Below are 52502 nucleotides of genomic sequence, written 5' to 3' on the forward strand. Positions count from 1 at the left end.
AGTTACTGAACCGATTAAACCATAATACTTTAGTACATTTAAGACACCATTTGCACCATCATTGTAATGGATCACTGCTGAATGAACACCCATTTCAAGAACATTTTTCCCTACAAAGTTGTTTTTGGGTACACGAGACCATATCAAAGAGTTTAATGCTTCATTACCATTCTGAGTTTCACCATGCAGGCATTTTTTGAGTAACTCATCAGCTTGTAGGTCTTGGATAATAGGAAGAATTAAAGTCTTTATCCATGGTGGAATTGACATAGATGAAGTTATATTTTTCTTGCTACTATTCCAGTACTTACACCATGTTTTAGTTGTTGTTCTAGGGCAAAATTGGTGTCGATAATCATTATCAGGAAAGCTAGTAAAATGAAAGAGTATAGCATAAACTGCTTTTTTCATTTGGTATAAATCTCCTTTATTGGCTCTAATAGCCATACCATAAAAATTTTGCATTGAATTTATAAGTTTTTCTGTCAACTTTCCTTTACCAGAAATAGGTGTTTTTGTTCCTTTGTATTTTTTAACCAAATTACGTAATCGTGTACCCAACCTTTTTTGGACGTGACCAACACATTCCAGTTTTTCTGGTATCACTTTAAACTCATGATAAGGATCAGCAGATAAAACATCGTTAAAAGATGATGTATCTCCATCACCGAGATATTCCGTATAAATCAAATTATTCTTTTGAACAGATCGCTTGAAAATATTCACTGCACCAATAGATTCCATTGCTCCAGAAGATTTATGATGATTAATGGAACAATCATGTCCTACTTTCCAAGAATCAAACTTTGGTGAATGTTTTCTCTTTTCCCAAATTTCACAACCTTTGCAGTGTTTTGAGAGAACTTCTACATCAATACACTTACCACCAGATAATGCAGTAACTACTCCATTCAATGACATGTGCCCACATTTTTGCCAAGAACCATCAATCGAAACACGTATTTTTGATGGTTCATTGGTATCATCACCATTTTGAAGCTCAGTAGCAGCTTTTTTCATACTATTATTTGCAACTTTTTTGTAAGCTGTCATAACATCTTGGCTAACTATATGAAATCCATTCAGTGTCAAACAATTTAAGTTCATGCATCGAGAAAACGATTTCATAGAACTAAATCCACAACCAATTTCTCGAAAACCAATAACTGCATGCATATTTACTTCAAAAGTTTTTTTTTTACTTTTTTCTGGTTTCTTTTTTGATAAAACTCTTAGTGAAGTGTAAGTACACGTAGACCAGCCACAAGCTGAGCAGTTCATATTGAGTAAATGAGAAAAACCCATTCTGTGACTTAATTTATCTTCAATTAAAAGAGAAGAATAACAGCACTGACAAACTGTTTTTGAAATCAAACTTTTTAATATGGTAAAATTAATCAAAACGAAATAGTTATCAATTTGTTTATCATCAAAACTTTCAATACTATTGTCAGTAACTAGTTTCTTAGCACTGAGACTAGTTGGAACAACTGATGAAGATGGAGATATTAAAGGCTGAACAGTAGAATAATTTTTATTAGGATGACATCCATTCCATTTTCTTTTAACTTTTCTAAATAAATTTTTTTTACTTGACATCTTAACAAAAAAAAATCAAATAAGCAACAAGAATGTTTGTGCTGTTTAATAAGGCTTGTGACTTCTATCAATGCAGTTTAGACCGGGAAAACAAGAGCAATTCTTTCTTGATGACTTTATGCTTTCATCTCAAAATTGCTATTGAAAAAACAAGTCCAAAATCACTTCCAAAACAAGTTAAAAACTTGTTGCTATGAGGTTGCTAGGGAGTTTTATATGATAGTGGGGCTCAAGTAGGTCAAAGTTAAGCTATATATTTAAACAAGTATGTCGAAAGTTTTTTTTAAAAGTCAACTTAAAGGGTCAATCTTTCATAAAATTAAAAAAAAAAAAAAATCAAAAAAATTTTTTTTTTGTCATTTTTCTTCCTGGTGACACCTTAACAAATCCTAATATCAAAAAATCGATACTTAAAACGTCATAACTTTTTGTAGGGTGGTTCGGTTTTGAAAATTTTTTCACTTTTGGAATATTGAAATGAAGCTCTTTTTAATGATATATAACAACCTAGAATTTAATGAGTTTAAAAATTTTATGTAACATGCCTAATATGATGCCGTATGAACTGACGAGATTTTTAACCACCATATTGGTTAATTATTTTAAATTTTGTTCGGTTTGCTCCAGTTACTTATCACAAGAATACTCAACTATACAACAATGAGTTATTTTTGAAATCTATGGACATCAACTTATTAGTAAATTATTCAAAACCAAGATTTTCATCACGCATGGTAATAATATACGGATTTTAATGCACTCGTCACTACGTTTCGTTAATATCACCAAGATGATATTATCATGACACGATGTCACCAAGACGTAAAATAAATATATTAAGACCCAGCTGTTTGTTTAAAATTTTCCCCTTATATAGTTTTATATTTTCACTTGAATAAATACAATGACTTCAAGTATTAGTTTGAATGAGCTTTATTGCTTTTACTGTGGTGTTGACAATATACCGTTGTTAAGGTACATATTTTATTTTAATTTGGCAAACTCATTATTTAAAGCATCTTTGGTGTTTATAAATCGTGGATAATAGTATGTTATATATGTTAACAATGAATATATTTTTTTAATTTGTATAAAATAATATTGGTTTTAAAAAATATATATATCTTTTGAGTTGATATAAATGATTTTTCATTAAAAAAAAAAAAAAAGTTTTTTTTTAGTACTTATTTTTGTAAAAGTCTCTAAAACTTTTAGAATAAATTTACTAAAGTGCTTCTAGTAAAAATACTTTAGTATATTTATTTACACTGTTTTTAAACACTTTTAAGTTGCTGCATGAATCGTTTTTGCATAGCTACCAGTAGAGTAAAAACTAAGTTCTTTTTTATAGTTAAAAAAAGTGATAAGTAGTGATTTTATTAAATTATTTATTTTTTCAATATGCCATAAAGATAAATATTGGTTTAGACAGCCATGGTTAAAGAATAAATAAAGTTTGTTAATTATATTTGAGGAAAGGTACAGCATAGTGCTGTACTAATATTAAAAGCTATTTCAATGGTTGGCTTTGCTAATGATTTATTGATATACTTACTCTACTTGAAAAGTAGATTGGCATATTTAACAGTGCCAAAAACTTTAATAATTGTTAAGTATATCTATTATAATATAGATATCTTTAACAATTTAACAATGCTAATAATTATGAGTAAACTGAAACTCAAGGAGAAGCAACTTTTCATAAAATTAGTAATCAGTTTTTGATATAAATAATTTTTTTTTTTAGATTTTAAAACAAGGTTACATTTTGCAATTAAAATAAGAAAAAGTATGGCTCCATGTCAGAACATTTGAAAAACCACACTTGAATACAAAACATACTTGAAACTAATATGTTTCCATGCCAACTACTATTTGGTCTGAAAATGTTTTTATTGTTGCTTTTTTTTATGAAAGCATTTCAAATAATGGTTTAAATTTTTTATTTTAGGTTTAATGTCCGCAGTTTCACACTTGTTTGATTAGGACTGAGTTTGATAATGCTATTTTTTAAATTTGTATTAACCTGTTTTGCATATCATAACTGAATATTCTAACTGATACTACCATTAGAAAGTCAAGAATCACTATATATCATATATATCATATATATATATATATATCATATATATATATATATATATATATATATATATTATATATATATATATATATATATATATATATATATATATATATATATATATATATAAATAGACAATTTATTAGTATCAATGTAAGTTTTTATTTTTACAGTTCAGAAAATGTAAGTTCAAAGAATGTTGTAAGACATAAAATGAAAAAATACAGTTATATAAATATACTTTTTTCAGAAGATAAATGACAAAATTATCAAATCAGCTTTTTTTTAAGTTTTTTCTTTTACCCTGTTTATGAGCTCCTAGCCTTGCATTTTTTTAACAAATCATTTAGCAACATGCCACGGATCAAATTGAATTGAAAAATATATATTGTTAAACCTTGGATCTACTTTCAAAATTTTTATATTTGGACATGATGATCAGTAGATATAAAATCAATTTTCATTTCCGCTTTTTTAAGTGTTATTAATAATTGAATAAATCCTGCTTTTTCCATACAGTTAGAATTATGCACTTCTGTCACAGATACTACAACTGTGTCAATTATATACCCAGACTCAGTTTACATAAATGTATATGAACAGTATTTTGCGTTATGACCAGGATTATCACATCTCCTATCACCAACAAGTGAAACAATCTTTCTGGTTTGTAACATTTTTATCAACCACTTACATGATGAAATTTTTTTTTTCATATCATAATATGTTTCAGAAAAAAACTTCATGTTTGCCATAAAAGCAAAATGTTCAAATTTAGAAAATGGGATTCCTGAAAATGCAATCGATGTTGACAAAAATAAATTACCTAGTCCTTTTAAATTACCAACAGTCAGCTGAGATTTCCATTCTACTTTACAATTACAATTTATTTTAAATGTAGCTGTGATCTATTACCTTTAACTTCCTAATGTTTGATCTGTCAACAGGAGCACCACATGCTGGACAGCAACGTAAAAGTTTGTACAAGTTTTTCTCAAAAACAAAGTGTCCAATGATTTCACTACATACTTCTTGATTTTCGTCAACGGCTGACATATTGAAAATGCAGAATATTTTCATTTTGAGAGCTTTGTGGAGAAGATAAATGTTCTGCAGATACTTCCTGTACATGAATATGTATATACATGCATACATACATACATACATACATACATACATACATACATACATATATACATACATATATGGATCTTATTAGGACCCCATATGGGGGTCCTAGCTAATTATAGTTATTTAAAAACTGAGTTTAATTCAGGCCTAGTTTATGACTTGTTTCTCCATCGGTAGGTTTATCAGGAAGCTTCCTGATGAAAGAATGCTAACAGAGAAACAAGTCATTGAAAAAAAATTTAGATGTAAAGTTTTTTCACTAATATATATATATATATATATATATATATATATATATGTATATATATAAATATATATATATATATATAAATATATATATATATGTATATATATATATGTATATATATATATATTTATATATAATATATTTATATAAACATATATGTATATTTATATATATGCATATATATATATATATATATGTATATATATATATATGTATATATATATATGTATATATATATATATATATATTTATATATATATATTTATATATATATATATATATATATATATATTTATATATATATATATATATTACTTACTATACATTATTAAGTTATTAAAATAATTGACAAAAATATAAATTTTGGAGTTTACTTGCACTTTTCGTCATTGCAATGTATTATAGTAAATAAGTGTTATACTTAATGTCATTCCAGGAACACACCTGTGGGATTCTAGAACCGGCATATTAGATTTTGTACTTTAAAAATTTGAAAAATGCATACTTAGGTATGAATATTCTTTTTTTTCAATCATTTGCAATTAGGCAGGGATTATTTTACAAGCAGTCAGGCCATCAGGTATGATTCGATTTGAGGTTCTTTTTGAATTATTTATTTAATTTAGTTGTAATGGGAAGAAAAAGTGTTTTATCTCCATGAAAAGGTGTCAGATTAAGGTTCTCTTGGAGAATACAGAGCTTATTCAATGTCAGATTAACTTTTAAATGATTACTTTAAAATGTGGGGTAGCTCAGAACATCGTTTTAAGCATAAGAAAGAACATGCAGCATGGTTCATCTGGTAATTCGAAATGTAAAGGAAAATGCAAAAGAAGGCAGATATCTTTATAACAAGATGATCGAGCTTTGGTAAGCCTTTCTAAATCTAACGTCAAGATAACATCACACAGGTTGATGGTTCAAACAAAAACTTTAGATGTTCAGATGAGTAGCAGGACTGTGTAAAGGAGATTAATTGAAGCTGGTTTGAAGGCATACCAAGTAAGAAAGAAATTAAAATTGACCGCGGCAATGATGAAGAAAAGATTCTTATAGGTTAAACATTTTCCAATGTGAACAAAGGATGACTGGGAAAGTGTAAGTTGTCTGAATGTTTAATTATTTTACACTGCCCAGCAAAATAGTTTAAAATTTGATTAGTGAAAATTAAATTAACTTAAATATAAGTTAAATTACTAAAATAGGTATAACTGTAAGCTTACCATAGTAGTCTGTGTAATCCACTGTATAATGTGTATATGCGTGTTTAAGGTATGTGTTTCTGATGAATCAACACTGAAAACAATGGATAGCAATTGCCTCTTAGTAAGAAGAAGACCAGGTGAAGTTTGAAGCGTGATATCTTTCAAAGGACATGGATGTCTATACATTTTAGATGGCATGATGAATGTACAACACTACAAGAAAATGATAAAAACTCATCTGATTCTTCAACTAGATGATTAATTTCGAATTGGGAACTGCATTTACAAGCAAGAGGGGCACTCTGGCAAAACCTTATCAAGGATTACTTTGTGGACATCAGTATGGAGGTGTTGCCTTGGCTGAGAAGTTATCCTGATTTGAACTATGAAATTAAAGGGATATAGTATAATCTGAAAAACAGAGTAAATGAGGTTACCACCACTAACAAACGCGACCTAGTTGAATGCATTGTCCATGTGTGGTTTTACAATCCGGATATCGCACAGTTAATTGCTAAATACTATGCCACTATGCCAAATAGAGTAGCAGTGCTTTGCTAAAAGCTAAGGATGGTGAAAACCAAATACTGAAATCGTGTGCAATTTGAGTAAATTGTAGACTGTACATTTATATTTGCTAAATTTGAGCTTACATGAACATGAGAAGTAAAAACCAGTGCATAATCTAGCTTTAGTTTTGCTAACTATAATTAATAATCTATTATCAACAAAAATTACTTTGGATTTCCCCTGCAAATAGCTCATAAAGTTGGCAACTAAAATTATGTAATTAATTTTTCACAAAGCCTTCTAACAACATCAAGTAAAAATGTTAAAAAGAAACAAAGTTTAATCCCAATAAATAAAAAAATTGTTTGGTATAACCACCTACAAATGATGTTACATCATTTGCTACAACCTTTTCTTGTGGCTTTATAACCAAATGTTTTATTTAAATTCTAAGTAAAATGTTTAAAATAAAAACAGCAAGCATATGTTTTTTTATGTAATGTAACCTAAATTATTTATGATAAGTAATTATGTATAATTTTTAATAAATTTTTTTTCTAATATTAATTTTAAAAATGAATAAGTTTAATTTAAAGATTTAAATTTTCAGTTCAAAAAGATTAAAAAACGTAATAAAAAAAGAACTTTTTGTGATTTTGAAATGTTTCTCTGAAATGTATGCCTCTTTGACTATTAAAAAAAAATCTGGTCTTTTGTATTATATATTTCATGTCTTTTTTGCCATTATTTAATAAAAAGTTATTCAAGTTTGCATTAGTTTTCTTCAATCTAAAAATATAAACAAGATCATATTTAATATGTTTACTTGAATTAGTATAATTAGTAAATTTATATAATTAAATGTAAATAAAATATACAAATATTAAAAAAGATACATAATATTATTTTTTTAAAAAGGTTTTCCACACTATTGAGTGCTTTTTTAAAAGAATTCTTACTATCTTTTAAAAAAACACTGAGTGCTTTTTTAAAAATACAGGCTCTAAGATTAAAAAAGAAAGGACTAAATCTAATTATGACATATAAGTTTTTCAGCAAATGTAATTCTAATGGCATTTGTTTAAATTCAGTTATAAACAAATATAAACATATTCTTTGATGCGTTTTTTAAATTTAAGTAGAGAAGCAGTATTCGTAAAAGCGTAAAAAAAATTTTGTTAACACCACTGACTAAAAAATCAAATTTGTTACCCAACCTAATAACATTTGATCAAATAAAATACGTTCTAGATTTCCAATAACAAATTCAAATACAAATATATGGTATCAACATTTTTTTAAATACAAATACAAAAGTTTTTTTTTAATTAAGAAAAAGTATAAAGATTTGTCCAAGACAAGACTGTTAAAATGGTCTACTACATAGAAGAATGAAAACAAGTCTTCTAACAAATATGCTTTAAAAACTAATTTTTAATTTATTTTAGTGTTAAAAATGAAAAAAACAAAACAACTAGCCTCTTGTTATTTTCCAAAAAAACACCAGTTAACCTTGTTTATGGAGCTGCAAATACATTTCAATCAAATATAAATACAAATATTTAAAGAAATTTTAAAATACAATAGAAATATACCAAATTGATTTATTTTTACCAAAAACAAATATGTATTTGACTCCAACCCTGTTGATAACTATTGAAACTCAGCTGGGAGGCTGTGAAAAGTTTAGGCTTATCAGCATAGGCATAGAGTTTTAGTTTTCCCGGATGGGGCATAAACTATTTTGTAGGAGTTGAAAATCTAAAATAAGAAATAAAAAGTTTTTTCAATGAGCATAAAAATGTAATTTATTTTCTCAAGTAAAATGTGTTCATGCGTATGGAGGCATGAAGATCAAGAGTGTAGGCAATATCGCGATGGCAATTTAAAACAGCGAGATTCAATCGCTCCTGAGATATTGTAGAACACAAATAAGTCTTTAACCTACGAAGACAAGAAAAAGAGCGCTCACACGTACATGAGGTGACAGGTATACATAGTAAAATCTTTACCAGCTTCACAAATTCGGGAATCAGTGGAATTATTTGAGAAAGGATACCATCATGGTCTACAAGCTCATTCAAACTGATTCAAAATCAATTAGTTGAATATTCTTAAATTTTGCATGATCCACAAATATATTGCAATGGAGTTGTAGCCTTCGAAAACCTTCAAAGTCATCTTTGTAAAAAGCCTCAACAAATCCAACTTACAAGCACTGACCAATGAGAATTTTTTTTACATTTTCTAAATACTCAGTGGCCTCAGTGTGTTCGAAATGAGTCGCAAGTCCCGTTATAATACAATCCAGAGATGCATAAAAAAGCTGGTGGTAGTGTTCCTCTGGAGTCGTAGCAAAGTATTTAACTCCACTTCCAGTAAATTTTGATGTAATTTTACGTTTCCGTGGCATCTCTGGTTTGTCAAGTAAACTACACTCTGCTGCTACAACGGCTGCACCCCATAAGACTTTAAAGCGAGGATCACCCCAGGCTTCTTTTAACACCTCCTTAAGTGTGTTGATCGTATTTCTTGCTTTGAAAAAATTAAGCTGCATGCCTAAAATGATTTTCAATAAACGTTTAACATTATAATTTGCTTAAAACAATATATTAAAAAAATATATTAAAACTGTGAAAAAAATACACTCCAAGGTAAATATTGGAGTGCTAATACAGCACTCCAATATTTACCTTGGAGTGCTGTATTAGCATCCTCGATTATCGTGAAGATCATGCGCAAAATTTCCAGTTTGAAAAATGCGTCAAACTTACAAAAAAATTCCAGATAACCTGCTGCTTCTGACTTATTTTTGGCTGAATTATCAGAATGATTTTCAAAATCCTCTAACCAGTTGATAATGGTGGAATAGTTACTCGTAATAGATATAATAGGCAGTTTTCTAAGGATCCATCGAGTGGGGCAAAATGGCCGCAGTGATGTTCCGCTTTCTACATCCTCTACATTTCAAAATTTATTGAAATATGCCAATCGTTTTGGAGATCCACCGGCAAATGCGATGAATGATTGGACTAAATTCATAATATTCCTGATCTCTGTTTGATTTTCAACAGAATCTTGTGCTACCAAGTTGAGATTATGAGCACGGCAGTGCACGTAAATTGCCCGCTCTTCTTTCTCCTTCATTAAAGTCTGCAATCCATAGATACTTTCAGACATAGTAGACAATCCATCAAAACATTAGCCCCAACAATTTTGAATCAACAGGCTAAATCGACACAAAATGTCTATCAAACAGTTTAACAAAGTTGAGCTCTTGATGTTCTCGGTTTGATAAAATCCCTTAAAAAGCTCCTCAATTTTAAATTTTTCATTAACAATCCGAATGCAGATCAAAACTTGTTCTTTTGCGGACATATCCGTTGTTTCATCGGCCATCAAACTACAGAATTGTGATTCCCTTAAACTTTCGCATAGCTTATGAAGCGTTGCATGAGCAAAGTCTTGTAGGATTTTGTTTTCAATTTCAGGCAAGAGCCACCTTTGCTTTTCAGGACGATTCAACCATTTCTTCAGTTCTAGAGAATCGTATGCTCGTAGTTTGAGTAGCATGCGAAAGTTTGAATTATTTTCAACCTTTCCACGAATGGCAAGGCCTTGCGTTCCTTAATACATTAAGAAGAAATATTTAGTTATCCAGTAAATAAATTTAATGATTGATAGTTAATCTAAATTTTTCTTAAACAAAATTGAGGAGTTACCAAATAAAGAAGTGTTGTAAATTTTTTTGATAAAGCCGTACAATTATCCATTATTTCTTTATTTTGGTGATGATTAAGCTGTTGAATAATGGTTGATTCCAGTGTTGCTGAGGCAATTATACTAACAGACGCCCTATGGAGTACAGAACGCTTGCGAGAACCAAAAATTTGTAATGCTTTCTTCCAATTAGAGAATCCGTTTAAAATAAAAGCTTCATACAACTTTTTTTCTTCTGAACTACGAGGTAAAGGCATTTTCATTTGGGTAGCTTTGATGCAGGTAGAACAAAAAACCTTTTCTTTCTCGCTGTCATGTAAAACCCATTTATATTTTCCATTCCAGCTTAGAAGTTATTAGCATTTTTAGATTCAGAAAATAATGCAACTGTTTCAATTTGATTTTCTTTTTTTGAAAAGTATTCACTAATTTTCTTCATTCTACAACACCGTACAACTTATTACTTAAAAGTCAATGTACTGTTGAACAATTAAAAAGTTTCTTCAAAAACTTACACTTTTTTTAATTCAAATGTTTTTAATTCAAAACTTTTAAATAATTAATACAAATAATACTGCCAAAGTTATCAAAGAAAAAAAATACTAAACGAACATTTAACTCACGCAACTCTTTTGTTTATGTAGTTCCGTTAATTTGCTTTTTGTTACCTTCTTACCGATCTCAAACTCCCTTGAGGCTCATCAGAAGCGTGGAATTTCTGAAATTCGAAAAATAATATAAACTTTTGAAAATCAACATAGGTATTTGCGGAAGTATTACAATCGTTTTTAAGTTGTGATATTTGTTAATTTTAAAGTATATTATAAATTTTATTTTTTAAACATTTTTGAAAGCTTAGTGAATTTTCCCGGGTGAAGCAAAGCCCCAGCGACAAATTTCCAGATGGGGCTCGAGCCCCAGCACGTTCTACGCGCTGGGAGTAAGATGATTTTTAACTAAATTGTGCCAACTTAGCACTTTTAAACAAAAATGTAAAAGAATGACCCTACCCCTATAGTTTAAATTTTTGCAAAATATATTTAAAAATATTAATGCAAATAGTTTTACATTATTTTGTACATATTTTTATAAGGGGAAGATGCGTTCAGTAAAAGTGTATGTCTAGAAATTAATAAAAGGATTTAAACCAATTTTTGACCAACAACTCCAAACCCCTAACCCCAGCCATCTTTTTTATTGAACTTTTTTTTGACCAAATTTAATCTAGTTAGTACAATTAATAAAAAAAAAATATTGCAGCATTGAAATCTGTTTTAAAATGAAAGAATCGGAAGAGTTAAAATCAAAACTGAGGGCTTTTTGGTGTTAAAGAACAACGCTTTCAATAAGTTTCCAATAGAAACAATTTAAACAGTTGTGCTCTTGGTAGGCATTCATATACAAACAAACAAACAAAAAACATTCTCAAACTTTTCTTTAATTGCTGGTTTTAATATATTGCCTAGTTGGAAACATCTCAGAAGAAAACAATCTGAAGTAACACCAATCATGAATTATCTTGAACTTTATTCTTGTGTTTACTTCAGTCTATTTCAGGCTATTAAACTGACAATGCAAAGGATATTGGAGAACATTTTTTTAGATATAAACATTGAAAATATACTAATGAAAATAAAATTTGGATTTGATGGTAGTGGAAGCCATGAAATATTTAATTAAAAAGATAATGTTAATGCTAGTAATATCATACTAAAAATGTTTTGTCCATTTTTACTTGAAACAAAAGATTGTTTGTTAATATGGTTGCAAAAGTCACAAAATGTCCCACTTAGTTACAAGGCACTGAGTCTTCAAATGTGAAAAGAATCAAGAGAAACTCTTCAACGTTGTCTGTTTTTAATTCTAGCATTCAAAAGTTAAAAAATAAACGTTTCTTTATGTTAAAAGAGGGAAAACAATTTAATGTAAAGGTGAAAGTGCAGTCATATATGATAGATGAAAGCAGCAAATCTTTTTTTAGGAGTTGGAGGTGCACATTGTGATCTAGGCACATGCTCAAAAGATCAGCGTTTGAATATTGAAAGAATCGAAAATGGTTTTGTAATCAGTCGAGACACTATAACTATGAATGAAATATTTAACCAATTTGAACAAGAAGACAGGTCTTTACTTAAAAAAAACCCTGATTATATCACAAGGACCAGAAAAACCTTGTGATATAATCAGGTTTACCTGATGTAAAACCAATACAAGTAATTTGGTATCTTGTAATAGTGTTCATATTATTCTATATTTTTAATATGTGAACATTAGGGTGCATCCAACGCCCCATACATTCAAAAATTGATCTGTCCCTATTCTTAAAACTTTCTATTGGTTCTCACAAGAAACCCTGTTAAATTTTTTCAAAATTGAATAAGATTTAGGGGGGCCACCTCAAGTCTGAAACTTGCAACAAGACCCTAAACAGAAGGAAAAAAAGTTTTTCAAAAGTATGTCATGTTGGGTCTCAAAAGAAGCGAAACATAAAAATTTCAAAAATAACAAAAATTTACACAAGAATTATTATTCTAAGTTTTATTGCATAAAGATTATTATTTTTTAACAAAAAATTAAAAAAAACCTTTTTTTTCATGTTTTTGTCAAAAAAAATTTCAAGGTATTTTTCACAAAAAAATGATAACTATTTTTGAAATTTTTATAAAGTTTCGCTTCTTTTGAGACCCAACATGACATATTTTTGAAAAACTTTTTTTCCTTCTGTTTAGGGTCTTGTTGCAAGTTTCAGACTTGAGGTGGCCCCCCTAAATCTTATTCAATTTTGAAAAAATTTAACAGGGTGTCTTGTGAGAACCAATAGAAAGTTTTAAGAATAGGGAAAGATCAATTTTTGAATGTATGGGGCGTTGGATGCACCCTAGTGAACATACTTGATATTAAAAATTGTTTCATATTTTTATAGGTTCTTCATGTTTTACTGGGTACATTTGACCGTTTCATGAAGACTGTTGTACATTTGAAAGCTAGTGTTTTCGATTGGTCTTAGTCCCCATTCAGTGCTTCAAATAGATTTCTGAAGCAAGCAGACACTTCATTATAAAAAGAGATGTTAACATAAACAAGTATAAGATGGGACTACCCCGATACAATAGGAAAAGGAGGAACAGCAACAACCGGTTATATAGCTAGAGAACTATTGCACAAAAATCATATAGGGATTTAATTATTACACAATTGCCTGTTCAATATTATGCAACATTTCAAAAGTTTGAATTGATACTCTCAGTAATTCTTTGAGTATTTTCCTCAAAAATAAAAATTATGTGGATCAATATAAAAACTGTTGTACAGATTTTTATTTATTCCTATTTAATGAGTTTCCACCTGTTACAAAAATAAATTTACCTGGAACATGGATCAGTATAACACAATCACTTCACAAACTGATTGGTTATTCTTGGGAGCTAATTTTGAATAATAAGGAAAGTGGTTTGGGAAATCTTAATGATTCAGGGTTAAAAAGTAATAGCAAAATATTAAGATTGATATATACTAGACTCTCAAGAAAAAACTCCTAAGATGTCAATTTAACAGACATCATTAACAGAATGTGAGTATCATTAAATCAAATTCTTTTTGACAAGAGATACAAGTCAAAATCATTCTGCAAATTTTGGTATGAATTAGGACATTCTGATAAATATTGTCATAAACAAAAAATCTCTTATAACATTGTATCTGAAGAAAAATACATATAAATTTTGAACATTTATATGTATTTTTGTTATAACCTATAAGCAAGCAAATTTTATGAAATTTTCAATATTTTTTTTTTAATTATGACCTAAATATCCTGCAGCAAAATTATTTTTTTCCAAAAAATCTTTAATCAACCCCATAGCACTTTCCGTTCAAAAATTATGAACCAGTGTCCATGAAAACAGCTGTTTGGCCCCCTGTGCTGTCTTAGGAATACTCCATAGTAGGAACTTGGTTTAGACTAAATAGTCTCTTAGCCATGTTGCCACGCTCTTTACATTTCTGGTCTGAAATAGCTGTTGTAGTATGGATTTAGAAACAGCTTGAGCTCCAGGTTTATTCCATTTATCAAACTTTTTCATCTGCCAGTATGTTTTCATATCCTAATAATTGAGGTTGAGATTTATGTTAGAGCAGCTAAACTAATTCCAAGGCCTGTAGCATTGTTATAAATCTATAAAAACTAAGAAAACTTGTTTTATTTATGCTACAATAAATTATATAAGCGATTTTAAAAGATAATTTCAATATTCCAACTTAAAAAGTCTTTGTATAATGTAAAAATGCTGAACGCATACAGAAATTGCCATTTTGTACGTTATGCAAGCTGCATAACACTATTTACATATATTCATTAGCCACAATCAGCCAATTTCTTATGAGTTGCATATGGCTCATCTAAAGTCACCTTATTTTACTAAGCCTGCCACTTATTACTGGCCACTTAAAGTACCCAGTAAGAACATTAAGAAAGTTGAAGAGCAAAAGAAAGAATACAAGCATGATCTGAAAAAAATAACCATAAAAATCTGTATTATTTTAAACAAAAGATACACGAATCAGTAAGTGCACTAGAGCACATTAGTGATATAGACGCCTAATAGAATTTAAAAAGTCAACAAGAAAATCATTTGCAAAACCTCAAATAACTATTTTCAAAGTGTCTTTGCTACAGAGCAAACTGGTCCACTCAAACACCTCAGCCCAAGAACAAACTGTATCTATCTGTCTAATGAATCAAACATAAACCTACCTGTAGTCAAAAAATTATTGTTACAAGACACCTATATATGTCAAAATCCACTGGTTTTGATTGAACTCACAAATCCTAAAAATTGTGTCTATCTGTTTACACTACCAGCAACACTTCTTTTTAATTAGAATCAATTTCAATTGGAATACTACCAGATGATTGGAAAAAATTAAATGTTGCACTAATTTTTAAAAAAGGAAACAAGCTCAAAGTGTCAAACTTATATTAGTACTCTGTAAAATTCTGGAAAGCATAATACATGAAGAAATGCGATTTTTCAGATAAAATTTTTTATTACCAAAAAACAACAAGTTTTTGATTTGAAGAGGGGATGTCTGACAAATTTGCTTGAATTCCATTTTAACAGAAGTCGTGCACAAAGACATGCTGTGAATGTTATATATACAGATTCCTCCAAGGCATTTGACATCAAAGACTACTTTATAAACTTGAAGTGTATGATATTTAAGATATTCTGAATTGGGTTAAAGCAAGATTAATAGGGCAGAAGCAAAGAGTCATTGTTGATGTTCATACATCAGACTAGAAAGTTTGATTCTTCAGGAATCTCGGAGAACTGATCTTTGAGTTCATTAGTGATCAGTTTTTTGCCTGCTACTATTTGTTCTGTATTTAAACGATCTAATGGACAAAATAGCAAAGTTTTTAAAACTATACACGGATAATATGAAAGTTGTTTTTTTTACATTGATTAGAAAGCAACATGTTTAGAACTATTATACCTTTTAAATACTCTGTTTTGTTGAAAAACTTAGAAAACAAATAAAAAAAGACATGAGAAAGTAAGTAAAAGAGATGAAAAACTCTAAAAAGTCCTGGTAATTGTTAAATTTTTTAAAATTCATGAAATGTACTCTAAACAGTTTTATTGACATTACTTTATAGTATTGCACCCAAAGAGTAACCTGAAGTCTTTCCTTTTTATGTATTCCTCTAATAAAATATTGGATCAACTTGATGTGGCATTCAGCCTAATCATTTACTACTGCAAGCTTTTTTGCTCAAGTAAAGAGCTTGACAAATGACTTAGGCTCTCTCACTCTGGCAAGCCATTATGCCTTTCTCACTCCACAACAAAGGCTTTACCCTAGTGATTTCCAGGAGAAGAAAAAGATAACTCTGCACTTGACAAAATCATCAAGAGATGACATAGTAACAATCTTATCTCTTGATGGTTTTCCAGATTATTTCTGGATAGAGGTGCATAAAGTCATCCTGATATGAAGTTGAGATACAGTTTTATAAGCTATTAGGTCATTAGAAGGAGCCATAGACATTGCAAGTAAGTAAAGACAGTTTGAGGCACTCGTAAATTTGTTTACACAATAATTTAAATGAGAATAACACAAAAGTTTTTTTTAAAGTAGTTCTTAATTTTTAAGTTTATTTTTATTGTATTACTTAAATTAAATTTAAGTAATACAATAAAAATAAACTTAAAAATTAAGAACTACTTTAAATAACTGAATTTTAAATAAGTTTATCTAATAGTTTTTCAAAATATTTTTTAAAAAGAAGTTTCTAAAAGCATCGAATTGAGCAAGTTTTTTTCTTTTGAAAATAAATAAATAAATGATTTTAAAACAAATGAAACTTTACCCAAATGGCACAAATCAAAATGCCTGCCTCTTCTGAAAAGCTCAGTCTTTGTTCTAAGTATATACTTTATATATTTATTAATTTATTACAAGTCTTGTTGTAAATAACAAACGGCTTAGCTCATTAGCTCTTCGTAATTTTGACTTCATAAAATTATCTTTATTTTTTTTTATTATTTAAGGACATAAACTTTTTTAAACTACCGCAATAAAATAAATTACTGCAAAACGAGTTTATTTTACTAATTTAGAAAAACAAATTTTGTAAATGTACATATTGTGGAATGTTTATTTTGTTTCAATTTTTTATTTAATTTTAAATAATTAAATTTACTTTTTATATTATCATTTAACATAAATCAATTTCTTTTCTCAACATTTGTATAAATGAATTAAATTTTTTTTTTTGTTTCTTTTCATTATTTCATAAAATAGTGACTTGAAAAACAAAATTTATATCCTGGTCACCCTAGATGAAGAAAAACTCTGATATAAAACCCTCAATTATAGGTATGAAAATGCCAAAAAAATAAGGAGTTTGTAAACTTTGGGTGGTAGTCTGCAAAACAGGTTAACGCCAGGAAGGGCTTCTGGCTGTAAAAAGTTGCTTTAACTCTTCCATAACGTTGTTTGTAAATAAGAAAATGGCATTATGGAAACTAAACAAGTGTGAAACCATGAAATAAAAAAAAGATTAAAGAAAAATTATTAATGGTTTTTTTAAATTTTTGTTTAAAACCAATTCAAAGAAAAATAATTTTTATATTGAGGTATGACACTGTTAAACCAAAGTACATGCTAAATTACTTAGGTAAAATTAATATGACATTGTTGAACCACAGTCCACACTAAATCACTCAAGTGAAATTATTAAAGATATTAATACAATATTTTATTTTACTTTTGTCAATTTATGGAAGTTATGAATAAAATTCATTTGCAATAAAATGATAAACAACTATAGAGTTTTTTACTTATAAACATATAAACATACATGAATATGTTTAAGAGTATATTTATATGTATGTTTAATTTAAAACTATATGGTAAAATTTTTAACTTCAATTTTTAGGTGTGTTCAATGTAAAAGTATATGGTACTGCAGTCGGGAACATCAAAAAAACCATTGGAGTATTCATAAAAGTTTTTGTAAGCAGAAAAAAAAAGAGCTGGTTTCTTTGTGTGAATATGAAAAAAAAAAAGTCTCCCAATACTCTCATTCCCAGCTAAATAAAACTCAAGTACCTTTTATCTTGCCAGAGTCCAGTCAGAGAGGTTTGGAAAATACTTTGTCAAGCTCTTATTTGGATTCAACTACATTTGTAAATGTTCCTATATATAAGCAACATTCTAATAATGTACATTTTCATCCTCAAGACAAAGTTCCATATGGTGTTGCTACAAACAAGAATTTTTTAAATAATTTATGCATTTCTAATGTACAACAAGATTCATCTATAGGCAGTTCTAGCCCAATCTTATCCCCCTCAAAGTCAACAGAAAATTATTCATTTGCAGAGACATTGTTTGCATCCGAAAATTTTCTGGGTTCCGGTGATACTTTAACAAATCTATTAGATAACCCAACTTTAGATGTCATAGACTTTGGTGATGCTGCTAGTTTATATCTTGATACTGTCAATTTACATTCCAATGATATTAAATTTGAAGAAAAATTGAATCAGTTGCCCTTTCAATCTAGCTCCATAAATAATCCCTCGCAAAATTTACCTGACATAATGTTAGGTAACAGTTTCCAAAGTAACCACAATTTATCAAATCCAACTTTACATTTTTCTAATAAGTTGTACAAAAGCAACCAAATTAATCAGGATTTAGAATTTCGTAATATGTTGTGCCAAACCAGCCACAATATATCTAATCAGGCTTTACATATTCGTACTGAGTTGTATCAAAGAGGCTACTGCATAATTGATAATTTTTTAAGTCAAGAATTTGCAAAAGGAGTTTTAGCTGATGTAAACACAGCATTTGTGTCTGGTGCAATGCAAGCTGGTCAAATAGTTAATAGAGTACATAACAAAGACATACGTGGTGATTATGTTATGTGGCTTTCAGGGCACGAGGAACAGTATGAGTTTATTATTCAACTCACAATAGTTATAGATCAACTTATAGCTGCTTTTAGCAAACTTATTCATGATGTTGTTATTAAAGGTAGAACTCCGGTATGTAAATTACTTTTCTACTTCAAAATATATTATATAAAAATAATATTAAATTAGTTCAATATGCACTTAAAAGGAAATGCAAACATTATTGTGTTAAGGTCATATTATATAGCGAAATGACTAAAATTTTTTCCTCAATTGATTATGGACAGCGAACAACTGATTAGATTTGCCGAAAATACTGTTTTGACATTCCATAACGAGTTCTTGCATGGTCATTAATATTTAATAACTAGGTGATCGGACCCGTAAAAATCAGGGTTTTTGTGAACCAAACCATATTTAAATTTTTTTAATCTTGTATATATTTATAGCAAAAAGATATATATATATATAGCAAAAAAGACTTCTATTTGACTTTTAAATATTGTTATTCACACTTTTGGCTACAATCAACCGATCCTTTTCTTATTGAGCTCAAATATCAAATTCCATGGTGCTAATGTCATCACATATAGGTTTGCCATGACTGGTTATCAAAAAAAATCTTTGTGTTTTCGTTGTCATTTTGATGAATGCAATTGTTTTCATTTTTTTTTGTTGTTGTTGTTTTTTATGTGACCGTCTGAAAAATTTGTAATTTTCTTTTTATCTAATCCATTTTAGTTTTAATAAAATTTGTAATAATATTTTTGTACTTCTTGTATCAACATTATGTTTTATGTCATTGATGATAATGCAAAATGACATAGGCACCAATAAATTGTTAAGGTTATTATAAAATACAACTACGTTATGAAATTTTTAAAAAATAAAATCTTTGAACCTCATCCTGGAATACAAAGCTGTAATTCTCTGCAAAATCAACCAGTAAAATAGTTAGAGATCAACAATCTTGTCAATGTTTGATTTTTTTTGCTGTAACTATTTAGCTTGCAATATCTACATAAATATTAATCAATTTTTGAATCAAAATATGTACTATTTTTAACATAAAATCCACAGTTTGATTACTTGGGATAATTTTATGTTTTTAGTTTTATGATTTTTTCTTTTTAATTATTTTAGTTGCAAAGCTAACTTGTGTTTAATTTTTTTATTTTTTTATTTTTAAAAAACATATTTAAGGGTAAAAAAGTTTGTAAAACTTGCTAAGACAAGGAATTGTTCTGTATAAATTAAATTAATTTTCTAGTGTAATTTACACTATTGCTTGTAATGTAGTTTATCTACTTATTGTAGTCTTTATATAGCCGTCTTTGTATAGTCGTCTTTGTATAGCTTTATATAGCTTTATTTAGGTCAACTATAAGTATTTTTATTGATGCTAGGCAAATAACAGTTTAAGGTTAACCTCCTACCATAACCCACTATTAAATTTTAAAAAAAAGTCAATCAGAGTTTTTCTTTTCCATAGTAATTTACCTTAACTGCAGCTAATGTTGTATGTAATGAATAATAATTTTGGGAATATTGAGGAGGAAATAAAAAAAATCATTATTTTTTCAACACTCTTTGCATTTGCATGAGTAGTTGTATCTAAATTAAAACTGTAAATATGGCACCAGTTTTTAATTATTTCAGAGGCTATTTCTTGTTACCATAATAATTTTTGCTAAATTGTGGTAAAAATAATGCAAACTTATTTTTTTAAATATATTCTTTTTAATAAAAGGTAACTGATTTTTTTAATAAAGTTTTAAATTTTCAGCCGCATAATAATTTTTTTCCCCTTTATTTTAAAAAATGGGCAAAATACTTATGGAAGTGAAATTTGCTATCAGTGAAGTTAAAAGATATCCTTGTACAGTGGCATGCTTGCTCCAAAAAGCCCAAGCAGGATTTTTCTAAAAATCCCTTTTTATGCGGGATGTTACCATATATGCATGATTTGAAGGCCCATAAATAAATAAACACTATGTTTTATAAGGACTTGTAACTCAGAGTAAAGTAATTAGCTTTACATTGTGTTATAAAGCTGGGTTTTATTGCATAAAAAATTCATAGATTTAAAACAAAGGAGAAGGTAGAAAAATTAATGAATAACTTTTGAGAACATAAAAAAATTGCTTATTGCCAGACTGTAAATTGCTAAAACAATATTTTGTGTTAAAAAATATTTTTATAATGTTAAATAACTAAACAATAACCCAAGAAATAATGCAAAAAATACTTTATTGATATTATAATTAATATATATCAAGTTTCGTTTAAAATAAAAGTTTGCCTGATAACTTGTAAAACTAGTAGTTGTAAAAAATAATAATAGATACATTTTTTTTTTAAACAGATATAATAGTAAAACATTTTAGAATAGTATTTTATTTTAAATCATTTCTTTTCATTTTGAAAAAATTTTGACCGCATAAAAAAGTCAGATAGCAAAACATCATTTCAATTCCAGGGTTACATTACAGCCCAAGTATAGCGGAACAAACAATATTTAAATTTAAAATCAAATAGTTTCAATGATAAAATGTTTAAATTGAACATTTAATTTTACGAGCAATATTTATTTAATATTTAAAAATCAGCGATTTCTTTTTGTTAAATACTTTCAGGATTTAAAATTCCCACATTCTCAAAAGGATCCTAAATTCCTTTACAAGCATTATTTATTTCAGAATCTAAAATCTAAAGGTCAAAATTACTTAATTTAACCCTTAATGCAGTTTTTTCAATTTATTACAATCATTAAATTCAATTTATGTGACATAGTAATAAACATTTTTTGAAATTATTTTTTAGGATAATAATAGATAATGTTTGCATTTTAGATAGATAAACAACTAGGTATGATGTGATATACTCAACTATCTAGTTGAGTATACCATATCATACCTAGTTGGAGTATAGGAAGATAAGCAATTGCAGTGACTTACTATTGCTGCCATTAAAGAAAATTTAGCTTAATCTCTATATATTGTTGCTGAACTTAATAGTAGTAGTGTTAGTAGTGCCCTTTCGAGCCTGTTTGACATGGAACCCTTGGCAGTCATTGCAACCAAGGTAGTGACAAGAAATAGTGGCAGCACTTTTTGTTACAAGATAACATGAATGAAAGTGTATGCAAGTATCTAACATACATAAACCTGAAATTATGTAATGTTAAAACATACTGAAAGATGTACCAAGTTTTACAGTTTGACTTTCACTTTAAAACTACATTGCGGCAACATCTGCTTAATTTTGATCTATAGCATTTATTTCCGTTAAAAAAATTATTGTATAGTTTTAAAAATTCGTTTTATCAATGTACCAAGGTGGCTGAGTGGATAGCATAGAGAGTTTCTGAACAAAAAAGCAGTGGTTCAAGTCCTACTATTGGTGACTTTTTTTTTTTTAGTTTTTTTTTTTGATTATTTTAAAATACAAAATACTTTTAAAGTTTTATAGAGATTATATACAAAGATATGTAACGGTATTATACACTTTAACAAACTATAATACTTTTAAAAAAGCTAAAAAATTTTAAAAACATCAAAACATCAGGAGTAAATATTTGTTGCATATGTGTCATGATTGAGATACTTATGTTATTAATGTGCTCAGGTAATTAGTCCTAATAAGCTGTGGACTGATTAGTCCTAATAGTTGTAATAACAACTTATTAGGACTAATCAGTCTTGCTACCCCAGAAAGTGCCGGTGTGGAGGCAAAAAAAAAAAAAAAAAACCCCGTACCTAGAAAAAAACTTTTTTTTGACAATTAACAGTTTTTTTTGCTTCATTTATTTTTTCTATAAATATATGCTGCAGCCGTTTTTCAAAAAGCTTTAATATGCTTATTGCATATTTCGAAAAAAATTATTTTATATAAATAATTATACTTTTATGAATATTTTCAGAACTCTTTGAAAATATGTATTCAATAACATTTGTAGACATCTAAACTAGCTTACTTTGTTAAAAAGTCAAAATTGACTTTTTTTACCTTAAGGCGTTTTGAAAAATGGCTGCTGTATGGATGATACAATGAATATGTTGAAATGAGATAATTAGACACAAAAATTTAAAAGCTCTTAACAAAAGCCACTAAAAAAAAAAATTAAAAGTAATTGCAGTTCAGTTTACTTAAAAATTTTAAGTATAGTATATTGATGTTTGCAAAGAAGCATATAAATTATTTTTTAATATAAAACTAATTTTTTTAAACTTTGTTGTATAGATGTTTGCTGCTTATCCATTCCTATAGAAACAATATATATAAACAAATATGTTATTTGTTTATGTATATTGTTTATAAAATGTAAAAAATCCACTTATTTAACGTTTTATTTAGGATCGTATGTAATGTAAATAAACTTTTTAAATTATTACAAGTCTTTTTGCTCAAGCTGTTTTGTTTTGATTTTTTGTATGTATGTTATTATATTTAAAAAAACTGACAAGATTGAAAAAACACGAAACATGTTGTCTCATCCAAGTGGAAAATTTGAAACTTCAATTTTAGATTTGCCACTCTCTCAATAATTTTTGATTGCTAAAATTATGTCATCTGTTTCTTAGACCATTGAAAATGATATTCGAGGCTTTTTCGTAAATCATTGAAGCAATTTTTTTGTGTATGTGGCGTCACTTTGTGGCAAAAAACTAAAAAACAAACTTGAAATAAGGTTTTATTTAAACTTTTTAGGAATACTTCTTCTATTAAAAGTATATGAAATATATTTTTATGGAATATAATAAAGACAATAACTATTTATTTATTACTTTTGTAATAAATACAAACTTTTATCTGTTAAATGATATATCTGTACCAGTTTTATATCTTTTTGTGCAATTGTATGCAATATAATTAAGGTACTTTAATAGAATTAGACAACTTTTTTCTTAAAATACAGTAATTACAAATATAGTTAACATAAATTACAAATATAGGTTAAATGAAGACAAAATAATATAACTTTTTTTTTTATACTAATAAATCAGATAATTTTTATTAACATAAAACAAAACAGAACTAACTCAATGGGATCCAGAATTATAGGGTTGCCATCCTTTAATGTCTTTTTTTAATATAAACTCTTTTCTTAGACCTCTTTACTCTTCTTTTAAAATATTAGATGACTATTTACAATAAATTAAAGCTCTGTTATGGACACATTTAATGCATTTAAAAAAAGAAAAAACTTTCATGTGGAATATTAAACCAAAAACATTTCCAATGCAATTAATACCATTATTGAAACTTATGATGGCAGAACACACACCAATTGTAAGTACTTTTTTGCTACAATAAGTAGATTTGGGACAGCATGTCCAAATGGTTCCATTTAAACACTCATTCACATTTTGCATTTGGCCATGGAGGCAGGGGTGCCGCCAGCATTTTGGTCTTTGAGATAGCTAACTTCCAGACATGGAGCAAACTCTTAACATTTATATGTTTATACTTATGTCAAATAAGGATGCTTTGCAAAAAATTGCAATGATTTGGAGCTTGGGAACGAAAGAGCCCCAAAATTTTGTCCCCCCTCCCCCTCTCCAAACATGAGAGCAACAAGTTGGTGAAATATTTTTTTTACTATTTTCAACTACTTATATTCATCGATAAATTTTATAGTATTTTAAATTAAAGTAAGAAGAAGTAAAATTATAAGAAGGAGATTATATATATAATAAATAAAAAAATATATATATAATAAATAAAAATTATTATACATATATATTATTCTAGCAAGAGTATTGACTTAATTTTTGAAAAAACTTTTTTTTTTCAGTTATGCTAAGTGCATAAAGAATACTTGAAAACAAATTAGGATGGAATTGCACTTGAAATAGCTTGCAATAGAGGTGTTATAATTCCATAACATGGTTGCTAAGGGCATTGTTAAGAGTAAAAATCTATACCAACATTAAGATAAATTGAAATAACCTTAATTTCTTTTTTTTTTTCAAATTTTGAGGACAAATTAAGATTCTGTGATAAATTTTGATCTTAAAGCAACCCTAATTTAAAAAATGAAAATTTTAAGATTTTCGTCTTTTTAATTGTATAGAAATACCTTAAAATTAATCAAAAAATGCTAGTTAAATGCAAGAGGAAACTTGACTTATAAAAGTTTATTTTCTCACAAACTGATGTCAAAAATGCACAAAATTTTTTTGGCTTAACTTTTAAACAAAATATTTCGATTTATTATCTATTGAACAAATTAAGATTCTGTGATAAATTTTGATCTTAAAGCAATCCTAATTTAAAAAATGAAAATTTTAAGATTTTCACCCTTTTAGTTGTATAGAGTTTTAATTGTATATTTTAATTGTAAGGGAGAGTGGGGCACAGCTGAACAAAAATTGTTAAATTTTGATTTACTAAAATTTTTCTGTTTGTAACTTTACTCCAAAGTTTAATACAAACAAAACTATCTTTGGTGGGATTAAATTATGTCCAAGAAAGATAAAAACAGTTGTATTTTGTTGGTGACATGCATTATAACAAAACTCGCAAAATTGTTCAGCTGTGCCCCGTGGTGGGTACAGTTAAAACAGGGATGGGGCACACTTGAACTTAGCATTTTCTACAATTGATTCCCATGACATATTAGGCCCAGTAAAACAATAAAAAGCAAGAACAAATGCAGTCGGTAAAAAATTTGAGCATTAATACTAAATAAACCAAACATCTTAAATGCACGATACTTATCTAGCAGGCGAAAGAACATACAGCTATAAAATTACTATAAAATACAGCTATAAAGCTTCCAATTTTTTTTTGTCTTGGCATTTGTTTTATCTTCTTATTATTACCGTCCATGCTCAGCTTCCGTTCGCTGGATAAAGATCTTGCTTGAATAGCCTTCTCCAATGCTTTTTTCTCCAGTGTGTCTGTGAGAATTCTGGTGGAACCTTTTTTCCTTCCTCCACTGGTCTTTCATGGTGCTGCTTTTGGAAAAGGCCTGACCTCAGCCCGACTGACGATCCCAGTAGGTGCAGACTGAACTGGAGGTGCTGACTGAACTGATGTAGGCGGTGCAGACTAAACTGCAGGTGCCGACTGGACTGATGAAGACGGTGCAGATTCAGCTTCAAATTCAATATCTCTCTGCAATGTGCTGTGGTCTGCTGTATCAGGTCTGACTTCACAGCTGTTTCTGCTTTCTACAAGATTTTCTCTGTCTGTTACATATGATAATAGAAACTCGTTACTGTCAAAAATATCACAATTAAAAGGATAAATCCCTGACACTCTAGAAGCAATATTTACAGCAGCAAATGCCAGTGGGAAAGCCTGTCCAACTAACTCTGTGATTTCATAAACAGTTATCGGCTGGCCTGGATGATTTGTCATATAGCCTGCACAAGCATTGTTAGAAAATTGTTTAAAGGGTCCATAGACGGACCTGTCGAGAGGCTGTAGTTTATGGCTACAATGCGGCGGGAAAGTGATAAGTACAACGCCACTGTCTTGAGCTAGATTTAGTGAAGCTATTGATATATGGCTTTCATGATTGTCCATAATCAGCAGCACCGGTTCTTCTTTTGAGCACTTGACATGTTTGATAAAGTGTTTCATGTACAGTTCCCAGTTTTCAGCTGTCATCCACCCTGAAGGATGCGAAAGACCTAAACTTCCCGGGGGAGCATTCTTTGGATTCTTAAAGTCTTTGGATCTTAAATATCTTTGGATTCTTAAAGTAGACACGTGGGAAGATGAATACTGGTGGTATGAAGTTTCCAATTGCATTAACTGTGCAGCATACAGTAACGAGAGTACCACGTTCTGCCGATGTTACTTGACCAACCTGTTTTGCTCCCCTTTCTGCAATGACCTTGCCAGGTGAATGGACAGTTGTGACACCAGTTTCCTCGACATTAAAGATTTGATGAGGCTGGAACTTATCTTGCTGACAGACGTCAATTAGATTGTCAAAAAACGCACCAACATTTGTTCTGTTAACACTAGTAGCTCTTGACAAGCTTGTTGCTTGTGGTGATCGAAGGGATAAAGTCACATGACGACGCATAAACCCCCATAGCCAGTCTTTGCTAGCGGTTTGTTCCAGTATCCAATTGTTTGGAACAACTTTGTTGTTTGCCTGTGCGAATTCAAAAGCCAGAGAACGAACTTCTTTCATTGACAAACCATGGTGAAGTCTGGACAACGTAAGTAAATATTCAACCAACAACTGCTCATCATCATTACTGAAAACCTGCCCACATGAATAATTTGGTTCAAAAAGAATGACAGTGTCACTCTCAGTGTTCTTAAACTTCCTTACATAACCAGATAGCGTAGACTTTGCAATTCCATAGTGACTGGCAGCCTGACACAATGACATGTCTCGGTTGACGACAGCTTTGGATGCGGCAAAATATCTGCACCGCTGGTTTTTCCAACATCTGTCTTGTGAACCCTGGATTGAACCATATTGAGATTTACCTGCAAAGTAAACAAGTAATGTATATGTGTGTGTCAAGCAAACAAGTAAAGATATATATACATACATACATATATATATATATATATATATATATATATATATATATATATATATATATATATATATATATATATATATATATATATATATATATATTATATATATATATATATTATATATATATATATATTATATATATATATATATTATATATATATATATATCAAGTAAAAATATACATATATACATATATATATACATATATATATATATATACATATATATATATATATATATACATATATATATATATATATATATATATATATATATATATATATATATATATATATATATACATATATATATATATACATATATATATATACATATTAAATATATATATATGTATATGTATATAAATATATGTATATATATGTATAAATATATATATATAGATATGTATATGTATATAAACATATGTATATATATGTATATAAATATATGTATATATATATATATATATATATGTATATATATATATGTGTATCATCGAGTACAGTTGCATTTTCTAAATACATGAGTTACAAATCTACTGATAAAATCAAAAGTATTCATGATATATCGACAAACTTACCAGAAATCACTATGGTTATTGTATATGAATTGAAAAGTGCTATCTCAATTTGTTTACACCAAGCTACACAACAAAGAATATTTCTCCAAATTTAATTAGAGACTAACATGATCAGCGTAACACTGTGTAACGTCCACAGTTGAGCATAGATACATGAATTGTGTTGATTTTTATGTCTTTGATGGCTTTGTTCAACTGTGCCCTGTGTTCAGCTGTGCCCCACTCTCCCCTACCTTAAAATTAATCAAAAAATATTAGATAAATGCAAAAGGAAACTTGACATGTAAAAGTTTATTTTGCCACAATCTGACGCCAATGCCAAAAAAAATTTGAGGCCGCATCTTTAGTTTTTAATCAAAATCATAAGAATGAATTTTTTTTTATGACTATGTTATAATGGTCTAAGATCTTCTTAGTTCCATTTGTATAGCGTTAGGCACAAACATTTGTAAATGTCTTTAGCATATGTTGAGTTTTTTGGCTTAACTTTTTGGTTTGCATGTATTATATGGAATAATCCTGTATACTATATATATAAAATAAGAAAACTTCAAAATTTCATTTTAAATTTGAGAAATCTTTTTTGCTATATTATTATTTTTTTGCTATAAGTATATAAGCAAGATTGAAAAGTTTCAAAATTTATTATGTTAAAGGGAGGTCTTAAGTGGATTATATCCTGGTCTTAATGAATTGATCATATCTAACTCTTGATTTTTGGTTTTAAATAATTCATTAACTCTGAAGAAAATTTTTGCCATTTTTATATCAATATTTTTTTTCTGTTTCATATTAGTTTATATTGTGTACATACATTAACCGTTGCTTCTTACAAGGTGTTAACAAATTTATAGTTCTGAAAAATACCAAAGAACTTGTTCCAACTTGAGATGATGGTCCAGCTATCAGAGTAGATGTTCTACTATTTAAATCATTGTTTGGAAATACATTATCACAATTTTTATTCAAATATTTTGACAAATTGAGATTGTTACCTACTGTATGCTTGTGTAAATACTCAAATATTTTTGGCAATTTTTAAATGTGGCTTTTTTTTTTTTTTTTTACATCTTCACTTTCAACAAGGCTGCAAGCAACCACTATAAGAGTTGGAAATTACTGGAAGAGAAAAGATGAAGATTTTGAGCAAGATAACGATTGACAGACGACTTAAAAGATTGTGAGTTATATGAATCAGGAAAGTAAGATGAATGAAGTGAATTCCAAAGAAATGATGTTCGAGAAAAAAAACTTGACAAATAAGAGTTTTTGGAGCACTTAGGAACAGTCACAGAAAAAATATGAGACTTAATTGAATGACGAGTAACACAAGAATGAATTTTAGTAGATGGCACAAGAGATGCTAGCTCTTTAGAGCAGTGCCCATTATAGTATTTGTAGAAAAGAGAAAGAGAAGCAGCGTTACAACAATGTGATAATGGTTAGAGTTTGACTGCAAGAACAGGTCTAACTATGTTTACAAATGCGTTTTTGCACCTTGTCTAAAAGAGAAAGGGTATCATTAGAAGATCTGCCCCAGATATCACAACAGTATTCTGTACAAGGCCAGATTTGAGATTTATAGAGAATAGAATCGGGAGTAAGAGAGTGTCAAGCTCGATAAAGACATGCAACCTTAGAAGATGCTAATTTTCCAATGGATTTGATATACAATGGATTTGACAGCCAAGTAAGAGTTAATCCTAGAAGGTGAAGAGTAGATGACTCATTGAGTACATTACCAACTATAAATATAGGAAGATCTAAATTATTGCGCTTACGATTAGCTGAGAAAAATTGGGTCTTATCTGAATTAAAGTTCACTAGCCACTGTGAACCCCATGCTGTAGCAGAAGTGAGACCTTTTTCAAACTCAAATGCCCCCTCAATCAGAGAGTGTTGGCTTCTTATCATGACAAGAATAAATGGTAGTATCATCAGCAAACAATGCCACCTTTAATGTAAATTAAAAAGAGTATAGGGCCAAGGATTGAACCTTGAGGAACCCCTAAAGTTACAGGATATGAAGAAAAGTGCTGTCCATCAAGGACAACTTTGATACTATGGGTGGAAAGAAAGGACTCAATCTTAAAGATGTTACCAGATACACTGTAAAAAAAAGCTTATGGAGAAGACTAGCATGCCAAACTTTATCAAAAGCTTTAAAAATGTCAAGAGCTATGGCCTTAACCTCTCCACCTTTATCTAATGCACTATAAAAGCTATCGGTTATTACTGTTAGCAAATCAGCCGTAGAATGAGAAGATCAAAATCCATATTGATGATCACAAAATAAGTTATTAGATTCAAGATGAGAGATTACATGTTTGTTAATTAAAGATTCAAAAACCTTGCTAATGATAGGAAGAAGACTAATGGGATGGTAGTTAGACGAATCAGATCACTCTCCAGAATTTTTGAAAATAGGGAAAACAGATGACGTTTTCTAGCACGCTAGAAAACAAGACTCTGATAAACACTTGTTAAATAGTTTTGAAAGTATGGATGACAGCTCCGGAGAACACTTCTGCAAGACTACAACAAGTATGTTGTCTGGACCACAAGCTATAGAAGAGTTTAAGCAGGAAATCACTTTTGATACAGTAGATGGAGTGATACGAATTTCAAGCAATGGATCAACCTGTTTGACGGCTATATCTGGTAGAACGCAACTAGTGAATTGAAGAGATATTGATGAAAAGTTCTTAGCAAACAATTCAGTTTTGTCTTTAGGTGAGATGACAAAGTCTGAACCATATAAGAGAGGTGGAATTACAGATTTGCTCTTATTATTGATACTGTTAAAGATTCTCCAGAAGTCTCAAGAGTATAATTTTTGTGATGAAATATGAGATTTTATGACCTGAGAATAGCGAGCTTTGGCACTAGACAAAACCTTTTTACTAGCAGTAGTAAACAGATATCTGTTTTCTGGAGAATTGTTTTGCTGATAGATATGGAAGTAACGGTTTCGATACGAAATTGCAGTAGCACAATGTGAGGAAAACCATCAAGAGGCTTGACCTGGAATCTTCGAGAGTAATTATAAGATTCCATGCCAGCCTGAATTCACGAAGTTATGTAAGAAGTTGAGGGCCTTAACGCCAGCAGAGTCACTGACACTAGAACCAAGCTATTCAGTGTGATGGGCATTAAAGTCACCAACAACAACGATATTGGCTGATAAATAAAGAGAGAGGGCTTAGTCAATTTGATCAGAAATATCATCGTAAAGAGTGCAGTCTGGAGATGAAGGAGAGCATTTTAGAACAAAGAGAAAGACGATAGAGTGAAGTGGTGCTAAACGTAAGCACATAAAAGAATAGTCTGTGGATTCAAACCTAGTTTCCCAACAAATGGGTGGATTCTTATGGATATAAGAATCCACCCATTTGTTGGGAAAGCTGTAACAAATGGCTCCAAATGTGGCCTCAGCAATGTACACCAAATGTACGAACAGGGACACCATCCATGCGTAACATGGCACTGTTAGTACTTTGATATTTTTCAGCTGTTAATGGAATCAGCCTCTCTGAGAGCTACCACTGAGATCCGGAAGCCTGACTACCAGCCGGCCTCAGAACCATAATACTGAGTTTTAGAGCTGTACCCTCATTAGGAGATAATAGAATGAGTTGCCTAGTCATAAAAACAGAGACTCAAGCAAAACCCATGCATTGAGTCGAGTAGATCCAGCATTCAACATCCTAAACTAGAAACAATGTATTAAAAATAGATCTGCGCCAGCCTAATAGATAAAGAAGGGGTGCAAGGCTGGTCAACAGATAGAATCTGTTTACCCCTTAAGTCTTTGCCTAGGAGGCCTTCTACAAGACAGTAGCCAGATGCCTTTAACATCTGCCCAAGATGAGTATTTTTATTTGACTATTAAATACATAAAATTTTCTGTATTCAAGTTTATCAATACCATGAATAAAAATAGCTAATGGAGCAGTTTGTTATATATTGGTTGATTTATCAATAGCTATCAAATAATACTGAAATCTTTAATTCTTTTAGCCAATGATAAACTCAAGTTGTCAGCAATACCACCTGTTCTTTGTGTAATTGATTATCTTAAAAAAAAGATATTGAAAATTTTAAAATTTTTAGGGCAAATATTTTTGAAACAATTTAAAGAGATTTTTTAATAGTTTCCCCATAATTGAATGTTTTACAATTTTCAACTTAAAAGAAGGCTTACTTCATAGCTAGCAAAAGTAGCATTTTCTGTTTAATTAAAACTTTTACTGTACCTAGTTGACAAACTGATTATAATTTTTTGAATGTTTTGAATCATAGTGCCTTTTTTAATTATATTGATACTTCACTGAATTAGATTCATTCAAGCATACTGACACTGAATTAATTCACCAAAAGAGCATTTTGTTTGGCATTCATTGTTAAATACACTCTTAAACATACATTGCGTAGCATTGATGTTGTGTTGAGAGTTCCGGCTTCTTGTAGCTGGCTCTGGCCATATATTCATGCTTGGTAAGTAAGGAGGTGTGAACTGCCTGGTTAAATCCTGGTCTCCATGGTGCTCTATGATTATAACTATTTCTTAAAGCGCCAATATAACCTCTAAATAAATAAAACACAACATTCTGCTTGTCGATTTTTCGTTGTTTTGAAGAAGATGCCATTTTTATTAAATTCACAAATTTTAAATAATAATTACAAATAAATTTTCAAAATTAAAAGATTATCTAAAAACTAAAACTAAGATAAAGAATTGTAAATATTTTATAAAAAATTTGTAGACTTTACATTTTTTTATAAATTAATCTCTGTTATATTATTAATAAAATTTATATAACTGAAGGGCTGGACAAATGGTAGCTAAGGGTCAGATGCGGCCCATGGGCCTTTTTATGGCCACCCCTGCTCTAAAGTCAACTTGCAATATAACCTCAATATTGTAGTAAACCAAGTCAAGCGTAAAAAGTGCTATAAGGTTTTGGGTGAAGCTTCAACAAGTCAAAATAGTGAATGGTATCTGCGCAAAAATTTAAAATGCAAGGTTTGGCTTTGTCAAACATGCATACAAAAGTAATACATTAAAGGCACCATGTTTTATTGCAACAAAAAATAGATGTTGAGCTGCACGAGTAACAGCTCAAAATCCCAAGACTTTCAACAACTCATCATCATCTTAAGAATGAAATTTTCACAATTTAGTTGTTTTTGTTTTTCTTTTTGGTGGTATTTTTAATTAAATGCTCTTTTAATTACCCGTTGACTTGCATATTTCGTTCTCCCGATATGTAAGTGCTTTTTATTTTTTTTATTTTGGCGTTAAATAAAGTTATTTTGGTAACTAAAATAAATTTTAATTTGATTTGTATATATTTATATACAGCTCAAAATTTTCTGTAAAAAATGTTCTTTAAAATCTTTTTTCTGTAAAAAAAATTAAAACTCTTAACTATTTCATTTGACCCCATTTTACTCTGTTGTTCTGTACTTAGTAATTCCTTAAAGTAATTTAATTTAGTATTTTTGACGAGTTCAGTTGTTATTATGTTTGTCTAGTATGCTTCACATTTTTTTTTTTTATTTCAAGGAATATATTGTAATGTTTGATATAATATAATGTAATATTTGATATAAATTAATGTAATATTTAATATAATATAATGTAATATTAAATGTAATATAATGTACTATCCCATATAATATAATGTAATATTTGGTATAATATAATGTTATTTAATTAATTCAGTTTTTCATTTAGTTAAGTTTGATACTTGGTTGATTTTGCTTTCTATTTGGTTGGTTCAGATTTTTATTTGGTTGGTTTTTAGTTGGTTTGTGTTTAAGTTAGTTAAGGTTTTTATTTGGTTCAGTATTTTAGTTGTTCACTACTTTACTTAGTTCAGTGTTTTAGTTAATTCAGTATTTTAGTTGGTTCGGTATTTTACTTAGTTCAGTATTTTAGTCGATTCAGTATTTTAGTTGGTTCAGTCTATTACTATTATCTTTATAAAATTTCAGGGAATGGTAGCATGTTATCCTGGAAATGGATCTCATTACAAGTGTCATGTTGACAATGCTAGAAAAGATGGCCGGATCATAACATGTTTGTATTATCTCAATGAACAATGGGATTGTGAAGTACTTAAATTACATAATGTTTCTAGTAATGATTAATATTATTACTTCGTTCATCAGGACAGCATATTTTCTTTTTAATCTAGAATCTTTAGCATAATTTTGTAACATACTTGTTTATTAAATTATTTGTTACCTATAACATTTTTGGTTATTTATTTTGTTATTTTAGCATTTTAAGTATTTTTATGTAAAAAAAAGTTGACTTTTTGACATTTTTATTTGTTCCTAAATTTTACTGACTGTAAAAGTAGAAAAACAAAACAGTTTTAAGAGTTAAAAAATTAAAAAAGGTATTTTTTCAAATGAGCACACATTATTTTTTCATTTTTTTTTAATGATTACAAGCTTAAATGTTACTCAAATATATTTAAGGTAAAAGATGTTCATCATGGTTTATGTTTATTATGTTATGTTTGTTATTGTATAAAACACCATATAATTTTATGACATAGTTGGATTTGCAGGTTTGCAAGATATGAACTTTCATTAAAGCAACTTTCATTAAAGCAACTTTCATTAAAGCCAAAAAAACTTTTTTTTATTTCAATAAACTGTTTATATTTAAGTTGTCATTTTAAAACCTCTTCCTGGCATTAACCTGTTTTGCAGATCTGAGTATTTTTGTTATTATTACTAGGAAGATTACCATCCAAAGTTTATAAACTTCTTATATGCTTACTTACAATTGAATTGGAGTATCATAGTTTTTATTCCCAAAACTAAATGAAGAATATTTTGAGACAAAATTAATAACTAATTTAATATTAGTGCTATATTGGCTAATTTTTACATGATACCAAATTGAGTGCTAGTATGAGGTCTGCATTTCTTATAAAGACCTTGATAACCTTATAGGACCTGCTTATCTACAATTGAATCGGGGGATCCATGCCTTCCCAGGAGGTCAGTGCAATTTTCCGTCCAGTTTGCCGACGAAAAAGTTTTTTATTTAGACAACTTGGTCATGGCCATTTGCAAATTTTATATATTAAGTGTTTTAATACTTTGCGGCAATAACTAAGTTTTAAAAGCGAAGAAAGCGAAACTAGCAAAATAAGAATTTAAATTAAATTTAAATAGGAAAAAATAAATTAATAATTTGAATAATTTGTGTACTGTTTTTACTTTCACTTTGCACCATTAGCATATTTGGATAAGATGTTTATTTCATACATGAATTGGCCATGGTTCAAATTCCAGTACTATCCAAGTTTTCATTTCATCTCTTAAATCCCACTGCTCATATATTTGCTTTGTAATAATTTATCTTTTTTGTAGATAAAAAATCTTGCGGTTGTATGTTTTTGAATGATATCTCTTCACATTCAGATTTTTTATACCATTTAAACCTCAGTATTGTAAAAAAAAATCTTTGAAATACTAAATTTGGCCCTCAACAAATTCAAGATCAATAAAAATATCAACAAAAACTGTTTCCGCATCATTTATGAACTTTGTTTGTACATCACAAATCTGTTGAAATTAAAATCCTAGCTGCTTGTCCAAGATTTTAATATGACTTTCAAATTTACCATTTTATCTAAAAAACATCAATTTCTGATTTAAATACTGGAAAGCATTACTAGATCATTTGTGAATATTTATGTTTTTGATTAAAATAATTTTGTATTACTAGATAATTAAGTACTCTATTTAGCTAAATTAATAAAATGATGAATTTGTATGAATTAATTGTAATCGAAAACAACAACAAATGCGAGAAGTAATAACTACGATATTATTAATGCATTTAAAATAAATTCTTTATCTTTGGTATCTTCTTTATTTTTAGGTAAATTAAATTTTTTTAAATTGAAATTTAAAAAATAAAGATTCATGTGATTGAAAATAGTAAAATAAGGATGTTCATGTAATTAAAAAGTCCTCTTGACCATGAAATGAGAATATTCTTCTTAAATATTGCTTCTTAACAATATTAAGACACGAAGACTGCAATCGACATCTTTTACAGTTTCCTTTTGCAAATCATTTTGTATCTATAACAACAATGGCATAGGAAGGTCAAGAAAGTTAGGGGGGTTGTTTCCGTTCTGATACCAGTGTATAAAAATAGGGGGAATTATTAATCTGTATCTAAATACAAAAATAATTAAAAAATGTTAAATTAACTTTATCAATTTAGTTTTATTTAAAGTATATAGTTTTTTATAATGAATATCAATAATTAAAACCTTAAATTAATGCAAATTTAAGTAGGGGAGAGTAGCGCACCATGATACATTGGGCACCATGAAACATGTAATTGTAGAGACATCTTAAGAGTTGTGACAACCACTTTCATATGTTGAACCATTTACTATTAGAGCTATGTTTTGAAAAAAAATTATATTATTTGATATCAATTAGGCCTGTCACAGGGGTCGAAATTTTTTTTTTTTTTTTTTTTGATGACAAAGTAATTTAATAGTTATTATAGTTGATAAGTTTCAAGGTATCTTATTCAATGTGTCTATAGGTAAGAAACATTACTTTGTAAACTATAACCCATAGGCTCTTACTTCATTAAACAAAATCATTAAAAAAATAAATTAATATTAAAAATAAAGCAATTGTTTTCTATTAGCAAGTATCGAGTAACTTGATACAGCGTTTGCAAGGGGAGCCTAAAATTATATATAATATTATTATCTTGATTTCTGAAATGTGATTTGGACCATTGAGTTTATTATTTGAGTTATAATTATTAATTTGTTGTCTTTCAGGTAAAAATCTGCCTTTTCTCTGCGTTTTATACTTTTTACTTACTGTTTTAATGATGCTCATAGTTTGTATAAAGGTACCTTATGGGTGGAGTACCTCAATACAAATTTCTAATTTTACTTTAAATAGTCTCACAATTAACCTGTTATAGTTTGGTAATTATTAAATTTAATTTTTAAGGTATAAATTTATGCTAGAATTTATACCAATTGCCTAAAAAAATTTACTAATCTTCCTCTAATGTAGCCAGGATGACAAAACAATAACTTTGCAAAAGATTTTATCAAACTAGAATAAACTTCAATTTTATTAATAAATATAAAACCTTATTAGTTTGATATTGACTTATATATGTATAAATAAACACATGCACACACATAATTGGTGGTACTTATCTTTTAATAATAATTGTTTATATCAGTATATATTATTATAGAATATTATTTTTAGAGAGATGGAGGAATGTTGCGATTGTATACTATGAATGAAAGAGTCAATATTGAACCAATTTTCAATCGTTTATTGCTGTTTTGGTCTGACAAACGTACTCCACATGAAGTTCTTCCATCTTTTAGAAAAAGGTAAATTGATGAAGTTTTTTTTTTAATTGTTAATTTATGGCATTCAACAAAACCATTTTAAACACATGGGTGTTTATAAAAGTATGCAAAAGAACTGTGTGTTTTGTATTAACATATCTTCTTCTGTCAGGTAATATCTCCTATGTGTAAAAAACAAGTTTTTTCAAGAAGAACTTTAAACTGTTCAACTCATTAACTTTAAACAACTCAAAAAAACAATCAACAGACATAAAACTAAAATTAAACAAACAAATTAAACAAGACATAAAATTGAAACAAACATTTATTAATCTTTGAAAGTTTTCAAATTTTATTAGAATGGTATAGAATTTACTGATCTAAGAATTTACCTAGTTTTTACAATTATTTAATTTAAATTAATTGAAAAACTCTGCGAATACCAGTTCATGCAGTATCAACAAGTGATATTTTACCAAAAGGTATACATGTATGAGCACTTAACAAAAAGAAAGTGACATATAGGTGGTATTACCTAAGAGACAACAATATGTTAAGTTCATGGGAAATATTGTTACAATTACTGTATAACAACCTTATCTACTTTTTATCTCACCTTTCATCAATACGATACTAACCTGATATTTTTCTCATAAATAGATTAAGTCATTTCACTTTGCAAATGTCTTGTTAATTAATCATAGTTTTATTTTGGAATGTGGGGTATATTTGTATATATATGTCACAAAACACCCTCTCTTTTTTTAATCCAATTCTTCAACTCTTTTCTTCTATTTCATTTGAGAAATACAGTGTCTTTTTAATGTTAGAGCACAATGTTTGCTTGCACTTTAGAAAGGTTCAATGTCTAATATAGTATTATCTATATTATAAAGTTTATGTTTAACAAATTTGCTGTCTGTATTTATAGCAACAATAGTCTTATAACAATAGTAATATATTATATATGTGTTTGTGTGTGCATGTATTTATAATTTTAAATTTATTATACAAAATAAAGTGCTCAATCATCATGCCCAAGTCATGGTTGTAAAAACTAAAAATAATACCCAATGATTGAATTAAGTAGGGATGTACCGCAATCCCGGCTGGAATTTCTGACTTTCAGGTCATTCTGGTTCCGGCCGAAATTACAATATTTCATTCCTGAATTTATTTTAACCTTTTTTTTCAAGACATGTGACACAGAGTGTGTAAATTAAATTAAAAAAATCATTGTATTACAATGCAATGAAGAACTATAGGTAAACCTAGGTAAAAAAAATATAAGTTTCTAAACAAAAATAATGTATTTTTTTTTGCAAAAATCAATTATGTAAGGATTTCTGAAAGTTTAGAAATATTGTGGTGCAAAAAGAGTTGCTAAGAGTTGGGAAATAAACTAGCTATTTTTTCATCAAAAATATTACCTGTTTCCGGGAATAGTCTCATTTTAAATGTTGCTTAAATTTTAAATAGTAAAAAAATGAGCAGCCGTGGCGCAGTGGTAGCGCACTTACCTTAGACAAAAAGAATCCGTGGTTCAAACCCCAATTCTGGGCAAATTTTGCGACATCAGTTAGGAAGGAGGTGTGAACTTCCTATTAAATGCTTATCTGTGGTGCTCTGTGATAAGACCGTAAGGACTTTTTAGGGCACCTAAATTAAAAATATAAATGTGTGTGTGTGTGTGTGTGTGTGTGTGTGTGTGTGTGTGTGTGTGTGTGTGTGTGTGTATATATATATATATATATATATATATATATGTATATATATATATATATATAAGTTTAATTTTGCTGTGAGCATATATTCAGCAAGAGTGCTCGATGAATGATATCAGAGCTATATAATTGGTTTTTTGACAAGATTAAATAAAAATAACTGCATGATTTTTACTACTAAAAGTTTCATGCGTTTAGCAATCATCAGGTAAAAAATACAATATTTTTTTCGTAAAAAATACAATATTTTTTTCGTAAAAAATTTACTCAATAAACATTGTGGCGTTCAAAAACAATTATAAAACTATATTTATTTGCGAGCGTGGTTTGGTTTTTAATCTTTGGGCTTTTGGTTGTCAAGCAAGAACTTGTTTTCGTGACGGCACTTAGATATAATTTCTGTTTTTTTATTTAATAATTTTTGCGTACCTTTGTATGATATTGTGCAAAGTTTTTCATGAAGGCAAAGCAAGCATTTTTTTGTTACATTGCTGTAGGCGGGGACTTGTTAATTATTGACCAAGTTAATTTTGGTGTTATTTTTAAGTTTTCTTTTATCTGCCATATATACTTTAAAAGGGTGGTTGAATTTTTCATCTTTTTATTTGTTAATGAGTGTTTGTGGTTAGCCCATCTTTTCTTCCATTCACCTTCTGCTAGGCCAATTTTCTGGGGTGTTAGGGGGGTATGTTATACATTTATAAATAACATTAGAGGCTCTAGATTTTCCTATTATAGGGCAGTTTTCTGTCTATGCAATTGCAGGGTGGGTATTCTTTTGGTTTTTCTGAATTAATTTTCTAGTTGTAGCTTTTTATTATACTTTCGATATTTTTGGTGCAGCTATAACTCAATTTGATGGTGTTTCGATTGAATAGTTTTTTTAGGGGTTGGGATGTTGGAAAGTGTTTGTCGATTAGGTTTAGGAAGATACGTCCGACATTTGTAGAAATGGTTTTACTGTACGGGGGGTTAAACCATATTATATTTCTTTTTCTTGTCTTTTTTTCCCTTTTTTTGGGGGGTTATACTTTAAATTAAAATTAGTAAAGCCATTTCTTCTTAGTTCATCTTTGTATTCTGCTATAATAAATTAAATGCTTTTTCATTTGAGGAATTTTGTGATAATCTGTTGTTGGTAGAGATGGGGATTTGCTTTATTATTTGCAGAGGGTGGTTGGAATCAGAGTGGATGTAACGTAGATATTCATTTGGTTTTTTGAAAGGTTGGTAGGAGCTTTTTTCTAAGTTAAAGGATACATCTAAGAAGTTGACTGCGGGTAGGTTTGTTTGGATCTCTATTTTAAAACCGATCATTTTTATTACTCTAATTATGTTTTTTTGTATTCTTTCAATTTGTGATCCAGTTTTTTTTATAGAGTCTAATATATATAGGCCCACCAGTTCACAAATTTTTGCACCGTCAAAACAACCCATTGTGACATCAAAGCAGTTGTGTGCTAAGTTTTTCTTTCATGTTTCGTTTTTAAGCTTAATACAGTTCTTATTTTTTTATTTATAGTATCAAGGTATTTTTTGCTTATGTGACCAAGTTCACTTTTGGCAGAGTTCAATAGACAGCAGGGTTTATTGTTTTGGAATAATTTTAATTTAAAGTATAACCCCCCAAAAAAAGGGAAAAAAAGACAAGAAAAAGAAATATAATATGGTTTAACCCCCCGTACAGTAAAACCATTTCTACAAATGTCGGACGTATCTTCCTAAACCTAATCGACAAACACTTTCCAACATCCCAACCCCTAAATAAACTATTCAATCGAAACACCATCAAATTGAGTTATAGCTGCACCAAAAATATCGAAAGTATAATAAAAAGCTACAACTAGAAAATTAATTCAGAAAAACCAAAAGAATACCCACCCTGCAATTGCATAAAGACAGAAAACTGCCCTATAATAAGAAAATGTAGAGCCTCTAATGTTATTTATAAATGTATAGAATACCCCCCTAACACCCCAGAAAAAGTATATATTGGCCTAGCAGAAGGTGAATGGAAGAAAAGATGGGCTAACCACAAACACTCATTCACAAATAAAAAGATGAAAAATTCAACCACCCTTTCAAAGTATATACAGTGCTGGCAAAAAGTCTTGCAACAAGTCACAATTTTACACAAATCAATGTTTCCGCGCCAGTAGGCTCAGTGTTATTATCTTAATTTTTATCTTTAGGTATAAATATATTTATAAAGACAATTTTGTAGCTTAAACAGTTATTTCAGTGAAAATCATGGCTAAGATTCGGCAGCTTAGTAAAGAAGAAAAAGCATGCATTCAACGTCTTGCTAAAAGTTGTATGTCTCATGCAGACATTGCAACAATTTACATGGTTGAACGCACTACAATTTGGCGTGTTGTAAAGCAGGTTATCCCCCTGTCTCCTAAAAAGAGGTCTGGATGTCCTAGTGTCACTTCACAGCGTACTGACCTCAGGATGGTAACAATGGTCAAGATGAATCCTTCAATAACCTCTGGTGACCTACAGAACAGCATACCAACACTTTCTAATGTCTCAAAGCGCACAATCTGTCACAGACTTTCTGCGGAATTAAACTTACCTGCATGAAGGCCATTTAAGAAGCCATTAGTAACTGAAAAGATGAGAAAAAAGCGCATTGAGTTCTGCAAGAAACATCAAGATTAGACAGAAGAGCAGTGGACACAGGTGATGTTCAGTGATGAGTTCATGTTTCGTCTGTTCTCTGATGTTAAGTTTTTTGTTCGTCGACCTACTAGTTCTAATCCTACCAATCCTAAATACACATGCAAAACTGTGAAGCATTCACCTTCTGTAATGGTGTGGGGTTGTTTTTCTGCTCATGGCCTCGGAGATTTATACTTTTTGCCCAAAGGAGAAACTATGAATGCAAAAAAGTACCTCAACGTTTTGGATGAATCTCTAATCAATTTCATGATTATTCATCTGTGCACAATTTTTCAACATGATTCAGCACCATGCCACACTGCAAAGTCTGTGAAGCAGTGGCTTGGATCAAAAAACATACAGTTGCTTGATTGGCCTGGAAATTCTCCAGATCTCAACCCAATTGAAAATCTTTGGATGTTAATCAAGAAGTGTGTATCTGCTAAGAACTGCAGTTCATTAGATGGTTTAAAAAATGCTATTCATCATGTATGGTGTACAGAAATTACATCAGGACTATGTGAAAATCATGCCAAATCCATGCCCAAACGAATTCGTGCTGTGTTAAAAAACAAAGTATATCCTACCAAATATTAATAGTACATCTGTTTAAAATGATTATACAATGTAATAAAAATAATTGAACTTGTTTTTGGTGAAAAGATGCCTAATACAGTAAATATTTTTGAATAACAAACCTGAATGGAAAAATAGAAAACAAAGAAATAATTTTAAGTATAAATATTATGCTGTTTCAAACTTTCAATAAATAAAATTATAAGAAACAAATAAAAACAACAAATTAGGTTTAAATAAAACAAGAATCAAATTAATGAAATAGTTATATATATATATATATATATATATATATATATATATATATATATATATATATATATATATATATATATATATATATATATATATATATATATATATATATATGTATATATATATATATGTATATATATATATATATGTATATATATATATAAATATATATATATATATATATATATATATATATATATATATATATATATATATATATATTGTAGGTTATAAATATTGCCTGGATGCTGAGTTGCAGGCTTTCACTTTTTATCTTGAAGGTAAAAAATACTTATAATTTTTGTTCCGGCCGGAATTTTATTGACGATTCCGGCCAATTCGGTTCCGGCCGGAATTCAAAATTTCCATTCCGGTACACCTCTAGAATCAAGCGGTTGCAAATTGCGATATCTAGAAAAATATCTGGTCTTCAAAATTTAATGTTATGCTAAATCGTGTACTTTGTTTTCATGGGGCGAATAAATTTAAATTAGCTAGCGAAAAAGTTATAATAACAAAACAAAATAAAATCCTACGACTACAAAAGTAACAACACTATAGTCACTAACTGTGACTATAGTGTTATAAAAGTAATAACACTATAGGACATTTCCATTTCTGAGCTTGGTTTTTTATTTTTCATTGTTTCAACAATTAGAAGCTGTGACTTAAAGCAATATGCATACTATTATGATTTTCTTAAAAAACATTTATTACAAAAATATTTTTATATTTTAGGCTACCTGAATAATTTCAGGTAATACTTTTATCATTTTGTGTGTGTGTTTATGTCGCAGTAGTTTGAAAAATTAAACAATAATTTTCAAAACACAATGCTCTAACTAAAAATATTTGATGACTGCTATTTCTCATCGAAAATATATTAAATATGAGTTGTAGAAATTTTCACTTGAAATACTCACAAGCAAATAATTTTCTTAAAAATATTTACATGAAATCGACAAATTCGTAACTTCCGTGCGTAATCATTCATGAACTGCATTTAAGCGATTGCTGTGACTATGTCATAGTGAAATATGATACAAGTAGAGATGCGTCTAGAAAGAATACAATGGATATTTATATAATATTAAAAACTTCAGGAACTTTTTACTAATACATTTTTTATCTACAGTTTAGCATTTCTAAACTGTTACTAATGGTTCGGAAAAACGCGCGTTAATTTTAAAATCAGTCAATATGTTTTTATTGGTTGATTTTAAAAATAAAGTGTGATATTCCGAATATAAATTTGTTAATTCACTCCTTTAAAACAAAGTAAACGGTTTTGCATAAATTAAAAATTTGAAGACCAGATATTTTTCCGGATATCGCTATTCGCAATCGCCTAATTCAACCCTAGATACCTTTTTACTGCAGCTTGCAGTTTTTTTTGTTTTGGCTTCATTAAAGTACAACTTTGGTGTAAACAGTATTTTATAATTTAAAGAGGATTATAGTAATTAATAAAATGCCAGTGCAAATAAGTTATTTTAATTAATAACTGTATGTAATTTTAAGTATTTAACATTTATATTTTTATAAATTTTTAATATTTTTAATATTTTTAAAATAGCAATATTATATACAATGAGAGCAACTATATAAGACCGCAAAAGTTCTAAACAAAAAGTTTATTTCAATTTCAAAATGTTACAAAAATGTAAACATTATTTTTTCATTTTCGTTTATGAAAAAAAAAATCATGCTTATTTAAATAATTTAAAAATCAATACAAATAATAATTTCTATTATCGACGTTGGTTTCCATAATTATCAATTAATAATATATAAATTGATAATGATAATAATAATAATAATAACAACAACAATAATAATTATATATATATATATATATATATATATATATATATATATATATATATATATATATATATATATATATATATATATATATATATATATATGAAGAAAGTGTTGTGAAAGTGTGAAAGCGTTTATTAGCATTATTCTGCACCAATAACCTTTATTTTTGTTTAAGCTGTTATGTTTACAATTTTCTAGAAAATACTTTAATAAAATCTATATTATTTTGATTTTTTTATTTAGGATTCTGTTTTTACCCTATTTAGTGTTTTTGCTTAATTTTTTTTTTCTGGAAGGTTTGCCATCACATTGTGGTATTTTGATGCAGCAGAAAGAGAAGTTGTCAAACAGGCATACTTTCAGAGTTGTATGACTTTTTCTTTTAGATTATAGGGTGCATTTATAACTGACAATATAGAGTATTAGTAATTAATGTTTTATTATTAGTTGAAAATACAGTGTATTGATAATTGACAATATTGACAATGGTTTGTTTGAAATGATATTGTATATTATTATTTTATTAGTGCAATCTCAATTTGCTTCTTGTGGGAGGGTAAGTGTTCATTTTAATTATTTTTATTTAATATTAGTGAGTTATAAAATCTATCGTTTTAAATTTTAAATTATTAGACTGGAGTAAATTTTTTTTTTCAAGTCTGGGTGGCTACACCTCTTATTCATCAAATTTCCCTGATAATAAAGAAAAGAGATGTCTCCTTAAAACACTACTATATAAATTTTTTAAAGAAAATGTCTTTAACTTTTAATTGCTGTCTAAGAAATACTTTTGTTTTTGTAAATCTTTTTTTTGTTGTTGTTGCAAAAATCTCTTTTATTTGACTTTTCCTGTTTTCGTATTTCACTTTTAACACGGTCTTTAATGTTATAAACAATTCGTTGAATTTTTTTTGGGGGGTTTATATACATGTAAGTATTATTATTGTATATTATAATCTTAAAAGTATAAAACTTATAAGTTAGTTGAAGCTTTAAAGATCTGGTTCAACAAATTCTTTTGTGTTTTATTTTAAGTTATGTAATTGTATCCAAAGGTGTACCTTAGGATACAATTTTTTCAAGAAATTGACATTCCAAACAGACATTTCAAAAGAAAAAAGAAAAAAAAATTATTAATAATGAAAAAAAGAAAATTTTTATTTAATTAGATTTAAAAAAGTTTACACTAAAAAGTATTATGTAGGTTTTTTTTTTTGTTATTTACCTGAGAGAGGCCACTACAGATGAGGAGGCTACTTGTGGTTATAACCCTCTCTCAACTCTATAACTCCGAAACACGAACCTTGACAAACAAGGCCGCTGTGCGGAGAAACAAGTTGAGAGCGGTACTACCAGGGACGTGGTGGGGATCAAACTCGGAACCTCTCGCTTATGAAGCGAGCGCTTTACCACTACAATACTACCGCATATACCGTTTCGGAATGTGTTAGTCATGTGTTATGTTTATAATGATTACCTAATCATTATATACTTATGGCAAGTTTTACAATACTGTTATTAAAAGAAAAATCCAGAGTTTTGTAATAAATCCACAGTCTTCTAATAAATCTCAAATTATCTATATGATCAATAAAATATTCCATGAAAAATCATCATATAACCCCTGGTGACAAAAATTTGGCACATTAAATTTTAAAGAACAATTAAAACTTATGGAAGACCAGGAAACCAAAAATTATGACTGTTAGGAACATCAAACGTCTAAAAGATCCCTTGAACAACAAGTCTTGAATTTCAACAACAAAAAATGTAAAATATAAGCGTTAAAGCAAATTTGAAAAAAAATACTTGTGTGGATTTCCATATCCCCTTGTGGAGTCTTTCAACCTTTTATTGTTTCTGCGCGACTGGCAATTAACCAAAGAGTGTATAAAAACTATTGCATCATCAAAAGATTGATTCCTTTAATTAACAAATATCACTGATGACAATTATGTATTTTGGGCTGGTGTGGCTTCCTTCGTATTATACCATAAGTGTCACCAATTACCTGGATGAAAAAAAAATCAAACCAGAAAAAAAAACCCGGCATGTGTCCCAGAATTATGACCTATTGATGATTTCTGTCCTTCGATCCTTAATTTCAAACCTTAAAGGCTATGTGTAAAAAAAACAATTAGCAGATGCAGAAAATGAAGAACTACCGTAAAAAAGATTTCGTTCTTGTTTAAGAAAAGTTTATAAAAATCTTGTATAGCGTATGTGCGAACATGTATACGCAGTATGTCGTAATCGCAAGAAAGTATTATTTAAATCCCGAAACTAGAAAATAACTATTGTTTACTATTCTGTATTAATTTTTTGTTCATTAAATTTTTTTTTGTGCTATCACTAATTGAGTTTATTTTGTGCCAAATTTTTGTCACCAGGAGTTAAAACTGATTTAAAATGTTTCAAATAACTTTTTTTAAAAATGGAATTCATTGACAATAAATTTTTTTTGTTTTCTTGTCAATGAATTCCTTTTATATATTTAAAATATGCATTAAATTATCTGTTTATTTGAAGTGATTTTTGTTTCATTTACAAAGTATGAATATCTTTACAAAAGATATATATGATGATGTAAAAAATTATCGAGATTATTATGTGTATGGACAAAGGATATTATTATATCTGCAGATAATAATTGTTTACATAAGGTAAAAATATATTTTTTTCGCAAAGGAATTTCGGATCTTTTTTGCTCTGTGTTTCTCGTCATATCCTATTTTTGCAATATCAAACAATTTTTAAACGTCACCTTTAGACGTTACTTCTTTCATCTTGTTGCTTTCTTGTTTTTGTGTTCTGTGTACCTTTCGGTTCAGATAGTCTAACGCAGCTTTGACATATTTCTGACACGTAAATCATTCAGGCGTGTTGATATCCCGGATCTGAATAGATAGCAAGAGCAATCAAGATTTTTCAAAGTAATGCTTTTGTGAAAGGAAAGCTGCCAAAAAATATGTATTCAACTACTCAATACTGCACAAAAAAGTAGTGTAAACCAAAAGACATGTTAATAAAAAATTTGAAAGCATTCCAAACACTAGTTTAATGAAATTTTTACACAAGCTTAAGAAGTGTTTTGAAACGAATATTACATAAAAGCTTTTAAAATACGATACAGTCTAGCTTTGCTTTAGAATCTGGCATATGAACAGCGAAACTGTTGAAAATAACTTGAATACTGTTCTGAAATAAACGTGGTTACTTAAGTTCAACCTCCGGTTATTTCAGTACATCTTTTGGTTGTTTCAGTACAACCTCTGATATTTTGTTTATGTTATGCAGGAGCGCATTTTGCAGTTGAAACATATCAGAATATTTTTTCAATTTTAGGAATCCAATTTCTGAAGTAAGTCTAAATGTTCTATTTTTTTTATAACCGTTTAAATAAATGATCTCATATAAAACGTTCAATAAATCATTTTAATACAAGGTTATTTTAAATCAGCTAGAAAATAAATGTATCACGTTCGATCGTGAAAATGAAAGTAAAGTAAGTAAAACTCGTTTTATAGTAACTTGAAAGTAAATGAAAATCTTATTGCAATTTAGTTTTGAAACATTTTTTACGTAAATCCTCTGCAAAATAAAAATTTTTACGTACTTTATCAAATTAGGGGGATCCATAAAATACGTGACCACTGTTTTAGAACCCTTTTTCCTTGTACGTACCTTTATGTTTTTAAAAACCTTCCTTCTCTTCTGCGTACCTAAGCGTTATTTACTACAAATTTACCCCTCTTTCCCAACTTTAAATTTTTTTAAACATTAAAAAAAAAACTTAAGTTAATTCAACATTCCTCTGTTACAAAACATAATATTGGTTTTTTAAACTCATGAAATTCAATCCTATTTTAAACTCGTGAAATTTTAGGAGAGATAGAAAACGAGAGGTACATAGCTGCATACATATTCGCTGTCTTTAACACCCCTACCCTCTTGTACTCATTTGGACTTTTTTTGTGACCCCCCCCCCTTTTTTTCCTCCTCACCCATATCTGCGTGCGTACTTTATGAAAGTCCTCTTATGTTGTGTTTATTACGCTACGACCCCACAGTTTTAAATAAGTACGTTTTTATGGACCCCAATGTTTTAAAAATCTAAATTTACTCCAGTTTACATTATGAGATTATTTTTTGCGATATTAATAAATGTTATTGATTCAATCTAAAAAGTAGAAGGATAAGGAATTTATTTTGCACGTGTAGGGTGAATCTCAAGCGTCATAAAAAAATGTTCACATAACTCTTATGGTAAGTAGTGACATTTTCATAAGTTGCCTTATCGTTAAGCAACTAATAAAAAGCGTCAGTAAAAAAGTAATGAAGTTATCACGATCTGTAATTACGTCAATCAAAGTAACGTCATTTACGTCAAGTTTTACGTCAATCAAAGTAGTGTACACATGTCTTTACTATTATAAAGTTTATAAACATATTTTGAAAATGTTGCACGTTTTTAATGATTTTCTTTTTGCTGTTTTATTTGGTTAATTTAGTAGATTATTTTGTAAAATCTATTTATTATACTTGTAACCTAATAAATTTTATTGACACAGGCGTTCAATTTTTTAAATATTAAATAGTTTTATTTGCGAACGTGTGAACACTTGCTATTAGTTTTAAAAAAAAGAGTACTATTTAAATTTTAAATAAATACTTTTAAGTCTCCGAGTTTTTCTATTGTAAAAACTTTGTTTAAGTCAATGTCATTAAAAACTATGTACAAACCTTAAAAAGCTTCAATAAAAATTAGGTGAATCTTTGTGAATTTTTCGAAGTTAGCGAGTTTTTATTATTATTACTTGATTTAAGGAAATAAAATCATATGTGGTATCGTTTTTTGTCTTAAAATATTTTAGATATAGTAGTTCACGAATGCATAAAGCATAACATATATATAGTCAATGTATTTTGGTAACATTTCATTTTTTACAAAGGTCTATCTGCATATTTATGTAACTCAAACAAATGATGTTCATAACAATATCATATATTTCCAGAGTAAAAGTGATTTTTTTTAAAATATGCTTTTTTGATTAAAAAGATTCGCATAAATATATTTCTTTAATAAAGAAGAGTCATATAATTATATTTATTTAGTAAAGATTTATATAGATGTATTTGTTCAATAAAGAAAGTTCATATATGTATATATACATGCATACATACATACATACATACATACATACATACTAAAGAGAAGATTCTTATAAATGTATATCATTAATATAAACGGATCATATAAGTATATTTCTTTAATAAAGAAGATTTATGTAAATAACTTGTTTAATAAAGATTTGTGTAAAAATATTTCTTTAATAAAGTAGATTCATATGTATTTGTTAAATATAGAAAGTTCATATAAATATATTTCAACATTTTACCTGCTACTTCAACCTAAATCAAATAGGCATCGCGTTCTTACTTTTGATTTGAAAAAATACAATTAAAAACACAAAAAATGTAGGTATCATAATAGAGTTATTGATATAGACAAATGGTATTGGAACATGATAGGGCTATATGATATACATGGGAAATTAGATAAAATGAAATTGACTGAATATAGAATATCTTCAAAAAGGTTTTTGTGTTCTGTTGTTAATTGCAGGAACTTCAAATTTCGTAATTATGAAATGCATATATTTGTTTGTTTGGTTTATTCATGGTCAACAAAATTTCTTTTAAGCACCAAAAATGCAAATATTTTCATAAACAAGACAAATTTTCTAATTTTTAAACCATTTTTTTTAATAAAAAACAATACATTTTTCGACTAACACAAGTCATCTTCAGTTAAAATTAAATATTTAAAATTTGTTAAAATACCTGTAAAGGTTTTTAAAAAAAAACAATGCAAATATAATTATTCTTGTACAAACTAATAATAATATAATTACAAAAATACAATAAAATCAGTTAAAAAGTATATTATGTTATACAAAAGAAATAACAAAAGAATAGGTTAAAAAGACACGCAATATGTATGAAAAATAGCAGCTAAAAAGAAAGTGTCATCTGTACATGGTTAACCTGTTTATTCATACCAGGTTTTAACCATTCCATAAACATACTTTCTTTAAGTTTTAGCTCAAATTTGTTAGATGCCGAATCTAACACAGAAAAACACTTATCATTTATTTGCATAAAACAATTTTCATTAGCATGGAGATGTTTATAGATATGAGACTTTTTGTCCCTCTTGTAATGTTCAGATATAAGGGTCTTGAGATGGCGAGTAGTTTCGCCTATATAACAGGTTTTACATCCTTCACATATGAATTTATACACCACGAACGATTTGAACTCTAGAGGAATAGGATCTTTAGAAAAAAAGAATTTAGGAATTTTCAGTGAGGTAAATACAAATTTAATATTTGCTGAACGGCGATATCTTTTAGCAATTGAATTCAGTCTTTTTTTTAGTTGAATCAGATATTTTCTCCAAAAACGGCAGTTTAAAATAAGACAAAGATTCTTTGATTTTTGGTTGTGGTAGAGGATTTGAATTTATCTTAAATAGGAGTTATATATTTTTGAAATGAGCCAAGATGGGTACATGTTTCTTTGAAATACTTTGAAGAGGTCGTTTATGTCAGAGTGAAACCCAAGTTTAGTACTATTAGTTTTAAATGTTCTATCGATTAAGCATTTGATTAGACTAACTCTGTACGAAAATGGAGTGAAACTATAAAAAATTAGTGTGAAGACCAGAATAGGTTTTTTTTTTATGAAAAATTGTAGTGGTAACTGAAGAATTAGTTTTGTGTAGAATTACGTCTATAAAAAATATTTTTGAATTTACTTATTGTTCCATAGTAAAAGAAATAGAATTGTGTCTACTATTTATATATCTAAGAAAAAGATGTGCGTCATTTTCTGACTGGAAAGCAGCACAAATGTCATCAACGTATTTTATATAGAAAACTGGTTTTACATCATTGAAATTTTTGATCCATTTATTTTCAAAATGACCTATGAACAAATTGGCAAGAACAGGTGCCAGTGGAGAACCCATTGCTACACCATCGGTTTGATCATAAGTTTTTCCTTTACAAAGAAAATTTGTTTGCGAATCGGAATAGTTTTATAAATCAGTTTTAGTAATTTTCATGTTTTTATAATGGAGCAAAATTAAATTGACTGCAATTTCAATAATTTCTTAAAGCTTTTTGATAATTTCTTAAAGCTTTTTGATTTACTTTTAATTGTTTTTTGTTTTGTTTGTTTGTTTATTCGTTGTTGTTTTATTTTGTATATTTTATTTATTTTTTAATCTTGGCTTTTTAAAATTTTATCTTGGTTTTTACATGTTTTTGCATAAAGTTGTATTATTATTATTATTTCACTTAAGACATTGTATTTTTATCAAAAATTAACCATATATTGTAAAGGGCTTCATGACAAGATCCACATGATCTTCTAGAAGTCCTGTCGTTACTAATGTAAAAATTGTAAAATATAATTGGTTATTGTAATATTTTTAAACGGCAAAATATTTAAAAAAAAAAAAATAAAAAAAAAAAGCGGAACATTGGTGTATAAGCTCGTTACATCGTATGATACTAAAAAATATTTGTGGAGATCGACTTTATTAATTTCTTTAACGAAGGAAAATCTCAAGACCTGGATATCTGAACATTACAAGAGGGACAAAAAGTCTCATATCTATAAACATCTCCATGCTAATGAAAATTGTTTCATGCAAATAAATGATAAGTGTTTTTCTGTGTTAGATTCGGCATCTAACAAATTTGAGCTAAAACTTTAACAAAGTATGTTTATAGAATGGTTAAAACCTGGTATGAATAAACAGGTTAACCATGTACAGATGACACTTTCTGTTTAGCTGCTATTTTTCATACATATTGCGTGTCTTTTTAACCTATTCTTTTGTTATTTCTTTTGTATAACATAATATACTTTTTAACTAATTTTATTGTATTTTTGTAATTATATTATTATTAGTTTGTACATGAATAATATTTTAAATGATATTTTGAATTTGTTTTGCCTTTCCAATCTATGTTTTTGAATTA

The 52502-nt window shown here is 28.5% G+C and overlaps 1 protein-coding gene across 2 annotated transcripts; it reads left to right on the top strand.

Annotated features, from left to right (window-relative positions):
- Positions 1-2041: 2041 nt before the first annotated feature.
- Positions 2042-49018, top strand: LOC100209808 (rho GTPase-activating protein gacZ). 2 transcript variants are annotated; one of them, XM_065799825.1, is made up of 7 exons: positions 2042-2574; positions 17940-19056; positions 34023-34142; positions 37314-37444; positions 44745-44815; positions 44976-45004; positions 48670-49018. In XM_065799825.1, the coding sequence occupies exons 1-7, from the start codon at positions 2504-2506 to the stop codon at positions 48688-48690; spliced, it is 1560 nt and encodes a 519-aa protein (XP_065655897.1). In that variant the 5' UTR covers positions 2042-2503; the 3' UTR covers positions 48691-49018. The 2 variants fall into 2 exon arrangements, with proteins under 2 accessions (XP_065655897.1, XP_065655898.1); XM_065799826.1 differs by lacking the exon at positions 34023-34142 and having other exon boundaries at positions 2074-2574.
- The last annotated feature ends 3484 nt before the right edge of the window (positions 49019-52502 follow it).

The sequence above is a fragment of the Hydra vulgaris genome, chromosome 06 (assembly GCF_038396675.1).
Source record: "Hydra vulgaris chromosome 06, alternate assembly HydraT2T_AEP".
In the NCBI taxonomy this organism is placed as follows: Eukaryota; Metazoa; Cnidaria; class Hydrozoa; order Anthoathecata; family Hydridae; genus Hydra; species Hydra vulgaris.

Bases quoted from the DNA above. Each gene is read 5' to 3' on its own strand.
- LOC100209808 (XM_065799825.1), top strand. From the start codon at position 2,504: ATGACTTCAAGTATTAGTTTGAATGAGCTTTATTGCTTTTACTGTGGT. The intron at 2,575-17,939 runs GTACATATTTTA...TTCAATTTTTAG, and splicing joins GACAATATACCGTTGTTAAG to GTGTGTTCAATGTAAAAGTA. The intron at 44,816-44,975 runs GTATGACTTTTT...TTATTTTATTAG, and splicing joins ACAGGCATACTTTCAGAGTT to TGCAATCTCAATTTGCTTCT.